At 34.9% G+C, this 72,089-nt stretch overlaps 1 protein-coding gene and 1 pseudogene across 1 annotated transcript; one reads left to right on the top strand and one right to left on the bottom strand.

Annotated features, from left to right (window-relative positions):
• The first annotated feature begins 41,123 nt into the window (after positions 1-41,123).
• Positions 41,124-44,163, top strand: LOC122747258 (acyl carrier protein, mitochondrial-like). The gene is made up of 2 exons (XM_043993387.1): positions 41,124-41,531; positions 44,086-44,163. Exons 1-2 carry the CDS (start codon positions 41,124-41,126, stop codon positions 44,161-44,163), a joined length of 486 nt encoding a protein of 161 aa, XP_043849322.1.
• Positions 44,164-63,036: 18,873 nt separating this feature from the next.
• LOC122751537 lies at positions 63,037-64,419 on the bottom strand (annotated as a pseudogene).
• Between the last annotated feature and the right edge of the window lie 7,670 nt (positions 64,420-72,089).

Below are 72,089 nucleotides of genomic sequence, written 5' to 3'. Positions count from 1 at the left end.
TGTGCATGTGTGTACATGTGTATATGTAAATAGAAGAATTTTATATGTTTGTGTGCATGAAATTCATATATACACATACATATATGTTTATATATAAACATATGCATATACATATATAAGTTTACATATACATATACACATATATAAATGGGATAAAACTATGGTTCTTAAAATTCACTAATTTCTTTTATTTATCAATCAAACTAGAAATTCTTTTATGGTTGGATTATGCATATAACAATTTTAGCGGAAAAGGACATATCTGTGATTTTATCACTGTGTAGCCTTGTTCTTTGAAGGTTGATCCCAGGTATAAATTAAAAACAAAGTTTTCAAGAACTACTTGAAGATCCAAGATGTTAAATGATTTGCTTATGGTCATAGAAAAAGTAAATGTGTGGGCAGCTAGGTGGCACAGTGGATAAAGCACTGGCCCTTGATTCAGGAGTACCTGAGTTCAAATCTGGCATCAGACACTTGACTCTTACTAGCTGTGTGACCCTGAGCAAGTCACTTGACCCCCATTGCCCTGCAAAAACAAACAAAAAAACAAAAAAAGAAAAAGTAAAGGCTAGATATAGGATTTTAACCCAGGTCATCTGGATTCCAAGCTTATAATTACCTAAGCATGATTCTTGCATTTATCAATAAAAAATAATGTATTGAAGAATAATTGTGGGAAAAGTAAAAGAAGTCACTTCCTCCCCTTTATATATGTTTAACAAATGTGATTTGGAAGACCAGAGTGGGTGGAAGAATTGGTTTGTTTATTCTTGGAATATAAGGGCTAAAGGACAGCTGGGTGGTTCAGTGGATAGAGTCTTGGGCCTGGAGTAAGGAATACTTATTTTCATCAGTTCAAATCTCTCCTCAGATACTTACTAGCTGTATTACCCTGGGCAAGTCATTTAACCCTGTTTGCCTTCAGTTCATCATCTGTAAAATGATCTGGAGAAGGAAATGGCAAACCTCTCCAGTATCTTTGCCAAGAAAGCCCCAAATAATGTGTCCAAGAGTTGGACACAACTGAACAGGAGCAACAGAGGACTAAATAATGGGTTTACTTTCATGAGCTTTAAATGCCAGATAACATTTTATCCTAGTGGCAATGGGGAGCCACTGGAGCTTATTGAACAGAGAAGTGACATGATCAGACCTGTGCCTTAAGAATATTATTTTGGAAGCTATGATAAGTAGAGAAGGAGCTTGAATGCACTGGGAGAGGTGGGGAGACAAGTACATAAATAAGTATAAAATATAAATGGGGGGCAGTGCAGGAGACATGGTTTGTGTAAGTGTTGGTGCCTGAGATGTGTCTTGAAGGAATATAGGGATTTTAAGAGGCAAAGAATAAAGTAGTACCAGAAAAGATATATTGGATGACCTATGGTACAAAGGCACAAGATGAAATGATTTATGTGAGATTTGCAAACTAGAATACAGATGAACATTACATATGAAATAAAAGTAGATATATAGGGGGCAGCTAGGTGGCACAGTGGATAAAGCACTGGCCCTGGATTCAGGAGGACCTGAGTTCAAATCTGGCCTCAGACACTTAAACCTTACTAGCTGTGTGACCCTGGGCAAGTCACTTAACCCCAATTGCCTCACTAAAAAAAAGATATGTAGTTAGAAATTCTAGTGTGGGGGGAAGCTAGGTAACACAGTGGATAAAACACCAGCCCTAGATTCAGGAGGTCCTGAGTTCAAAGTTAGCTGCAGACACTTGACACTTGCTAGCTGTGTTATCCTTGGCAAGTCACTTAACCCTAATTGCCCCATCCCCAAAAAATTCTAGGGTGAAGGCCTTTAATTCCAGGCTGAAAACACTGTATTTCACACAGTGGCAAAAGACAAAATCATTAAAGATTTTTGAGAAGGGGAATGGCACGAGCAAATGTGATTTAAAAATAACAGAATGGCAGCTGTACGGAAATTAAATTTAAAAAACAAGAAACTTGAGCTGGAAGACAGTTTGAAAGCTTTTGTAATAGTTCAGATCAAAGGTAAAGAGATCCTGAACTTGAGTTGGGACTGACAAAGTCAATAGATATTGAGGACATTACTAAGATGAGGCAATGAATTCAATGTGGTACATAAAGGAAATAGAAGGTCGAGGATGACTCTGAGGTTATGAAACTGGGTAGCTCAAAATATACTGATGCCTAAAGCAAAAATATAAAAAAATGGTAATAAAGGGAAAGGTTCTAGGAGAAATACAAAAATGTCTCATTTAGGACATCTTATACTTCTTGTTATTTTGCTAAGTACATAATACACACTCAATAAACAGTTGATGAGTTTTCTGTTCATAAGTAATATATATATATGTATATATATATATATATATATATATACACATACAAATATAGTATAGTAGTCCACATAAAGCACTTATATAGACTCCTTTCTTTTTAATGTCCTAAAATTAGAGTAGCACAGTATCTTATGGGTTTTTTTTTTCACATGACCCTTTCATATTTGCCCTAATACCTATCAGGAATAGCTTCTATCCTAACTAGAATTCCTGAAACACACCCAATTTAGGGAAGTTAAATCATTAAGCCCTGATGCCAAGCTCTACTGATTTGTGGAGGAGTGAAAATATACCCAACTCATTGGATCCATTTCTTCTCAGACCATGCTTCACTTCCCATTAAGTCATCTACTAGGATACCCAGGCTTGCTCTCTGAAACCACATAACTACTTCTTCCTCCCTTTCTTCCACTGCTTGGCCTTGCTCAAATAAATGCTGCTATTGTTCAAATAAAATAAATGTTCAAATATCTACCATTGCTACTGTAATGTGTGTGAGAATTAACTACTCTTTCATTCTACTCTCCATCACCTTGATTTACAGGCAAAAACTCCCTTCCTTAACCTTTCACTCCCCTGTATTTGTTGTATGCCCTTATGAGAAGGTAAGGATATCTAGATGGTACAATGGTTAGAGTGCTAGTCCTGCAGTCAGGAAGATTCATCTTAATGAATTCAAATCTGCCCTCAGATACTTACTAGCTTTCTGACCCTGGACAAGTCACTTAAACCTGCTTATCTCAGTTTTCTTATCTGTAAAATGAGCTGGAGAAGGAAATGGCAAGCCACTCCAATATTTCTGCCAAGAAAACTCCAAATGGATTCACAAACACTCAGATATAACTGAAGATGACTGAACAACAGCAACAAAAATTAGAAGGTAAATTCTTTCTCACATTTGGCATCCCCAGCAGCCAGTATAGTAGGTCTTTAATAAACACTTGCTTACTCATTCATTCATTTATTCATTCATTCATTCATTCACAGATTTATATTGTCATATGTCATAGTAGAGTATAAGAATTCTCCACAGAGGGAAGGAAGCAGCTTATGTATCTGAGGAAAGAAAGCAAAAATGCCTAAGTGGCATGCATCTGTGACAGATGGGAGGCTTTGTTCTTAACAGGTGGAGGCTCTGACTGGATCCAGTGACTATATCACAACCTGAAGCAATGCTAATTTTCTGATGGCTAGGGAATTATTTCTGAAAGATTTGTGAGAAACAATCTCTTCTTTGTTCCAAATACATCAAATGTGTCTGTTTGGTTTGAAAATGAGCTACTTTTAATATACATAAACAAAACAAATCTTTCCTTTTTATTCACTTGCTTATATCGATGTAAACATAAGAAACGTCACATATAATAGATAAACCTATTCACATATATACATACAGATAAAAATGCATGCATACATATATATAAGTAATTTAGAGATCTTCAATTTTTGATCATTTAGAGATCATCAGCATATATATTCCCTCTCCCAATGCAAGTCACAATCTCTCCATAGATTAGTATAAAATTTTCTGAATTGTACACCCACATACATATACATATACCTATATACACGTGCATATATACATACATTGTTGTATGCATGCATATATATGCATATATCACATAGTCTTCCTGACTCCAGGCCTGGAACTATCCACTGAGTCATCTAGCAGCCTTCTGAATGTTACTTTTATTTAATTCTTCAAAGACTACATTCCATGGCTCACACTATACAACTACTTTGGGAAAACAGTGTTTAAAATGAAAGGTCTTTACTTGTGGAATATATTTGGGATGATTAAAGAAGCTTTCTAATTTCCCAAAGGCAATATAATTACCTCCTCTCCTCTGTTCAACTCTGTGCTGAACCCATTGTCCATTAGTAATGGCTGCCAGAGATGTTTATGTGTTTACTTTATATTGTTACATTGTATTACAATATTATTTTATGTCAGATAGTGTTATGTTGTATTATATTATGTTATACCACACTATATTGTGTTATATTTTATTAATTATAATTATGCCAAAAGATACTACATAAACTCAATGTATTTAACATATAACAATTTAATATTTTATTTTTATAGTATATTGTACAAAACATATAACAATGTATTGTAAAATAATTCAACATGCCATACCATAATATATAATACACTTCATGTTAACATTTCACATGGCATAATATATTTTTCACTAAATTATTATTTCAATTTTTATCATGTGAAATCTTTATAAGCTTATAGCAGTGGCTTCTCATTAAAAAAGAAAGAAATAGGGTTGTTGAGGTGGAAGGGGGATACTGCTGAACAAAATCAAGTAAAGTTCAGAGAACTTATGAGTTCAGAGAACTATTATGAGTAAAACTAGAAAGCAGAAAATAAATAGATAAAAGATATAATTTTAATTAATTCTTTTCATCAGAAAGGACCATGAAACCACCCCTTATTTTTAGACCCTTATATAACAGTTGAGGACATGATTACTAAGGCAATGACAATGACAGTTAAGAAAACACATATGGGAAAGCAGCTGTACTAGACAAAGTATGCAGAAAATACATCTGTTCCAAAGGCCATAATGTTGGGAAGGTATAAGATGCATATTGTAATGGTTCCTGAAAGGAGGAAATGATACCAAATATGTGGAAAAGTCTTGGATTTTGTCCCTCCCCCCAAAAAAAAATGTAAATAAGAGAACTGTACTATTTACCAAACTTACATGACCATATTCCCAATTTAATATGGCAACTGCAAGTAATCTACATGTGCTTTGAGAGCATCCTTAATAATAGCATTAAAAATAGACAGTTTTTAGCAAGTGATATTTTAGAATAGACTACATATTTTACATCTCACATTTTCCCAAATGATATGAAGAAATTAAGATCTCATTCTGCTTATTTTTTGTTAACTATTAAAAAAAATCTTTGGGGCAGCTAGTTGGTACAGTGGATAGAGCACCGGCCCTGGAGTCAGGAGTACCTGAGTTCAAATCCGGCCTCAGACACTTAACACTTACTAGCTGTGTGACCCTGGGCAAGTCATTTAACCCCAGTTGCCTCACTAAAAATATATATATATATCTTAATTTAGAAGAGTAAAATATTCCTTAAAAGCTTCTCATCTAACAAGACAGCTCCCATACATGTAATAAAATGATATAAACTTACTTTAAAATATATCATTAGCAGATAATATCATTTAAAAACCCTCCAATCATTAATATCAAATGGGACATGTAAGAGCAAAATGCATATTTACAAATATTATTCCCAACTGTCTCAAATGAGATCAAGGGAAGAGTCAAAATTGAAGAGGAACCCCCTATTGAGGTTGAGACTGCTTGATTTCAGATAGCATCACATTCATTGCTTCGACCCAATTATCCTCAGAAAGATAAAGCAAGTTCATAAAGCATGCCCATCCACACTCTTATAGGTCTGGTCCATCACAGAATCAGAAATTTAGAATTGCAGAGATCATAAAGGTCCTTTATTCTAAATTATTCACATTATAAATTAAGAAACTGAAGTCAGGAGAAATGGAGTAATTTTAATCAACCAATTAACTTTCATTAAGCACCCATTTTGTGTTGTAGACTGTACTTCATCTTATTTCTAACTTTTATAATCCTTAGTTTCCTTCATATCTGCTTTCAAATATCATTTCTTGCATGATAGATAGAACTGTGAGTGCCTCCCACTTTCACTTATCAGCCTTTACCTTGTATTTACTTTTCTAAATATTTTGAGTCTACCCTTATGAATACATTCTATTTCCCTAGTCCCTAGAGAATGTTAGCATTCTAAGGAATGTTAACAGGGGATGTTTCATTTTTGCCTCGGTTAGTACTAGTGCCTAGCAGAGTGCCAGGCATATAGTAGGCATTTAATAATTTCATGTTGTTTGAGAGGACATTTGATAGCTCTGAGGCTGTTTCCTCATATACAGAGTTAGTCAAAAGTCATGTAGGCTCAATATTTGAAAACCCCTTTCTTTGTTTTTAATTTACAACACCATAGCATCATATACAGTATAAATAGGAAATGAATTTACATTATGTGTGAAAAATTAAATCTTGAAAATGGCAAAAAATAAAGGAAAAAATAATTTTCAGAAAGTTATTAAAACATTGTAACTTTTGGCCAGCATGTATAAAATGAGGGTTTTGAACTAGATGAGCTCTTTGACTTCTTCATACTTAAATGGATGGTCCTATGGCAGGCCAGATCGAATAAGACAAAATTTAATAGAGAGAAATGCAAAGAACCACACAAGAGGTATTTCTGAATTTCAATAGAACTTGCAATTTCCCTGTAGGGGTTCTTTCCAATCACCACTTTCTTATACTAATACTTGTAATTAAATCTTAGCATCCTAAGAAATAATTAATTGTCCCTCATAATAGAAATAAAAGTTGGTCCTGATTCATGAATTATTCTTCCATAAAGTAGACATTAGCTATTTTTTTCTTTAGCAATAACACACACACACACACACACACACACACACACACACTCACACTTTGATTTCATTCCAAATGAAGAGTTATGTTTCCCTGAAACTAAGTAGAAGATAATTGCTGATGATTCCAGACTGAAATAATTAAAATCACTTTAGGAAATAGAGGTAGTTAAGAATTTCCTCCAAAGGGTAGACCTTAATTTATCTGAAAACAAACCCACATTTGACTGAATTATTTCACAGACCTATTATACTTCATTTTTTCTACAGTAGATGCAGAATGGTATAGTGGAAAATGCATTTAGAATCACATTATCTGAGCTCATATCCTAGCTCCATCATTTAATATGTGTAACCATGTGCTATTCATTTCATCTCCCTATTCCTCAGTTTTCTCATCTCTAAAATAAGGACAATGGACTTGATGTCCTTAACATCCCTTTCAACTCCATACCTGTGACCCTGTGAATAGATGTATAAAAGGCATTCCCTTTTATAAAGGTAGCACACTTACTTGATTCTTTCATAGGGACTTTGAAGCTAATTTATTTTTAAATAGAATATATACATAGAATATAGATATGAATACATGCAGACACACATACATGTATGCACATATACAAATGATAGATATAGATGTATAATTATATCTATTGATCTATATCTGTCCTATTTGTGTGTCCCCAGACATAGAGAGGAAGGAGGAGGGGGAAGGGGAGTACAAGGGGAGAGGAAGAGGGAGAAGAAGAGGGAGAGGATTGACTCTATTGATTCCAGAATTGTCCATTAATATACTGGTTCTTTCAGCTCTTTCTGTATTGGATGAATTGATCATTCTTAGGAATTTCTTGAGAGTAAAAATTATAATAATATTTAAAAAGTATTACAGTTGTTTAAATATGACAACTTCAAATATTGTATATTATTTTATTCACTTTTTTCCTAGCTTTTGGATATGCTTTGTAATGTAATTAATTATATATATTTTTTCTTTTTCTAACTCAATATCCTTACAAGTAGTTCAGATTCCTTTCCTCATCATTGTTAGTATGGATGAAGAAGGGGTTTCATGACATGAAGAGGTATTTTATTCTATGCCTATTTCTCACATTTTTGTAGTTGCCCAAATTCTTCACTTAGCAGCCAGTGTCCTGGAGAGAATATATAATGTTTAGGAAATGACTTATCCTTGCAAAACAGCAGCACAAGGCTACTTTTCTGAGGATAGTGGCCACAAAAACATAATTATTCCATTGGGGGAAAACACTTATTCATATAAATAGATAAAAAATATAGAAAAAATTGTCAGTAGCATACATCTAAACTACAAAGGCTTCAGCCATGGGCCTTTTATTTCAACAATGAAATAACCAATTTATGAGAGTCATAATACCTGTTTGACCACAGAGTGATTACATTTTCCACCACAGAGATTTGTGAAGACTATGCATGGAGTTATAGAAGCTTTATTATCTGTGTTGGTAGAGTGGAGTGAGTGTCTAACTTCACAAATTTATAGATCCTTGAAGCCCTCAAGAATGGATCAATAATAAATCCATTACATTCCCAGCATGCTATTATCTGACCAAGAATGTCTTACCTGCAGAGTATCAAATTACTAGTGAGGTTTCTTTGCAAAAACATTTGATTAATATTTAACTGAATAAATATAAATATATATTATCATATTATATATAATTAACATCTTAGCAGTAAGTAACACTTATCAGCCAACAATTATTGAGTAAGTGCTTACTATAGGCCAAACTCCAAGAATACAAATATAAGCAGAAATAAAGACACTCCCTGCCCTCAAGAGGCTTTAATTGGAAGGAGAAGGAAGCATACATGGAAAGAACTCTGGGATGGAGCAGAAGTAAATGAAGTCTGGAGAGGAAAGAGACTTGGATGGCTTGGTTTGCCTTCCTTAAAGGGAGATACTGGGAGTAGTCATACAAGGTGAGTTTATAGAAACCCTAAGGTAATTCCATTGTTTGAATTCAAGGTATAGCGTGAGAATCAGGATAAAGAAGATTCTTGGAAATGAAGAAAGATTGGTGAGCAACCTGGTAAATAATCATGTCCCTTCAAGGTTTCTAATATGTTTTGAGATAAAAGCTTACATTTTATGTCAAATACTCAAAACCTTGCCATGTTGAAGTTACTTCCACAAGAGTAGAAATTACAAGTTAAAAGCTTGAAACTTCCTTTTTAGGAATTGGTAGAAAGGTATTATTAATATGTCACCAGGGAAGTATAGCACAACAAATTATATTTGTAGCAAATACAAACTTAGTATGTTCTCAGAGAAATATGCCTAGCTTCAAACCTTATTGATTATATTCATTTAAACAGAAAAATTACATTTCTATTAAATTGTATTGTGTTCATTGTTTTTTGCTTTCATTGTCAAGGAATTATCTTCCCCCTTCCCCATTCAAACTACCACATCAAAAACCTATATGATGAAACACCCAATATAGGAATGGATAGCTAGATATGCATTATAAATTAATCTAGGATCTACTTGTTAGCCTTTCTTTCTGTGGAAAAAAATTGATTAAACTAATCACTAAGTTATCACTTAAAGTGGTCTATACTTTTGTAAATTATCTCCTTTGAAACTCCCTAATGACATTGTATAAATTCATGCTCAAGTTTTGAATAGTCCAAAGGACAGGCTTTTTCACTTAGTCTCAGATAAAATTCTAAAATAATTTTAATTGAACACTGTCCATTTTAGAAAAAAGAGAGGAGAAATCAAGGGAAAGTAATATGGCCTACTGAGTTGGGTTACATGCATTTTAACTTACTTTTCACTCAGAATGTTAAAAGGCTTAGTCATTAAGAATTTTAAATTTGAATATCTAGTTCACACTTGTGCTCACTTCAATGGAAAGGCTCACTTAGAAAACTGCATTAGTTAGTAACAAACAAGACAACACTAGAGTTCCAGTGGATTCTACAAAAGATACTACAATCAGCAGAATTTTTAAACATATATATATAATCTAGAATGACCCAGGTATCATTTTTTGGTGTGTGTGTGAATGTTCATGTTCACTTAATCATAAAAAATCAAAAAGTAAAAGTAAAACATATATCATAGCTAATCACAACATGGCATATTTCTTTGAAATTGGGAAGTATATTCAGCAGAAAGAGCACTGTATTTGAAGACATCAGAGTAGGGTTTGTACTCAAATTACCTAGGCCTCAATTTCTTCATCTCCAAAATGAGGGGATTGGACTTAAAATCCTATGATTGAAAGAGCTTCAGAGATGTGATACAAGGTATCTTCAGAACTTTCATTCTATCTATAGGAAATAAGAGCAAGGTAGAGGGTTATTAGATTTTAAACAAATGAGTATAACTGTCAACATTATATTCATCATGGGTCCAACTGTCAGCTTCTCTGAAAGGGTACAAATTTCTCTGCAAATCACAGAAAATGTTTGAGTAGACATCTGTATTATGATATTATAGAACTGAAATTCTTGATCTGGTGGGATGCATGGTGATGTTTGTGAGGAAAAATAACCTTGGCAATCTGAAATGGTTTTAGAAAAAAATTGATTAGGCCATTTGGAAGGCAAAAATAAGGTAGGAAAGGTGTGTGTATCCCTCTTATCCAAATTCAGAAAGGTTTACCTTATATAGCATTTAGACAAGGAAACCGAAACAACCACATGTTTATATGTTAAGCATTTTGGTTGAGACAGTGATTGTAAGCAAGTTAGACTGAGATGGATACTAGTCAGTATGAACATTTAATAAGATTTGGGCAAACCCAAACACACACAAGGGTACCCAAAATGCAAACTTTAGTGGACCCAAAATAAGACTTGGATATGGGGACCCAAAACAAGAATGTTTTGGATAAATCTATTCTAGGACAAACTGTAGAGACCAATTTTTAATTGGGGATTGTTAGCTGGGTGGCTCACCGCAATATTGGGGCAAGGAAGGAGACCAACAGCCTCCCTCAAAACAGAGCAGGATTTATTTAATAAGAACCAACTTAAAAAAAAAAACAACACAAACAGAATCAGTAGGATTAAGGGAAAGGAAATAAAATGGGGATAGGGAAATTATACAACCTGAACACCACCATCACCCAGGAATCAGCTGAGAACACACAGCAGCGTCCTGTCGCCTGCCAGCTTCCAGCTAGAATGGCAAAAAACCTCCCTTCTTCCCAGCAGACCCCAGGCTGACCATGTACACCCCACAGCCAATTAGCTGCCCCCTCTGACAGTCACATGACTGCCCTCACTGGGTTTCCAGTCATTATAATTTTGCTAGGCCCATGTAGGCATCAGTGAGCAGTGATGACATGAGGTGCCAGTGCCATGGTGACGGCTACAACCAGTGGGTGGAGCACCGTGTTGTTTGAGGAGCCCCAGGCCAGTGTGCGTGCCGAGGTTTTTTTTAAATTCTAGCCAAAAGATGGGGTCAAAAAAACCTCAAATAACAATTAATTCTTTACAAAACTAAAATTCTTTGTAACTACCTCCAGCATTTCTGGAGAATTACTGAGGTCAGGGTGATATTCTGGGTTCAAATAAACTCTAAGCACATGGAGTTTCATTTAAACAACATAATAATTATATGAAGAAAATAATAAATAACTAAAAATTCTGCAAATGACACCCTAGGTCATTTTAGGGGGACAAGAGCACAACAATATGCAGAAATATAGGATTATATGCTGCTTTTATTTTAGGACATAAAAAAGGAAGGAAGCTACATAAACGTTTTGTAGGAGTTAAGTAGATATTTTTTACATTATGAACAGAAAACTGGTCAAATTATTATTGAGAGTATATTATGTATATACACACATATACATATGCCCACATTTATATGCATGGCAGGTATATGGCAATACACTATTTGTCTTCCTTGTGAGTCTTAGTAAATTTGAAAGCCCTGTTTCAATTCTTTATCAGTTTTTATGTCAAGAATGATATATGTAGTAATTTGGAGAGAAGTAGACCAAACATTGATGAGATGGCAGGTGTTATATGTTTGGTAGTTTTTAAGGATGCTACATAGTAGCTTGTGATTAAATTCTCATTTTCAGGTTTACCAGAGTATGTCTCTGTAAATACAAATTTGGAAAACATTTGAAGTCAGAGAGAAAGCGAATAAGGGAGAAAAGTACTGAAAACCAGTGAGAAATATAAAATTGATGTTTGGCCAATTCTTATTTGACAATTTAACTTCAAATTAAACTGAAGAGACTCTAAAAATATGAATTTTCAATATATATTACCTTGGAAGACATCTAATCTAATTTTCCTTCTTCATAGATCAGAAACTCAGGCCAAGAAAGTAAAAGTGATTTTTCCTAGATCACACTGCTATTAAGGTAAGATTTAAATCCTGGTCCTTTGATTTCATATCTAACACTTGTTCACCATACAAATTTACCTTTCAGATTCCCTCTTTGGATAAATATCTATGTCTACTAAAAGTACTAAATCTCCTTGGTATTTCTATTTGTAGTACAACTTTTATTTATGCATATATATAATGAACTAAAATACTGTCACCAGTATTCATGTTGTTTCCAATTTTTAAAAGGCAATCCTGAGACTAACATATCCAAAAATGGCATTTGTATAAAGTAGATAGAAAGATCCTTAAGTAACATTTTGAAAAGAAATTGGGAAGAAGAAGAAGAAAAAAAAAGGAGAATAATGAAAAAAAAAAGGTACAACTGGGACGGCTCAATCTACAACCTTAACCATTGCATTCCATGGATCTCTACTGTCCATTAAAGATGTGGATGCTTGGATTCATTCCTATCTTGTAGGCATTTTGCTGGGCAATAGTAATTGCCTACACCATTTGATCACACACTTTAATCTTGATTACTGATGAAGGAAATGTGTAAAAACCTTTTAGCAAATATTTCTGTTCCCATGTTTACAATTCTGTAACAGTAATTGCTTGATTTAGTGTTTACTAAGCCCAATTCCCTGAGGTCTCTTTGCCAATGTTTTCCTGCATCTTTATATAGAAAAGGAAACATTATTTCCCCACCGTGCTGGGACAACATCCTGGCTGTGTATAGAATGAGTGAAGACTAATAGATGGTTATGTACAGATATCAAGTCTATTATCTACATAATTTGTTCCTCCACAAAGAAAGAAAAACCTTATTGCCATGTTCTGACTGGCAGTAGGGGGTAGTAGAGACCTGAATTCAAATCCAGAGCCAAATACTTATAAGCTATGTGAACTTGAGTAAGTCACATAACTTCTGCTTGCCTTAATTTCCTTATCTATGAAATACAGATTATAGTAGCACATACCTCTGAGGTTGGCATGACAAATTTGTAAGTCACTTTGGAAAGCCCAATGCACTATATAAATGTTAGTAATTAATTTTGTTAGTATACATAAAATAACAAGTTATCTTCATGTAGCACAATGTGGTAGAAGTGAAGTTAGGAAGGCATATTACCAGAAAGTTTTAATTTATGTTTTGTTTTTCTTCTATGTATGTATGTATGTGTGTGTGTGTATGTATCTATTTATCTATCTATATCTATTTAAAACTTTTTGTTAGTGTCCTTCCAGACTTACTCAAAGGATGAGATCACTGAATATATATATATATATATATATATATATATATATATATATATTGTGGTAAAAAAAAAATGAAAATTTTTAACAGTCGGTTAGGATAACTGAAAGACGTCAGTTTTTTTAAGGACCACCCTTTTGGGGAGGAGACCAACGGCATGAGCTATGCACGCCAGTCCACCTGCTGTGCACGTCAGACTGCCTGCTACGCACTCGACTTCTGGGTTGCGAGCTTAATAGGCAAGGAGAGAACGGAAGTGGGACTTTTTCCTGCTCTGCTGGTCTCCTGACTGTGCTGCACAGGCTGATGCTGACAAGAGTTTGACTGGGCCCGGCTCACGGTTAGCAGCAGCACGCGCTTGACACGGTCTCTCTCCCCAAAGGTGGCCTTCGGCTTTTGGTGAGTTTTATACGGAATATAGACTAAGCTTAGACTTAAGACGATTTGTATTGTATTTCTACTTTCCTATCCTTCTAATCAATATCACCTTGTGATTACCATACAATAAAAGCTCTAACTAGAAAACCAGAAGTTTCTTCCATTTACTAGTCTGGGAGATAAATTAAGGGAGAGGTTAAAGAGGGGAGATTTATGATCTAATATCCAATTTTAAATCTCACAGTTTGGCGACCCCTGAAGGGACCTTAAGGACCCTCTCACCCTCCCTAGTTTGGCCACAAGCCAGCCAATTCAGTGGATTTTCCAAATACCGCCCCCCCCACACACGGATTTTCCCTTTGCCTAATCTCCCTTAAAGAAATGGTATGTGTTAACAGGAAATTTTTCATAACATAAGAACAATTCCTGTTATAGATGGGCTCCTAGAAAGATATGAGCATAGGAGAAAGAATAGCCAACTGAGTCCAAGAACCTAGCTGTTATTTCTAATTAGTCATAATGAGGACTACAGAAAGTGAGGGTAGTGATATCTTAGAGTCATTGTTGTGGTTGTAGACTCTTTACAAAAAAAAAAAAAAAAGAGACCAATGACATCATGAGTAATGTCTTGACCTGCAGGAATTGGATTTAAGTGACACAGAGTTGCACAAAGTTGTCAGTCTTGCTCTCTTCCCAAAGTCCAGAGGCAGGACCAAAGTCAAGATAACTGTCAATGGCCCAGGATTCAGTGGATGACCTTGGCATCTTTCCTGTCTGATCAAGCTCTAAGCATTCTATGAAGCCTATTTCAGCCACCTTCATGGCTGTTGTTAGGGCAAAGCATGAGGGTATACAATGAAGGATGATTTTTTTTTAATCTGAAAAACATGGTGTATTACAAAGTTTCTTAAATTTTGCATCATGACCCCATATGGAGTCACATAACTGAATTTGGGGGTCCTGAAAATTTTGGTAACAGTTAAAGGTTATGTTTACCTATTTTATATACCTATATACCCAGGGTCATGTGAAATTTTCTCAGGCAAAAAGGGGTCATGAGTGGAAAAAGTTTAAGAAGTCCCAGTGTATTGGATATGTCACTAGACCAGGGGTTAGGTTCCAATTCTGTCTCAGAGATGAACAAGCTATATGACAGCAGGCAGTCCCTTAATGTGTTTCAACCTCTATTTCCTCATAAGAAAAATTAATGAGGTTGATGCCAGATAGATGCAGTGGATAGACTACTAGATTTGGATTCAGGAATCCCTGATTTCAAATGTGAACTCGGTACTTACTAGTTTTGTGCCCCTGAAAAAATTACTTAACCTCTGTTTGCCTCAGATTTCTCAACTATAAGATGTTGTACCCATCTTGTAGAGTTGCTGTGAAGAGCAAATGACAAATCTGTGAAGTATATAGTACAACGACTGGTTTAAAGTAAGCTCTACATAAATGTTTATTCTCTTTCCTTCCTTCCTTCCAACTGTAAATGTACATGAATAAAAATTTTCTATAATTTCAGTACATCTTAAATGGCATGATTTTCTGTTTTTCATGTCAAGCAAATAATTTATTTAAATCAAGAAAAAGTATTACAATGAAGACTCAAAATATCTGAAAGACAATAAGTTGAAGCAATTGTCAAGTATAAGTGATTACCCTCTGTAAATCTTGTCTTGCATGTGTGTATTATTTTTCCTAACTTAGCAGTGGAGCCACTTAATGGTTACTTGACACTGGACAAGTAACTTCTCTGAGACTGTTTCCTTATTTGTGAAACTGAGATAATGATATTTGCTTCATTCCTATTCACTAATACAACTGTAAGTATTGTGATGACAGAATATATGGGGAAGTGCTTTGAAACTTTTAAAGATATATACACATTATATATATATATACACATATATATACATATATATGCATGTATATAATTTCTAATATTACTAGCAATATCTATAATAGAGTTGTGATAAAAAATGCTGGCAGTTAAATATCATATGACATTCTGTTATGACTTAATTAGAATTAGAGAATTGAAATAGAACTTAGATGTATGAAATTCATCTACAAATTTTTTGAGGAATAATTTATCTTGTATCTGCTTGGACACAACTATTAGCATAAAACTTACTATTTAACAGGACCATTCCTTTCATCTTCTGACATTACCAATAATTGGCACTCCCTTTGTAAGTCAGTATTTAAATCCTTCAGTACATATCTCATCTCATTTGAAGTCAGTACAGGTTATTAAACACATATCCTTCTTATTCTGTGATTTTTTTCCTGCATCTTCAAAAAATCTTCCAAAGAAGATTTACCCAAAATGCTAAAGGTCTTTTTCCAGTTCTGTTAACATTCTTGTGTAACATTACATTTGGTTTCTGGTTCTGTTGTCTCAGATTCTTTTTACTGACCTGCCTTTTAAGATAATACATTTCCTGAATGATGATATTCTTTAGGTCAGGATTTTCAAATATGCAGCTGGAGGGCCACATGCTGTCCACAACACCCCTAAGGGCTATCTGAATCAGATTATAATGTAACCAGGAAATATTTAACAAAATAAATAAAAATACAATAAGACACAGATAAAATTACATTTTAAAACTAAGTCAATATGTAGCTCACAGGGATCCTTACATTACCATTAGTAACCACCACTTCCATTTGACTTCAATACTTCTTGGGTATAAGTAATCATGATAACATGCTACAGTCTAAAATATATGTACCATATCTCCTGTTATTCCTTGGGTTAAATGGCAATTTTTTTTTAAGTGGGGAATATCAGGTTCACAATATATAATGTCACCAGAAGAGCACTTTTGTTAGAATGTTGGGTATTTTGTGTCAGGGAACAGCTTGGTACCATTACAATCAATGAACTGCCTTTTGAAGGCAATTAAGCCCACTCTCTTCCTCCAATTCAATCCTGAGCCCAGCCCATAGTCTATCTTCAGTGTCTGTATAGTATAATTGACTAGCTCATTGGGCTGTTCATCCAATTTAATGTCATCCTTTTTTCTCAGTATCTTTATATCTATCTTAGCTATAGGCAATCTTGCATTTATAATAATTTTCTTAGTGATTTTCAAACATTTGTTATTCTATAATCCATGAGTTAAAATGACATATACCCTCCATATATGCACATTTATTTATTTCATTTATTTGTTTAACAACTTTACACACACTTAAATCTCCTAAAAACTATAATGTTCATGTGCAGACAACATATGGTGCTAGTTAACAAAGTAGGCATAGTCGCTCATGTTCTGGTGGGACTGGGTGTATGGGGAGACAGAGGTGTATGGAGAAATGGCTTTCCTTTGACTCCTTCTGCCTTCAGAGGATGGCTTTCCTCAAAAATTCAGACTGCCAAGGACTATGGCCACTGGTTTGAAAAATGAAAGTAAGTAAATAAGCTACCCACACTTCATTTGCTTTGCCTTCCATACACATTGGTTTATGATTTATTTCTAGAAAGAGCTGAGTACTCTCTTGAATTCTAATGCACACTTTGTATAGTCTAATACTTATTTCCCAGTCTCTGTATTAATTTGTCTCTCTTTCTGCCTGTCTATACTTTCTATAGTCTAATAATCATTTCCCAGTCATTGTATCACTCTATGTCTGTCTGTTTGCCGGTTTTTCTCTCATCTTCTGCTTGTACTTGCAAGACTAAAGTAAAATACACTTACAGATTAGTACTTCTGCTCAACATTGTTTTATGGTGGGTAAATGAGATAGAAATTGAACTAAGAATCTTGTCCACCCAGCTAACTAGAAGCATGGAGGAAAACAATTTTTTGTTTTCTTTTGTTTTAAAAAGTAAAAGTTGTGTACCTGTATATCTGTATTATCTTTTGTGCAGAAACCAACCAGCAAACCTGCTGAACCCTAGAGCTGCATTTCCCACTATAGAACAATACAGGATTGGTCCAGAACAGTTGGTAAGCTGTTATAACTTATCTTCTGCCAGTCATTTGCATCCATGGTTGACTCTTCAGGCTCTTTCTCCTCATTGCTTGGATTTGACATCTTCTCTCTACTGATCTTTTTCTCCTTTTTTTGAAAAAATAAGGCAAGGTGAACTTGAGAGAGAAAGTCAATCCCTCCTACATTTCCCTTTGCCCCAAATATAGAAATTAAATTAAAATAGAAATAGAAATAACTTTTAAAGGATGAGCTAAATGAAGTGAATTTTTAAAGTATTTTAATTTATTAATAATTCAGAAAACCCCTTTATTATTTTTTAGTTAGAGCAATGTGATTTAATATGCTTTATAAACTTTTAATTTTTTTTAACTCTTGATATAGCAATTTGTCACAATATACTTGAAGTGAATAAAGTTTATTATTTTCAACTCCTTGTTATTATGGATCACTTTAGTTCCCAAGGATACTTTATATGCAGCATGTGACATATCTGATATATGCACTGAAAGAGGATATCAGTGTCAATTCATGTATTCAATATTTGCAAAGCTAAATTTCTTCCTTTTCATATTGTTTCCCTTATTCTATTTTTAACTTTCACTGGCAACTTGCTCTTCTCTAATGTATATAGGCACTGATTATACCTTGCCCTTGTTAGATCCTGTTAATTAGTAGCTTCTGCTATTCTGTAAACAAACAGAAGGAACTAAGTACAACTAGCATCGTATTACTGGCAAGCAGTGAGCAAAGAGGGTATGGATCAACATTTGACTTCCTTAAGGAAATCATGTTATTATATATCTAAGCTAGATAGAATTATTTATTAAAATGTACCTTTTCAATTTATTATATTTATTATGTGACATACAGAGGTAGGCATTCTTCAGTAATCCTGATGGAAATCTGATGGGTGGTGTGGTTACAAATTATTCTTCCTTAATTATTGCCTTATTTTTCACCTCACCCTTTAATCTACCAACAGGAAACCATGATTCTTCAGGCATTTTTTACTTTAAGAAATCAAGCTATCCAGATAGTTTTTCAAGCGCCCTTCTTTCAAATGTTTAGATATACTTAGAGGCTGCTCAAATTCTAAATTTTTATCTTCAATGGAAAAGTTTTGCAGGCAGGCATTTTTTTTCTCTCTTGGGCCATCTTCCTACCTTTCATGGAATTTGGATTCTGTGATGTCTGAGCTGGGATATTGCTATCTTCTTCTTTTATAGGAATACCTAAATATAGCAATAGATTTAATACTTTTTATATTTGTTCTATGACTAGCTGCAATGGGGGAATGATTTTCTGACAAGTCTCTGAAGTAGTCTGAGTCCATCTTTACCAGTGGGCACTGCTTGGCTGACAGAGTCAGAGATCATATCCATGAAAGTCCATGTCAAATAAATACCAAGTCTGTTGCCATCTTCTTTTTCTTTTTTTTTTCCCGGGGGGCAGGAAGGTGAACAGTGATTAAGTTCGCAGATATATTACAGTTATTAAGTTCACAGATATATTTAATAAGGTGCAATTCTTAAATGTCTCAGACCAATGACTCACCGCCTAAAGAAAAGGCTGAAATCTTTGTGGAAGATGACATTTTCATATCCCATGTTTTCCTCCACCAAATCAAACTGTGAGAAACTAAAGTATAGAGCTGTACAGGACACTGAAATTTATCCCCTTTTTTTAATTTTTCTATCTTTATTTTTCGTCTTAAGATAATGGGAAAATCAGAGAAGTATAGTTATTTGCCTAAAGGCATAGAGGTAACAAGTTAGAGGACTGAAATTTGAACCTGGACTGGACTTTGAAGTCAGAACCCATGAATCCAAATTTAGTGTTCTTTCCACTTTATCTATAGACTTCTTGGGACTCTTAAAGGCATCTGTGATACAATGAAGTCTAAATTATATGATATATAATATTTTATATCCATGTAAAATGTACATATACAATATATATTTACATAATTTATACTTAATCATACCATATATAAATGTCTCATATACATATATATATGTATATGTATATAACTTATACTTAATTGTCACATATATCTTTGACAGTATTAGGAAGTCTGGATATAGTAGATAAATAGCCTCCTTAATTTATTTCCACTAAAATAATTTTATTTAGCTCATGATTTTTGATGGGTGTTTTGTAATTTTTTTCCCATCCATTGTCCTTGGAACATACTCAGTTGACATCCCAGTGAAGTCATTGATTCCTGGGAAAATTCTAGAGCATATTATGATGATATTGCTAGTGAATACCCAAAAAGAGGAAAGAGAGAAACAGTAATATTGAATCCTTTCCAATCATGATAACTCAAATAGTAAAGAAGAATGCTATAGATGCATTTTACCTACATTTTGGTGGAGAAAGAGTTAAGGAAGCAGAGAGGAGAAATAAAAGAAAAGGGGAAAGGGAAGGAAGAGAGGAGGAGGAGGGGAAAATAATGAAGGAAGGGAAGGAGGGAGGGACTGAGGAAGGGTGGGAGAAAATAAAGAAAGAGGAAAAAGAAGAAAAGAGGAAAGGAAGGAAGGAGGGAGTGAAAGAAGGAAGAAGGGCAAAGGAGGGGAAAGGAGGAAAAGAAATAGGAAAGTAAGGAACAGGAGAAAAGGAAGGGAAGAAGGATGGAAGCAAAGAAGGAAGGGAAGAAGGAAGGAAGGAAGGAAGGAAGGAAGGAAGGAAGGAAGGAAGGAAGGAAGGAAGGAAGGAAGGAAGGAAGGAAGGAAGGAAGGAAGGAAGGAAGGAAGCAGAGAGGGAGGGAGAGAGAAGAAGTAAAGAATGATAAAAAGGAGGAAAGAACAAAGTAAGCAAGAAAAGAGGAACAAAGGATCAAAAAGTAAAGCTAAAACAGGAAGAAAAATGCAGAGCTTAAATTAAGAAACTAAAGGTTTGAGAATAAAAATATGAAATTTTATTGATGCAACTATAATAGTACTATCCTGGAGAATTAAGAACTTTTGAAATAGATTAATATTTTTATCCTTTTGTTAATTCTATAGAAGTTACTAGCAATGATTTGGGCAATTATCCCCTGGAAATCAAGCATGCCATTTCCAGGGATTAGGAAAACAGCAGAAAAGTTCTCTTTATGATTCAAATTGTGGGTTATACACTTTTGAACAGTTCTCCAAGTAAAATTACACTTCTTTAATGAATAGTAAATAACTATGTTTTGTAAAAAAAAATACATCTTTAATAAATGCAGTGACACACATTGTATTACTCATCATTTTCCCATCATCTATGCATGCTATTGTGACAGATTCCGAAATCTGCAAAAGCTTAAGGGAGGGTATTAGTCATATTGAAGTATAGTTTTTCTTTATAATCATATCACATGAAATAATTACAGAACAATCATAGGTTCTACCTAAAAGCTGGTATGCAGATAATTAATTCTTGGGGGGGGGGAGGGGAGATGTGAATGAAAATCAGTGAAGAGAAAGCTAATTTTCCCAAGTCCTCAAGAACCCAGCTTCACCACTTTTTACCCTGAGATAGTGAGGCAATACAAGAGATGATTAATGAAAGTATGAGTTTGTTATTTGGCATTTTACTCTTTAAACAATTTTACTAAATCTATGGCAAAATTAAACAAAAGAAAAACAGAACATAATTTTTATCAGTATTTTGTTTCACTAGCAAGAATAGATGAATGAATGAATGAATGAATGAATGAATGAATGAATGAATGAATGAATGAATGATAAAAGGTACCCTGGGAATCTAGATATAGTAGACAAAGTTTTGGTAAGTTACAATGAGAAGAATACTAATATGGAATTAGGAAGCTTGTTTAAAAATCAAGGAAACCTGATTGTGTTTCTGTTTTTGTTTTTGTTTGGTTATTTTTAAGATAGCATTAGAAGGAGGCAATATGTAAGAGAGATTAATTCAACTTAGCAAACATTTATTGTCTGTATTGAGCAAGTTACTTTGTTTTTCTCAGGTTCAGTTTTCTCACCTATGCAATGAGGATAATAGCAATTACATCACATGGTTGTTGAAAGCATCAAATATGATAACATATAAAGTTTTCGGTAAAGGTTAACACACTTTATAAATGCTTGCTGCTGCTGCTGCTGCTGCTATATGTAAATAATTATTAGTCACTTGGCAAAGACAAAGGAAATAGTCCTTAACCTCTTGAGAAAATAATTAATAATTAATTTCTTGGGGGAGACCCAGAGATCAGTTTCAGCCCTTTCTCTCCCCTCAACCCCCACATCCCACTCCATAAAGTTCAGTTCTTTCTGGGATGAACTCAAGGGCACAAAAGAAATGGAGATAGACTCTTTTGTATAGCTCAGTCAAGGAACACACCCCAGATAATGGACTTTGGCTTAAGGAACTTGAGTGAGGGTCTTTCCCTAATGTCATCTGAAGAGTTTAATTTAGACCACCCTAAAGTCATGTCAGCTAATGGAATTGAGTGATGCTTATTAATTAGCTTTGATCATTATTTAAGGACCCTCTTCTATTAATAGAGGATAAAACACTTGGCCACACCATGGTAACTCTCGACTCACACTCACACTCACTCACACTCAACTCACTCACACTCAGTCTCTCTCTCTCTCTCTCTCTCTCTCTCTCTCTCTCTCTCTCTCTCTCTCTCTCTCTCTCGATCACTCTTCCTTTTAGAACAATATTGGTTTGAAGGCCTAAGACCATGAGAAGTATAGATTAAATACTTTACTGGCATATATAATATTAATTAATAATAAATGCTTACTGCCAAAATTGAAGCCATAGCAATCAATTCATAAAATACAGTAATAGCAATTTAATTTAGAAAACACAGTAGTAGCCATAATGATTAAAAGAAAAACATACACTCAAAGATCTACTGAGATATGCTCATACAGAGGCAAATTAATGGAAACTAATCTGAGAAGTAAAACTGCATTAACAACTACAAAGTATCAGGGAATGTATACTTCTTAAAGGAAGCAAAGTTGATGAAAAAAAGTGAAACTGCAAAAGATTGATGTCAATCATCAGGAATTTATTAAGTGCCAGCTATGTGTCAAACATTGTATTATGTTCTAGGGAAACCAAGAAGGAAAAAATAAACTCCTATATTTCAAGGAGCTCACAGCCTAATGGGGAGAAAAGTACAAACAATTAAATACTAACAAGCCATAAAGAGAATTAATTGGAAATAATGGGCAAAGGAAAGCTTTTACCAGTAAGGAGGATCAGAAAAAGCTTTTTTGTAGTGATGGAATTTTATCTGTAACTGGAAGGAATCCAGGGGTTCCAAAAGATAAGGAAGGAGAGAATACCAATCATGTGGGTTAGCCAGTGGAGATGCCCAGAGTTTTAAAATGGAGTGCCTTTTGCAAGAAACAGACAGAAATCCAGTGTTGCTGGAATAGAGTACATGAGAAGGAATAAGTATAAGACTGCAAAAGTAGGAAGGTATCGGGTTATGATGGGCTTTAAATGGCATGCAATATATTTGATCCTGAAAGTAATAGGGAGCAATTAGAGTTTATTGAATATGGAGGGGGATGAAATAGAATTTCACTTTAAGAAAATCATTTTGACAGCTGAGTGGTGGATAAATTGGAATGGAGAGATACTTGATTCAGGGGGATCAACCAGAAGGTTATTGCAATTGTCACTGAACCACTGAGGTGATGAGGACCTGGTTCAAGGTGGTGATAGTGTCAGACAAGAGAAGGGGAGTTTATACAAGAGATGTCATGAAGGTAAAATTGACCGTCCTTTGTGAAAGATAGATTATTCTACATTGTAGTAAATCACTGGAATAAGATATATAGATTAGATTTATAATTTTAATTGCAGAAGTCCTTATCATTTAATTTGTAAGAGTTTAAATTACCCATTTCTTGGACTACAACCTGGACTCTGTCTTACCCCATGTGGGGGGAGGGTCCCCTTTTATGAGATGTTCTGCTTGGTCATATGCACCTTGGGTAGGGGGTGACTGCCATGGAATTTTGGGGGTATGGGTCTTTCCATAGGATATTAGTAAACTATGTTTTCCCCTTACTATGGACTTTGGAAATTCCTTATCATGAATCACTTTTTGGAAATACCCTTTTGAAAGCAAGTCAGCATGATTATGCTAAATGCAAGCCCACATTGTGCTTTTACTCAACCTCTCTTATAGACCAATCATAATCTTAAATCTTTTGTAACCAATGCTATAAAAGTCTGCTCTGTCTGCTCTAATGCATCCTAGACTACTGAGGAGTATTGGATCTCTTTTATTGGCAACTGCCAGTATTGCTAATAAATTGATTGTGCTTGGAATTTCATACCTCAGATTTTCTCATAGTTTCTATGTAATTTAATAATTTTATTAATAATTCCAGCATATTATTAATAAAATTTTGGTTCTTTTACTGTCTCTCTTAGACCAGAAACCCTTAATGGCAGTAGGGTCACAGCTTTTATGCCCTTTCAAGGGGTATTCCTGAGGGATACCTAATCAATTGCCTCTGGTTGGTTAATCAAATGTGAAGTGGGTTATCTTGAGGTACATGAGTTAAGTCACTCAAAACTTGATCAAAGAGACATTGGTTTCCATATTGCCTGTCTTGATAACAAGTAGAATCAACAAGAAAGGGGGTTTATAGACCATATAAACCTGGGGGTTTATAGACCATATATTTATGAGGATTATTATTGGTTGTTAGATGTAACTTGTATGAATCTCAAATGAGGAAAAGTTACTGAGTAATAGACTTTCAGGGGAAAACCTGGAAGTAGCTTTGGGGAACCAGTAGTATTCGAACTCCCCTGCCTTAATCCATGAACTGAGGGAAATGAAGGAAAGTATATACAGTACTGGAAAGAATGAGCAGGGATACCATGCCATCAGGGATGAGTCAGGTTTCAATAACAGCTAGAAAATAAGAGTGAGAATGGAAAAAAAAAAAAGGACTTGGGATAAAAGGTTGTTTGTTGCCTATTGCACAAGCATTCCAGAGGATACCATGGAAGGGTTGGGTGGCTTTGAGATACAAAGGTTGAGAGGGAACAAAATAAGGAATAGGGGAGTGGGCCATGGGAAATGGGATTTGCATGATGACCTACACAGTGTTCTAAATCAATGGGTTGTTAATTAATGACTGTGTGACAAAGAACTGGGCAAACAACCACTAATGTATGGTTCAGCTCTAGGAAAATGGCTTTTAAAACCAGGAGAGGAGCTTTAGAATTTATCTAATTTAATGCCTTTGTTTGATGTCCAAGGTTTAATTTTGTTGAAATCCTAGAGAATAGAATGGACTTGCCCAGTGTTACACTGATATTTACTGAGAGAGTTAGGATTTGAACTCAGTTCTTCTGACCCCAAGCCAATTGTTCTTTAAATTATAACATACTTTATATTTGAAGAAACTCTTACATTAATCATTAGTCACTAAAATCATTCTCAAAAATCTCTGAAACAAAGGTCCAACCTTTTTAAACCAACAGTCTTCCTATATTCTATTGCTGGGAGTCACAAACATTCTGTAGCCTCTGAAGAATTGAAAAGCCTAAATAATGGACAAAGGAAAGTCCAGTTTCATATTTGAATAGCTCTACTGACAGGCTTTCCTTTTCATATTGAGTATGTATATAGGCAGTGTGCTGATTAGGTACTCTGGTCACTGCTTGTAGAGCCTGTCATCTATGTGACTGCATTCTTTCCTCACACACAGCATGATGCTTTTGCTCACACTGAGTCATTCCTTCTCTTACTGTCGAATGCCAACACAGTCTGCCAGCTGGTCTCACTTCTCAGCAATCAACAGTTAAGTTATATTGCTTCATACTGTGCTGCAGTGTGTCCTTTATGCTTTTCTTCAAGCTCCTTTGCTTAGATCACCCTGCTTTAATCATTCAGTGGTGGTTGTTTCTGTGCCCTGCTGTCATCCATTCTCCTCCCATGGCCAGGCTGGCTCAGCAGTGATGAGAAGCAGCACTTTGATGACAGTGGACCAAATGTACTCCAATAGCAACTTATTGGTGACCTTTTCTTCTTATTCTCTCTTAAGGAAAGTAGATGTCATTAATACCAATATGACGCCCAGAGTTATTCACTTCTCACCCCTGAGTTTTTCACTCACTCTCTGATTTTGATGTATATAGGGAATGAAAAGACACATTAGACCAGTTGCATTTATTTTTTTTTTTACAAGCACTACTCTTGTGCCTTCCTGTTTCCTCTTAACACTGACCCTGATTCCAGAGAGATAGCTGTGAGATTCTCTGTAAGTGTAAGTGGAATAGAAAGGAAGGGGAGAGAGTAAATGAATGCATACATTTGCAGCTATCCAGAATTCTGTAATCAGCACTCAAATACCTCAGGTTCCTAATACACTATCCACTAAACAAGGATTATGTGCTTTGTTCTTTGGCACAATCCAGGATTTTTGGTTTGGTTTTCAATGCCCAAGTGTAATGATACCCCAGAGTTACCTACAATTTACCTGGTTCTTGCTCCTATTCTACTAACATTCATTTGCATATTCTTTTGTATAATTAGTGGATAGAGAGTTACTGGTTCTCTGATTTCTTGAGATAAGGATCTCTAGGATGAAGAACCTCTTTCTATGAAAACAAGGAAAATCATTTCCTGAAATTCACCTCCACCAGGTTGCCTAGGGCTAGTGAAAGTTTAGGAACTTGCCAGGAATCATAAGTAAGTAGCTGAGGCAGGATTTCACACAATGAGAATTTCAAAGTTAAAGGGGATCCTAAGAGTGAATCCCTATTACTTTACCCCTAGGACCTATTTTCTAACCTCTGTATAAAGAATTTCAGTGAAAAGCAACCCATTACCTTTTTGGTTGGTTGGCCCACTCTAATTTTTTATTGTTGAGAAATTTTCCAAACATCATGTTTAAATTTGACATTCTTTTTTTTTTTTAGACAAGTCTTTCTCACTCTAAACTGAACAATCTTTTGTTTACACAATGCTGCTTTTGAGATATACGTAGTGTTCCAAAAAATCTTCATGCAGGTTTTTTTGTTTTTGTTTTTTTTATTTTTATTTTTTTTAGTGAGGCAATTGGGGTTAAGCAACTTGCCCAGGGTCACACAGCTAGTTAAGTGTTAAGTGTCTGAGGATTTGAACTCAGGTACTCTAGAATCCAGGGCAGGTGCTCTATCCACTGCGCCATCTAGCTGCCCCTCTTCATGCAGTTTTAAAGTTTTATTTGTTTTTTCAATTGTTTTATTCTCTCTTCTACAAAAGAAAAAGATAGAATAAAGGAAAAAATATTTGACTTTCTCTAAGAGCTTGTTTATTTAATTCAGTGTGCTGCTCAGAAACCAACAGGTACTCTGTGGAAAGGATTATGTGCCTTTGATAACATGCCATTACCTTTAGAATAAAGTTCATTCTCTTCACCTGACTTTCTGTTGGCCATCACCTTCCTGGAAGTGTTTCTCACCTCCTTTAGAATGAAATGAAATTCTATGCATACTTGGTTGGTTGTTGACCTTTCTGGAAGAGGACCAAAGTGAAATCACTCTGTTAGAGTCAAGTTACAGCTTGTCTGACTGGGACTGATCAGACCAACATGAGCACAGAATGCTCTACCACAGGTTGGGCACAAATAATCCATGTGAACATTTGGGTTAGATTCTTTACATTTGGGCATCTCACATTTCTTTTGAGCTACTTAAATTCTACTTTGCTCATAAAGCACAGCACGTTCTCTGATGAGGGCACTCCATGCTGGGCGGTCCTGTGCCAGTGTCTCCCAGGTCATGCAATCAATTCCAGAGTTTTTAAGACAGACTTTGAGGGTGTCCTTATATTGTTTTTTCTGACCATATTGTGAGCCCTTTCTTTCTGTGAGTTCTCCATAAAATAATCTTTTAGTCAAGCATACATTTGGCATCAGAACAACATGGCCAGCCCATCAAAGTTGTGCTCTCTGAAGTAGAGTTTGAATGCCTGGCAGTTTAGTTTAAGAGAGGAACCTCAATAGGGGGCAGCTAGGTGGCACAGTGGATAATGCACCGGCCCTGGATTCAGGAGGACCTGAGTTCAAATCTGGCCTCAAACACTTGACACGTACTAGCTGTGTGACTTTGGGCAAGTCACTTAAACCCCATTGCCTTACCAAAAAAAAAAAAAAAAAAAAGAAGAAGAATTAAGAGAGGAACCTCAGTGTTTGGTATCTTATGCTGCCAGCTGATCTTCACAATCTTCCTAAGGCAATTCAAATGGAATCAATTCAGTTTCCTGCCATGGCGTTAGTATACTGTCCAGGTTTCCCAGGCATACAACAATGTGGTCAGCACAATGGCTCTGTAGACATTCAGTTTGGTAGTCAGTCTAATACCTCTTCTCTCCCACACTTTCATTTGTTGCTTCCCAAATGCTGAGCAAGCTCTGGCAATGTGTGCATCAACCTCATTATCAATGTGTACATGCCTGGAAAGTATACTGCCAAGGTAAGTGAACTTATACACAGCATTCAAAACTTCTCCATTTATTATAAATGATGATTCCAGGTATGAATGGTGTGATGCTGGCTGATTGAGCACCTGTGCTTTCTTGGTATTAATTCTTAGGCCCAAATTATTCCAAGTAGCAGAGAATTGGTCCATACTTTGTTGAATCTCAGAGGCTACAACTGAGAGTACAATCAGAATTCACCATCAGTATGGTAGCTGACCCTGATGCTGTGTTCTACTCTTTGAAGGCATTTGACAACATGGCTGAAAACATCATGCTAAAAAGCATGGGAGCAAGCATACAGCCTTGCTTCATTCCATTGATGACTGGGAAAGGACAAAAGCACTGTCCGTCATCCAGAACCTAGCAAGCATGCCTCATGAAATTGGTGTACAATACTGATGAACTTCTCCAGGCACCTATATTTTGACATAATTTCCCATAAGTCCTCATGACTTACATTATCAAAGGCCTTGGTCAGGTCGATGAATGTTGCATAAAGACATTTGTTCTGCTCCTGGCTTTTCTCCTGGAGTTGTTTAGCAGGAAAAACTTACTATGTGTTCAGGAAACACTAGTATCTCTGATGTCAACACTTTTCAGGGCTATTTTTCACCTTTTGTGTATACCTGACCCACCTCTCACCTGTAGCTTCAAGAAACTAGCACATAGGTAGACAGGTTAAAAAATTGAGGTTGAGGGTAACTGAGGGGTCTCAAACCAGTTGGGGAGTTAGGGGAGTGCCTACCCCAAGTATGTGAAGACTTCCTCTTGTAGAATGAGTGGATGAGAACAATTTGTTCCAGTGGCCATGAAGGCAACTGAAGCAGACTCTGTGGAGCTCTGAAAGCCAAGGTCATCCACTGCATCTCAAGCCATCACCAGTTGTCATTACTCTGTCCTGCCACTAGATTGTGATGGGTCTGGAAGAGAGTGAGGTTGATGACTTCATGTAACTCTGCCTCAATTATATCCAATTTATTCACAAGTCAAAAGATATCACCCTTACCATTTTACCATTTTTACCTACCTCAAAGTCCTGTGACAGTAGGCAAGTGACAAAACATGAGAAGTAGTTGCACTCGGAGGTGGAGTCACAACCCTGCTCACAGGTGACCCAGCCCACAAGTTCATCTCATTGGAAGCAGCAGTGGGATTTGGCAGCCCTCTGCATGTCTGAGCAGCTGCTTACCTCCTGGTGTAAGGAAGGGGCTAGAAAAGGTGACCTAAAAATTGTCTGCTTACCCAACCCTGGCATGATTACTGTAGCAGGTGGGAATCCTACCATTTAGTTGAAACATAAAAATATTGTACAAAAACTTCTTCAAAGATGATTCCACTCATCATCAGTACATGGAATCTGTACACATTTATAGACAACACAAAATCCAGCAGACCTGAAAGACAAAGCTCTTGTTGCAAGAGAAGTCAGCTGGTATTGCATCCAAATAGCAGCCCTGAGTGAAACAAGACTGGTGAATGAAGGTCAGCTTATTGAAGTCAGAGTTGGATACATGTTTTGCAGTGAAGGGGAGCACCATGAGTCTGGTGAGCTTTTGTAATCAAAACTAATCTACTCAACAAACTTGTATGCCTACCAACAGGATTGAATGACAGGCTCATAGCAATGTGATTGCCACTTGCAGGATAACACCATGCCACCATCATCAGTGCCTATGATACCACCATGACAAACCCTGATGAGGTCAAAGAAAAAATTTATGAAGACATAGGAACCCTTATTATCAATGACCCAAAAAAAGGACAATATAATTCTGGGTGATTTCAGTGTTAGAGTAGGCTCAGAATACCAGACATGGCAGGGTGTCCTTGGGACAAATGGAGTTGGAAACAGCAATAGCAATGGTAATTTTCTACTGAAGACATGTACATCTCATGACCTTCTGATCACCAACACTGTCTTCCATTTACCTAAATGCAAGAAAATTTTGTGGATGTACCCTCACAGCAAATATGTATACTTAAGTTTCAGGTGAAAAACAAGCTTTTCAGTGAAACCTGTCTTGACTGGTGCAGCCCAAATTCCTCTTTCCTTTTTCCAAACTCTAATGAATCTTACTGTTTTATCCTTAATATAAGGCATTGGTCTATCTATTGCTTTGCATCGTTCTGTACTTGTTTTGTGTTTGTAACTAGAAAACTCAATGAATTTACCTATGTCACAATTACATAATCTATAAAATGAAAGGGTTGAGGTTGTTAAATTAATATATCGATAACCTGGATTTGATGGAGGTACCTTATTATCCAAAAGTATTTTTTATGAAACCCTGGGTTAATAGAAGCAAAATGTCCTTCAACTGAACTCCAAACCTAAACCCAGATAGCTAGCTGATAAAAGACTCTACCCAGTGACTTCTTTTCCCTCAGGATAGTAAGTCCCTATCTTATGGTAACATCTGGGTATCCTCATCCTTCCCAAACCTTCTTTTGGAATCCTGTAGTCTTATCAAGATTCTTCTGTATTCCCTCCATAAAGTCTTTAATCTGGGCAGAGGAACTATAGCTCAGGGTATTGCAAAGCTCAGAAGCTAGGAATACTCAAAGATGGGAACAGAGTACAGAGGTTTTAATGGGGTAACAGAACAAAAAAGGGAACCAAAAGATTGCTCCAGAGTCAGGAAAAACTACTTAATGTAAATTAACCTTTAACAAAAGAAACAATAGAACTGCTTCTAAGTTAAATATAGAAGCTACTAACTCTAAATAGAAATTACTTAATGTAGATGGACTCTTTTACATAATAATCATAAAGTCCAGGGAGTAAGGTGGGGAAACATTTGGAGGGGAAGGCAGGGGGAGGTTCCTAAATCCAATAAGTGTCTGGAATTGACAAAGACTGGTTAGCCCCAGGCATCTGCCTGGATAGGGGGAAAGGGTGGGGAATTAGTCAGTTCTCAGTAAATTTGTAGTTATCACTTGTTATAACTGAAATTGTTAAACTGCTTATTGTTTCTGGGTTGATTTCTGTATCATACTATTGAAACTGACAATGTCCTGTAATCAGTGGACTAAAACCATATATAACCTCAGAAATGGGGAGTCCCCTGAGCTTCTCTCTTAGGAGGGAAGACTCCACATAATTACGTTGTGCTATCTTTCTTCTTGGGAAAAAATATTAAATATTATGTTTTTCTGTCTGTCTCTGATCTGTTTTGTAGAAGGACAGGTATCATGTTCTCTGATCCGGTTCATTTTGTGGAAGATATTATAAGATATAACTTCTCTGATCTGTTTATTAATTTTGTAGGAGGGATTAAAGATTATTTCTATGATCTGTTTGTAGGAGACAGGCAGATACAAAAACTATATTTTAGTATTTGATAGGGTAAACTAGATAAATCTTCTTTGGTCACTTTCAGGTTTCAATTTGGGATCCTTTAATAATCTACCACCTTCACCTGACATTCAAGTTCTCTGAAGTGGCAGAATGTATTTCCTAGTATTGTGTTTGCTGTAGAGAATTTTTCATTGGGTTGACTGTATCAATTCCTTGGATATGATTAGAGTCATATAAATGTGATGATAATCATTTAAAAATTTGGCCTTTATACAGTAAAAAACCCGAGTAGATGATGATCCCCAATGTTCCTAAAACCCTATTCCTTTTCATCTGTGTGTATGCATGTATACATACATATATACATGCAGTTATTTTAGGTAATGTCACTTTATATACATATATGTGTGTATATATAATATACATATGCACACATACATACATATAGATATATGCAGGCCTTGAAGAAACTACAAATGGAAAGAGGTAGGCATATAATTTTAATTAAAAGGAGGCCTAGAATTGAATAGGAAGAAAACAGACAGCTAATTTGCTTTAGGCAATGGCTAAATGGAGTACATATGAAAGGGTAGGAGTAAGAGGAGCATGTACTCAAAGTCAGGACCAACACTTTCATATAAATCAATATCAAAGAATCAATATCAATATAAAATAAATGCATCAGAAATAGAACTGAGAAAAATGTGAAAACTTTTACTGATAGCATAAGAATGCTATTTTAAAAGTAAAAATAATACATAATATTTAATATTTAACATTTCGAATGAAGTTAACTATTTGTTGTTTTGTTTTTAATAAATAAATTCTCTTTAGATATCCAAATGTCACAAAAACACAACCTTATTCAATATGCCTTAATAATAGTTCAGATTATACCCAAAGCTCAAGAAATATAGAGATCATTGTGCAAAACACCAAATTATTTTCAATGTTTAATGAAAACAAAAAAGCAAAACAATATTTTGTCTACTTACATTAATTGACATCAATGAAATGAATAAGTTAGTGTTCTTTTTTCTCTACTACATTATAACATCACAATTTGATATTAACCTGTATTTCTCCTTTGTACAACAAAATTGCGTTAAATTCTAATGATTTGAAACTGTGTTAAAAAGTTATACCTCAATTATTTGTCTACTAGGAAAATTTTCTCTATATGAAAAATTATATTAAAATCTAAATAATTTTACAAATGAATCCAAATTCAAAGGTGGTGAAAAAACACTTAGCCAACTTTTGAAGCAATGAAGAATTTAGCTTAAAATGCAATAAAGGGAAATACAGTTGAAGTTAAAATGAAAGCACTAGGCAAATATACATTTTCTCACATTTTAAGAGGCATTCTATGTATCCCAGAAATTTTGAAAACAATACTGGTAGAAATCAGACAGGCAACCTCTTCTATGTTATACTAAGTGCAAGATGGAGTTTCTCTAAGAAAGTGGGCTTGTATGTGTGTGTGTCTTTGTATGTGTTTGTGTGTGTGCATATGTGCATGTGAGAACCAGAGACAGACAGAAAGACAGAGAAAGGGAGAGGAGAGAGACAGAGATGAAGAAACAGATATTGGGCATGTGTGAAAATTGAGACTCCTTCATATACTATCAATGCCCTTATGAAATAATTCACTAATATGTATTTAAACATTAACAAAACAAAAGTGTATTTTTGAAAGCATGATTAAACCAACTACACATGCTTTTTTATTAATACTTAGTCTTGTATTATCCATTCTATTAACATTCATTGCATGCCCACTATGTGTCATGAAGCATACAATTTGAAATACAATCATAATAAACTGGCCCTGCCTTGAAACACCTTGCAATGTGGTAATAATAATAATAATAATAATAATAACACATTTCTATAGCAATTAGAAACAAGTGCTGTTTTTCACAGTGTTCTCCTTCAGACACTTCATGGTTCAGCTACAATGACCTACTTGCTAGATTCTTAGAACTAGACTGCAAAGTTCAAATAGTATTCACTGATCATCTCCTAAAAGAAATCCCAGGAACAGTGCTTTTAGGCCCATTTGTAAAAATGCTTTAAGTAGCCAGAAAGAATTAAATTACTGAGGATCCACAATCAGGAACACACATCATTTAGTAGCCACTAAAATAAAGCACTGGAGAGCTTGGAAAATAATATTCCAGAAGGCAATGGTTATAGCCTTACATCCAAGAATTACTTACTAGAAAATCTAAGTATAATCTTACAGTCAAAGAATGGATCATCAATGAAGGTATTCTTGATTTAAAGACTAGGACTGCATAGAAACTTTGAAGTACGATCAAAAGAGTTAAGAGAAACATAAAAAGGTACACACAATAAACAATGATAAAGGGCTTTAAACTATATTCTATTGTAGATATTTACATATTTCCCTTTTGAAGCCTATCATTATCAAAGGTCATAGAGGGGGTCTAATATATAAATGGTTCTGTTATGTCTTGATCTTCAGTAAAGAACAGAAAGAGAAGTGAAGGGAAATACAATGAGGGAAGGAGCCAGTAAAGGAAGAATTTAAACAATCATCTCACATAATCACATGTAAGTAGAATTCTATACAAACAAAGATTAGGAGTTGGGTGAGTGGCTGACACTTGAACTTCACTCTTTTCTGAACTGGTAAAAACAGGGGAAATTGCATGTACTTATACAGGCACACATACACAGATGGAGACAAAAATGTCCTTTACCCCAACTGAAATAGGAGGGAAAGAGGAGAAGGGAGAATGTGGGGGCAATCATAGGGATGGCAGATTAAGGGAGGGAATTGGAGCTAAGTGAAAAAAAATATAAGGATTTACAAAAATATTTATAGCTTTTTTTCAAAGTATCAAGAATGTGTTTCTAAGGGGGAACATATACTGGAGAAAGGCTGAACGAGTTATGGTATTTAAATGTTATGGAATATCATCATATTGTAAGAAATGATTCAGGGCACATTTTCAAAGAAATCTAGGAAGACATCTGAACTGATCTAAGTGAGTGAAGAGAAATGAGAATAATTTATATAAATGAACAACTTTGAAAGAATTATAAACTTTGATTATTGCAATCATCAACCTTAATTATAGAACATTAATAAGGACACATAAAAATGTTCAAGTCCCAATAGAGAGATGAAGGACTCAGTGCAGAATGCAATGATATATACAGGCATAAATACATATGTATGCATATATATGTATATATCTATATTTATTATTAGTATTAATTATTATTATTTTGCTTGATCATACATCTTTTTAATAGGGTTTTTGTTTTTATTTAATTTTCAATCTTTTGAGAGGGTTTGTGATAGGAGGAAGAGAGCAGATTTTTGATGATTTACATATTTATGCATATATGTCTGAATGTGTATATATATAACTACAATATAGCTATAGGAAAAAAATATCTTTCCAAGGATAACTTGAATTTAAGCTGACTTTTGAAGAAGGCCAGGGAAGTCAAGAGACCAAGTGAGGAGAAGGGCATCCCAGGAATGTGGGACAACCAGAAAAAAGGCACAGTGTCAAGATAAGGAACACTATTTCCAAGGAACAGCAAGAAAGTCTATGTTGTTGTATCATAGCATGGAGGGGAATAAAGAATAATGATAATAAAAAGGTAGGAATTGACGTACTTGTAGCTCACATTATAAGCCAAACAGAGGATTTTATTTTTGATTTTGCCAGGAAGAAGGAGACATTAGAGTTTATTGACTAGGAAGGTAACATAGTGCAAAGTACAGGCCTGCACTTCATGAAAATCACTCTTGCAGCTAAGTGGAGAAGTGATTGAAACAGGAGACATTGAAAAAAAATCAACCTAGGATCTGGTAAACTCTTATATGTTTGTCCAAGTTAAAACTTCTAATTTGATATGTTTTCCCTTTGGAACATATCATTAGACATTCAGATGATAAATGTGACTAACCAAAATGTTAATGCCCTAGGCCTTAGTGAGTTTTATCTTCTGCTCTACTTAAGGCTAACCAGAATTTCTTTTGTTTCAAAATTTTCTTCTAGAAACTTTCTAAAATGCATTAATCTATCTCTATCTTCATGTTTGAGTAAACTCAGCATACTCCTCTATCTTCTTGTTTGAATAAACCCAGCATACTCCATGATTCTGATTCATTCTTTGATGTCTATGGATCTTCAGTACCTCAGGGTCATCATTCTAAATATCAATACTGATTTAAAGAATTTTAAAATACAATGGATGCAAGAGGATGTACCCAATATATGCATATACCAGAGCATTTCCTCTAGGGTTTTGTTTGATTATATTTCACTTGCTCTCTGACATGAACATATTTGCTTGAGGTTTATACCACTACCACTCAGAGAACAAACTGCATACACATGAAAAAATCATCTTAATTGAATGTTGAATTAACTGGGGTTTGAAAAAATTTCTCTATAAATACTGAGCATACACAAAAAGCATAGCTAACATTTATGTACCATTTTAAGAATAGGCAAGTGCTTTATATATATTATTTAATTTTAGTGTCACAACAATCCTGAGAGATAAGGATTTCTCTTGATTTTACAGTGAAGAAACTGAGGTATATCTAGGTTAAGTATCTCAGGCTGAGATTTAAACTCGAGTTTTCCTGACTCCAACATTCTATTACTGAACAGCTAGCTGCCTCTAACATGGATTATTTCCAGTTATTATGAATATTTGTGGTCTTTATTTGCATGAGAAAAATGACTTTAACAAACCTTCAGATATGATAAGTGAGATCATTTATAACAGGAAATATTCATTAAAAGCAAAATTGCATGAACATCACAATAATAGTTATTTTTTAAAAATGGGAGAGCATGAAAAACTATAGAATAGAGGGGGAAATAACTTTTTAAAATATGACTCTGTGACATTGTTTAGTGTTGCCTAGTTTAATGTGTGGCACATAAAGGACACTTAAAATACTTATATATTTCCAAACACAAAGAGGAAAACTTTCATAGAAGTCTGCAAAGGCTTTTTTTTCTTAGCTTCTGAAGTACCAGGAATAAGCCATAAAATGGCATTATCATCACAATCTTCAACAACTAAGGAAAAAAAAACAAGCTGGGGCAGCTAACGGGATAAGTCTGTTTCCTTTTCCTTAGAATATTTAAAATTTTTCAATCAACTATTGCACTATATGATCAGCAATCCTATATTATAAATGAAAATTGAATATAGAGTTTGGGATTCACATCATTCCAGCAGAGTTGATTTTTTTTTTCAGTTCAAATACTTATATGTGAACTGATATGTGAATACCCCCATATAATAATATATCATCAAAAGAATCTGAAAGAAGGATTGGCATCTATTATGCTTTCTCCTATTGGAATTCTTAAGAAAATACACTTCTAAGAGATCTTAGAAGCCATAGAGCCCACATTTTAAATCCATGAAGCAAGTATCTTTACTTGACTGTTTTCTGTAATAGGGATCCCCAAAGGACATTGGGCTCATTTGGCTTCTATTAAACATATTTAGCTATTTTATCAAAACTATTTACCTTATATTCTAGAATAGCTGAGGAATTCAGATACACAGTGGGCATAGTTTTATTTAATATTTGTTTAAATTGGAGAAAAATAAATTCCAGGGTACAAAGTCTAGAGTTTAAATGTAACATTTCCCTCTGGAGGTCATGACATTTAAATACCAGAGATCCAAAGATGTGAAAATGAAAATAAAGTGCTATGGCTTTACTAAAACTATCCATGTTATTTAAGATCAAAGATTCAGAATTAAACAGCACCATGCAAATAAAACAATATAGCATTTCAATTTCCTGGAAAAATATGTATTTTCCAGTCAGATAAAAAAGAATAAAATGAATTAATAATCTCCTCCATGGGTTTTCAATTTACTGAATAAGATAGGAATTTAAAACTTTTTGAGTTCTTGTTTCATCATTCAACAAAATCCCTAGACATTTTACTCTGATATGATTAAAAGATAACAGCTTGAGAATCAGGTCAGAGCATTAAGGGTCTAAGGACTCTCCAATTCCTTGGTTCAGCTATAATCTCATTGGAGCCAAATTTAGGAAAAAGAACCCTGAATTTGGAATTAATGTCCAGGATTTGAATCCTATATCTTTAACTGGTTAATATTGAGAACTTTGGCTAATTTCATTTCCTTCATTTTTCATCTCTAAAATGAGAGTATTGAACTAAATTATTTCAAAGACCCCATCCATTTGCAACATTCTGTAATTTCTGATTGCAGCTAATGATTCGTGTTCTTTAATTCTGTAAGGATCTGTGATTTTATGATTTCATGGGTATAGTGACTTCCTCTGCTGGTACAAATTGTAACCACTTCAGGCTATGAAAAGATTTCTTTAAAAAAAAAAAAGAACATTAAAAGAGAAGGAAAAAAAAAACAACCATCAAAGGTGCATTCTTTCATATTTAAGACTATCACTTGACTGAAAAAATGTTCCTGAAATTGTGAGTTCCAATTTTTTTACCTGATAAAAAGAACCCCCCCCCCGCCTTTGTGGTAGTAATTTCTTGTGGTAGTGATTTTCAGTAGTCTGAACAATTATAGTGTTAGCTTAATTGCCTTTACTGAAAAGAGCCCTGGTTTTGGAATAAAGACAGACAAACAAACAAAAAAAACCTAGTCTTGAGTCTGAGCCTTAATGTCTATACAATATCATAGATCTTGTGATCAAACAAGACAACATTTCTAGGCTTAAGTTTCTTTATCCTTACATGAGGAAGCTAGAAGAGATGATGATCAATGCTTTTTCCAACTCTAAATCTTCTTCTTCTTCTTCTTCTTCTTCTTCTTCTTCTTCTTCTTCTTCTTCTTCTTCTGCATTTTCCCCCTCTTCTACCAGAATGAGGCTGATGACTTTCCACAGATCTGCCTCACTGAAATAAAATTCACTTTCAAATCATGACATCACTCTCCTGATATCATTGGTCCTCTAAAACAATGAAGGGTGAGCAACATCAACCCTCTTTTTTACTTTCCCCTCTGTTTTTTTTCTTTCTCCTCTCTTTTCGTACCTTTGTTCTGATCCTTTCCCATATTTGTACTGACTTACTTTGGACTTTTTGGTAATAACACTTTGCATAGGTCTTCTCTTAGCTTTTTTCCCCCAGAAAGGAGAAATAGTGAATTGAAATACTATGATCACTTAACGAAGAATATTATGTTTCTGAATTACCAAATGGAAAATTAAATATCACATTCAAATAGCATTTCAAAAAGACAAATAATTAATCACATAAGATTGCATTTCATTAAATTTTCTTTCAAATAGCCAGCATTTTAAAAGATCATTTTGATAGGAATTTGCAAAAATACATTTCAATAAACCCTCAGAGAACTCAAAGGTGAATTGTCTATTAATTTATTTTAGGGAATATCATCTACATTAATGTCTTGATCTTCTATTGTTGTAACATCTGGGTCCCTTTTTAAAAGTTGTATGATATGGCTGACATAACTCACAAATATTTTTCTTGCAAATATTTAAATGGTTGACTTATGGGACAATGTTAATTAGTTAATATTTCCTACATTATTAATGTATCCTCATATATAAATATCCTTTCTCTAGATTCTATCTAGAATTTCAAAGTTTCATAGTGAGTAAAATTCAAGTCATCACTTAGAACAGAAACAGAATAAATGTCCTTTAATAATTGAGATAGTAGGGGCGGCTAGGTGGCGCAGTGGATAGAGCACCGGCCCTGGAGTCAGGAGTACCTGAGTTCAAATCTGGCCTCAGACACTTAACACTTACTAGCTGTGTGACCCTGGGCAAGTCACTTAACCCCAATTGCCTCACTAAAAAAAAAATTAAAAAAAAATAATTGAGATAGTGATAGATTAACAATAGACATAAAGGTAGATGGTAAATAGGTAGATGGGTGGGTGGGTGGATGGGTGGATGGATGGATAGATAGGTAGATAGATAGATAGATAGATAGATAGATAGATAGATAGATAGATAGATAGATAGATAGATAGATATACACTATACTATTAAATTCCTCTATGTGGAATTATGGTTTCTACTTTGAGAAAACAGAAACAGGGCTAAAGCTAAGCATGTATTCCTCCTCTAAGCTATGTCCAAGAGAAGTATCAGCATGCACTCCTCAAAACCGACCAGTTGAGGGTACAGTTTGGGGAATTCAGAAGGAAATCTCCTTCCCTTGAGATTCTTAATAGTGAAGGTAGGGGCAGCTAGGTGGCCCAGTGTATAGAGCACTGGCCTTAGACTCAGGAGTACCTGAGTTCAAATCCGGCCTCAGACACTTAACACTTACTAGCTGTGTGATCCTGGGCAAGTCACTTAACCCCAATTGCCTCACCAAAAAAAAAAAAAATAGTGAAGGTAACCCTTAGCTTATATATTAGCTTAGCCCCTTACCAACAAATGTTAAAAAAATTACAAATAACAAATAGAAAACCAATTTACCTAACCAAAGCAGATAAGGGAGGATAATAGTATTGGAATATACCAGAAAATGCACAGGAATGAATGAACATTTTGCAAGGGGTGAGATGAAATATCACTGAAACCAAGACAGAGGCCCTTATGAGGGAGGTATTTTTATGAGAGTTATTTAAATACCCAGCATGCAACATGAGAACAATATATTTTTAAGAATAGTGAAAAAGGGAAGAATTTAAATAAGGGAAGGAAGGAAGGAAAGAAAAAGAAAGAAAGAAAGACTGTACTGTATCTCCTCCATCCTTTGGTAAGTATGTATCTCCTTGTTTTATGCCTTACTAAAGTTTATGATCAGAGGGTTGTTCAATAGGGTTATTTCTGTTATGTTATTCAAGGAGTCTAGAATGGTTTTGTTGTGTGACTGAGAGGTATCTTGTTGAAAAGAAAAAGAAAAACTTCTTAAGACAACACTGTGTTCTACCAATTCAAATACTAGAAGCTGTAGCATGCATATTGGCCACACCCCAGTAAACTGTTTTGGCAGATGGGTTAATTCAGATTGTGGGTAACTGGTAGGCTTCAAACCTGTCAATTATTTAGAGGAATGTCTACCTGAAGCATGTGAAGACTTCCCCTAGTGGAATGGGTAGATGAGAATAATTTGTTCCAGTGTCTATGAAGTCAACTGAAGCAGACACTGTGGAGTACTTAAAGCTTGGTCAGATATCAATGACACCAAGGTCATACATTGCATCCTGGTCTATTGCTACTCATCTTGATTTTTATCTTTCTACTGGACTTTGATGTCTATGGAAAAGAAAGAGGCTGGCTACTTTATGCAACTTGCCTCATTTAAATGCAATTCACATTCCTGGCAAGTCAACATATCAATTTGGGATATCCTTGATCCTCTTCAAAGACTAAGGAAGAGACATTGAGTTGACTTACTTCAGCAGCTGAATAGTCAGTTTCTTCACTTATGCACCTAAATCCTTGTCTTTCTCAGTGGGAAAGTCTTTCTGCAGATGCAAATCCCAAACATGAAACGGGGAGAATTTCTTACTTGAGGCCTGGTAGCAAAATGGTTGAGCAGATGTTAACCTAGCTATTTAAATATTACAGAAGACAGGAATCCTGAAAAATCAGCAGAATTTACCATCATTAAAATTTCTTTTTTGGGCACTCTGGTTCAGCATAGTCACGATGGCCCATGTCCTCTCCACATCCAAGCCTTGCTCACCTTGGTCCTGCTGCTCTGTTCGGTCCTGTGAGTAGCAGCAGGGTGGTGGAGAAGGCAGCAGCAGCAGTTCCTATCACTGCTAACATGCAAGTTTCTGGGATATCCCTACAATTGAATCTGAAATATAGTGACGCCCCTCAGAAACTGGAGAGCTTTAAGGACCATGTCCTCTTTGTCTTGAAACTATATGATATGATTAATCCAGAAAAGCTTTCAGTATTTTCCCACTTCACAAATGACCTAGGCTTAGATAGTTTGGAACAAGTAGAAATTCTAATGGCCATGGAAAATGAATTTAGGTTAAAAATTCCTGTAATAGATACTGAAAAGTTAATGTGTTCACAAGAAATTGTAGATTACATTGAAGATAAGAAAGATGTATACCATATATATATATATATATATATTTTAAATCAAAGAACTTGGATTATCCCAGCAAGTGTCTGAATGTGAGAACACATTATGAGACCATTGCTGGTATTGTTGGAGTATATCTGTTGGAACTATATTTAAGTTGTCTAAATATGTGTTGGCCTTTAAAAAATAAATAGATAAAACAAATATTCTCAGGCCTTTTGCATACAGAATACTACCTTTATATTGAATCTCTTTAATGTTTAAAAGAGATCTCATTGTTAAAAGAATATTTATGTCATGTGAAAGTGGCTTTTCTGAAACGGAGTATTGGAATTCATTCCCAAACTTAAGTTTATTTTTTTCTTTAGTATGACCATCCCTTTTTGAATAAACATACAGGTTTTTTCTTCCTTTGTTAGCTGTACAATTTCATTTTCTTCTGGAGTTAAGATTAATATGAAAGAACAGTTTCTTATCCCTATCCAAAGGATACTGTTAGACATAATTTTTATACATGCCATTTTGCACCTAGCATTTTTGAATGGATATTGGTAGTTGATTACTTTTTGGGAACTGTAACTTGAAGGGGAGACCAATCAGGAGGCTTAAAAAACTCCAAAGCATACCATGTATTGATTGGTCAAAGGAACTGGAGATATTTGACCTTGAGAAGAGAAGACTTAGGTGAAATGTGATCCATGTCTTTCAATATTTGGAAGACAGTTATGTGGAAATATGATTAAACTTGTTTTCCTTGGTCTCAGAAAGCAAAAGTAGGAATAGGGAATAAAAAGTTACAGAGAAAGATTTTGGTTTGATTATAACTTGAAAAACTCACTGTCAAAAAAATATAAAGTATTTTCATAGGGGGGGCGGCTAGGTGGCGCAGTGGATAAAGCACCGGCCCTGGATTCAGGAGTACCTGAGTTCAGATCCGGCCTCAGACACTTGACACTTACTAGCTGTGTGACCCTGGGCAAGTCACTTAACCCCCATTGCCCTGCAAAAAAAAAAAAAAAGTATTTTCATAGGACATAGAGCTCCTCCTTATTTGGAGTCTTCAAGTAGAGCTGATATACTTGGGGATGTTATAAAGGCAATTTCTTTTCAAGCACAAATTGGACAGGTGATTTCTGAGATCTCTTTCTACTATGAGGCTCTCTGATTTTTAGGATATAAGATATTCTGGGAAGAATTACAGCATAAACAAAGGGTAAAAAATACACCTGGCTGGAGATATCATGTAGTTAAAGGGAGGGAGCCTTGAATGTTAGCCATTGCAATTCTTGGGATTAACTTTTATCAGCATGGAGCATGGACATTAAGAGGAAGATCCCAAGGTGATAGTACTACCCTATCAATATTTAGTTTGCATCTAAATATTAATTTTATACAAATGTCACCAAGGGAAATTTGATCTGAGACAATAAAGTTCTGTTTTTTGTTTTTGTTTTTCAGAAAAGCCTGTCCTTTGTCCTCATTAGATCTTCCATAAGAAGTCCTTCAGAAAAGAGCTGCCCATAATTATAATTTCTTGTTCTTAGATAAATGTTCTTGCATATGTTTGTAAAATTAGACTATATTAAAGTTGTGGGCCTGGAAATTCAGAATATTTAAAGAAAGATAGTATGAATATTATCATATTTGGGGTGTTCTGCTGTGTGCCTTTTTTCTTTCCTTAGAGGTAGAGATACCTGATAGACTTCTTTCTTTTGTATAATTAAATGTTCAGTGCCCAGGAAAGGATCGAGATTTCATTCCAGACTTTATCCCCTGCTAGCTTTGTGACCTTGGACAAGTTCCTTCATTTGTGAGCCTGTTTATTCTTTGTAAGAAAAAGGACAATAATATCTGCCCTTGGAGATGTGCATGGGCAACTGCAGAATTTTATTATGGAGGTAGTTCCATCACTTATAGCTCACTGTAAACATGAATAGCAGCTATGGACCAAAAAAGCAATAACCTTTGCCTGTGGTTGTCACAAAGTTGTTGTAAGTAGCTGCCCCCAAGAGTTTTTTAAGGTTACATTTCAACCTCACTGTGTTTTTTGCAAATATAAGGAGGGGAGGTAGATCAGGGCTTTTCCTGATCAATTGAAGATTTGGACATTATTTTTTATGTTTGCTTTTTTTTTTTAGTGAGGCAATTGGGGTTAAGTGACTTGCCCAGGGTCACACAGCTAATGGACATTATTTTTTAAAAAAGAGTTCTTTGAAAAGCTAGGTGGCACAGTGGATAATTCACTGGCCCTGGATTCAGGAGTACCTGAGTTCAAGTCCATCCTCAGGCACTTGACACTTACTAGCTGTGTGACCCTGGGTAAGTCATTTAACCCTCATTGCCCCACAAAAAAAAATTAATAAAAATGGATGACTATTTCAATGTAATTGATTTACTTTTTCCCCACTATTTCCCAATTCCCTCCTCAGTCTCCTTTGCTGGAACCACATACAGGTCACACTCACTAACTAGGGGTGTCCCACATAGGATCTTTCCTGGGCACTCTTATCCCTCTCTGCTACTTTACTTGGTGATCTCCTCAAATCCCATAGATTTAATAAACATCTCTTTGCAGATGATTCTCAAATCAGCCAATGCAGATATTACCTCTCAGCTGACACCCCCTTGCTCCCCACATTCTTCAGTGCAGTGACTTCTTGCTATTCCATAAACAAGACACTTCATGTCTTGGTTCTGGATGGTTTCTCTTGACTGGAATCCTCTCCTACTTCTTCTTCCCCTCCTGCCTTGCTCTAAGTCCCCTCTAAAATTCCACTTTGTCTAGGAAGCCTTTCATAACATTTTTTTGCTCTGTTATTTCATACAGTTGTTTGCCCAATTGATGGGCATTCCTTTGATTTCCAATTCATAGTCACCACAAAAAGAGGTGCTAGAAATATTTTTGTACAAATAGGTCTTTTTCTTTTTCTGGGGATGTCTTGGGGATATAAACCTAGCAGTGGTACTGCTAGATCACAAGGTATATACAGTTCGATAGCTCTTTGGGCATAGTTCTAAATTGCTCTCCAGAATGGTTGGATCTATCCACAACTCCACTAACAGTAGATTAGTGTCTCAGCTTTCCCGCATTCCCTCCAATATCCAATATTTTCTATTTTTGTTACATTTGCCACTCTGATAGGTGTGAGGTGATGTCTCAGGGTTGTTTTAATTTTCATTTCTCTGATCAATAGTGATCTAGAATGTTTTTTTTATATAATTATAAATAATTTTCATTTCTTTGTCTGAAAACTGCCTGTTCATATACTTTGACCATTTATCAATTAGGGAATGACTTATAAATTTGACTCAGTTCTCTTTATATTTGTTAAATGAGGCTTTTATCAGAAATATTTGTTTCAAAAATTCTTTCCCAGTTTTTTTGCTTCCATTGTAATTGTGTTTACATTAGTTTTGTTTGATCAAAAACTTTTTAATTTTATAAAATCAAAATGATCTATTTTACATTTTATTTTATTCTATATATCTCCTCTGGTCCTAAATTCTTCCTCTGCCTACAAATCTGACAGATAAATGATTCCATACTCCCTTAAGTTGGTTATGGTATCATCATTTATATGTAAATCATGTATCTATTTTGAACTTATTTTAGTATACAGTATGAGATGTTGATCTATAGCTAGTTTTTGCCATACTGTTTTAAAGTTTTCACAGCAGTTTTTGTCAAAGAATGACATTTTGTTCCAAAAGCTTGGATCTTTGGGTTTATCATATACTAGATTCCTATAGTCATTTACTATAGTATAGTTTCTATCTATTCTATTCCAGTGATCTACCTCTCTATTTCATAGTACCAGATTGTTTTGATAATTATTGCTTTATAATAATGTTTGAGGATCTGGTACTGCTAGACCAGTTTTCCTATTTTTTTTTCATTGATTTCCATGATATCCTTGAGATTTTGTGTTTCCAGATGAATTTTATTAATAATAGTACAGGTCCTTAGATCTGAATTCATATTCATCAGGGAGATTGGTCTATAATTTTCTTTGTTTTGCCTCTTCCTGGTTTGGAAATAAGGACCATATTTGTTTCATAAAAGGAATTTGATAGGACTCCTCTTATTTTCTCAAATAGTATATATATATATATATATATATATATATATATATATATATATATAGTATTGGGATTAATTGTTCTTTAAATGTTTGGTAGAATTCACATGTGAATCCATCTACACCTGGGGAATTTAATGAAATTATTGATTGTTTCTATGATTTGTTCTTTGACCCAATTGTTTTTTTTTTGTTTTTTGTTTTTTTTTTTTTTAGTGAGACAATTGGGGTTAAGTGACTTGCCTAGGGTCACACAGCTAGTAAGTGTTAAGTGTCTGAGGCCAGATTTGAACTCAGGTACTCCTGACTCCAGGGCCGGTGCTCTATCCACTGTGCCATCTAGCTGCCCCGACCCAATTGTTTTTAAAGACCGCATTATTTAATTTCCAATTGATTTTTAAAAAAATTTATTTATTTATTTTTGCGGGGCAATGGGGGTTAAGTGACTTGCCCAGGGTCACACAGCTAGTAAGTGTCAAGTGTCTGAGGCCGGATTTGAACCAGGTACTCCTGAATACAGGGCCGGTGCTTTATCCACTGTACCACCTAGCCGCCCCCTCCAATTGATTAAAAAAAAAATTTCTTTCTTTCTTTCTTCCTTTCTTTCTTTCTTTCTTTCTTTCTTTCTTTCTTTCTTTCTTTCTTTCTTTCTTTCTTTCTTTCTTTCTTTCTTTCTTTCTTTCTTTCTTTCTTTCTTTCTTTCTTCCTTCCTTCCTTCCTTCTTTCATTTGTTTATTTATTTGCAGGGCAATGAGGGTTAAGTGACTTTCCCAGGGTCACATAGGTAGTAAGCGTCAATTGTCTGAGACCAGATTTGAATTCAAGTTCTCTCAATCCAGGGCCGGTGCTTTATTCACTGTGCCACCTAGCTGCTCCCTCCAGTTGATTTTTTAATCTCTCCTTCAACTGTCCATTATTGAATGTAATTGTTACTGCATAATGATCTGAAAAGGATGTGTTTACTATTTCTGTATTTCTGCATCTGGTTTTAAGGTTTTTATGCCCTAATACATTGTCAATATTTGTGTAGGTCCCATGTACTGCTGAGAAGACAGTATTGTGAGAAAATAATGGGATTTTTCAGATACTCAAAGGCTCACCTGCAGATTAATCTAAACTGATTGAATTAGGTGAGAGTGATTGACTTTGCTGATTAGCCTACTTCAAGTTAATGAGATTGTAACCACACCTAGCTGGCCATTAAGGAAGTATTGTTCTCAGAAGCTAAGAATTTTGGACTCAACTTTAAGTCCAGTGAACCAATGGATTTGGATGATGCCTACCAATCAGCCTGAAGCAGTGTGTAAGGATCACCTCTGCTCCAGACCTATAAAAAGCTTCCACACTCAGTTTGAGGGGAGTTTGTGTTTGAAGCAGGCTCATTGGGGAGGACTTGAGGAACAATCCGACCAGGCTGGAACTCTAGGCTAGATAGGCCTTTTCTTACATCCACATGTTCTCTTTTTACTAATACATGGTATGCTTTAATAAATGCTTAATACCCCAAAGTCTGGTGCTAAAGCTTCTAATTTAAGGCAACTACACATTAAATTTTGAATGTCACGGTATATTCCTTTCTATTCATATTTAATTTTCTCCAGAAATCTATCATATCTAACATTATAAGAACTTTATTTATTTCCTTAACTTTTTTTGTCTTTAGTTTTTGGTTAGATTAAACCAGTTCTGAGAATAGAAGGTTATAGTCCCTCACTAGGATAGTTTTATTGTCTATTTCCTCCTGTAACTTATTCAACTCCTCCTTCAAAAATTTAGATGCTATACCATTTGTTTCATACATGTTGAGTTGATATAAGTTCATTGTCCATGCTACCTTTCAGAAAGATATAGTTTCCTTCTTTATGTCTTTTAACTAGATCTATTTTTGCTTTTGCTTTGCCTAAAATCATGATTGCTACCCCTGCTTTCTTTGCTTCAGCTTACACATAATAGATTCTGTTCCAGCCCCTTATGTTTACCCTGTGTGGATCTCTCTGTTTCAAATGTGTTTCTTGTAAACAACACATTGTAGGATTTTGGTTTTAAATCCATTCTGCTATTTGTTTCCATTTAATGGGTGAGTTCGTCCCATTCACATTTATAGTTATGATGACTAACTTTTTATTTCTCTCCATGCTATTTTTTACCTGTTTGTTCCTTCCCCACACTCTTATGCTCCCCATCATCCCCTTCATTATATAGTTCTTTTATGCCCATTTTTTTCTTGTATGTTTTGTACCAAGTTCTTTCTTCCTCATTTATTTTGTCTTGTCAGTTATTGTCCCATCAATGTCAGTTATAACCATGCCCTCTGTTTACATATATTCATTTTAATTATTCTTCTTTTATTTTTTTTGCGGGGCAATGAGGGTTAAGTGACTTGCCCAGGGTCACACAGCTAGTGTTAACTTTCTGAGGCTGGATTTGAACTCAGGTCCCCCTGAATTCAAGCCAGTGCTTTATCCACTGTACCATCTAGCTGCCCTTAATTATTCTTATAATAAAGTTGTGAAGACTTAAAAATATTATCATCCCTTCAATATCACCTTGTGACCACATCCTCTCTCTACATATACTTCTAATTGCTCTTATAATAAAGTTAAGTTGTACAAATATTAACTTATCATATAGAAATATAAACTGTTTAACCTTATTGAATTTCTTGGTTTTTCTATTTCTTTTTTACTTTTTTTATATTTCTCTTGAGTCTTGTATATAGAGGTCAGATTTTTTATTCAACTATGGTCATTTCATCAGAAATGCTTGAAAGTCCTTTATTTCATTAAATGGCCCCTGAAAGAATATGTTCAGTTTTTCTGGGTAGGTGATTCTTGGTTGTGAACCTAACTCTTTTGCCTGGTATAATATTTTCCAAGCCCTGCAGTTTTTGATGTAGAAGCTGCCAAATCCTGTGTAATACTAACTGTAGCTCCATGGTATTTGAATTATTTCTTTTTTGCTACTTGCAGTACTTTTTTTTTTTTTGATTTGTGATCTTTGAAATTTGGCTATGATATTGTGGGGAGTTTTCAATTTGGGATCTCTTTCAGACAGTGATTGGTGGATTCTTTCAATTTCCATTTTTGCCCTCTGGTTCTAATATATCACAGCAGTTTTCTTTGACATTTTCTTGAAAGATACTGTCCAGACTTTTTGTTTTTATCTTGGCTTTTAGGTAGTACGATTATTCTTATATTATCTCTCCTGGATCTATTTTCTAGGTCACTTGTTTTTCCAATGAGAAATTCCACATTTTCTTCTTCTTTTTTAAAATTTCTTTGATTTTTTTTTTTTGGTTGTTGTTTCTAAGTGTCTCATAGAGTCATTAGTTTCCATTTTTTCAATTCTAATTTTTAAAGAATTATTTTCTTCAGTAACTTTTTGTACTTTTTTTCCATTTGGCTAAATCTGATTTTTAGGGAATTATTTTTCTCAGTAAATTTTTGTATTTCTTTTTCATGGTTCTCTTGCATTACTTTTATTTCTTTTCCCAATTTTTCTTCTATTTCTCTAATTTGCTTTTTAAAGTCCTTTTTAAGCTCTTCCAGGAATTATTATTTGGGTTTTTTTTTTTGGCCTGAGACAAATTTACATTTTTCTTTGAAGCTTCAGCTGTAGCCATTTTGTTACTATTGTCCTCCATGTTTATGCCTTGATTTTAGCTATAGCCATAGTAACTGTCAATAGTCAAGGTTTTGGGGGTTTTTGTTTGTTTGTTTTCTCATTTTTGTGCCTTGATTTATTTTTGTTTTTTGTTTTTTTGTTTTTTGGGTTTTTTTGTGCCTTGATATTTTGAGAGTTATAAGAGTTGGGCTGTATTCTTGCACTGTCCCAAATTATTGTGCGGAGACACTGGGTCTTACTGGTTGCTTTTACTGTGCTTCAGTGCTTAGCTGCTTGCTTTCTCTGTAGAGTAAGCTTCTCTTTTGATTGGTATTTGGGGATTAGTCTTCCCCTTTGGCCTCCCCTGAGTGTGGGCTGGCCTTCTCCAGGAGTGGCATCTTGGTGTTGGGTTGCAAAAGTTAACCAACTCTTTCTGGTGGCTGGCCCTGAAGGAGTGATCTTGTTGCTGCTCTGCCCCAGGGCTGGTGCCCTGCTACTGAGCTGCTCTATTAGGCAGCGCCTTTCCCTTAGCAGGCCCTGGAGGGGTAATTTTGTTTCCAATCTACCCAAGTGTAGAGGCCCTCTTTCTGGGTTTCTATGGTAACTAGTCACTGCTAGAGAGTGGTAGGGTATTTTTGTTGCAGATCTGAGAGTTTGAGCATCTTGCTGTTGGTTTGCCCTGGAAACAGTCTCTCTGCTGGAAGGTCCCATTTGCAGGAACTTGTTGTTGACCAGTTTTGGGTGGGGTTTCACTGCTGGTTAGCAGTGCTGTCAAAGCCTCCTTGATGGTCAGTGCTAGTTGTGGGGTACCTGGTGAGGGTCCCTACTATGCTGTACAGACTGTTCACTTGCCTAGGGAATTGCTGGTTTGTAGAAGCAGAGCCTCACTGATGATTTGCCCCAGGCTCAGAGCTCTGCTTCAGGCTCCCTGCTGTGAACCCAGAAGCTGCTGCTCCTACTGTTCTTGCACCTCACTATCTTCCCACCCAGGTAAGACAGACCTTTCTTGCCTGGCTGGTAGGCTGCTTCCCTGATTCTGCAACAATTCAGAGGCAGTTTTCTATTAGTTTGGAGGTGAAATTTGGGAAATCTCCAGAGAATTCATTCCTCACTCTGCCTTCTTTTGGCACTGGAAGTTGGAACTTTAACTCTTGAAGATATGTGCTTGTAAAGATGAAAAGCATAACATAACGTTTAGAATCTCAGTATTAATTATTGATTATCTACTGCCAACACTAATCATTGAATATAAAAAGCTGATAACTTCCAACTATCTGCAAATAATCCTTTTCTATGAGGAAAAGTGACTTGCAACTTTTTTTCTGAGTGGGAGGGGCTTTATAGGAAAATACATATACATATATGCATATGTGCACATTAACACACATACATGTATAATGTTTCTGTGCATATACGTGAATGTAGAAACATATAGATACATACAAACAAAATGTCAAAGTATTTGTTGTATTGTTATCATTCCCTTTTCCTAATGCTTTTGCTGACAGCCAAAATTGAAAACCTGCTGAGTTTCCACAGAATCTGATATGCAATAGATACTGCGTGTCAGATGCTGGGCTGCTGTCACAGGTTAGGCAATCACTGTGAGGGGTATGCAAGGGTACAATCATAACTGAAACCAGCACAGATGTCTGTGGCCAAAAACACAGAGCCAACGGATAACAAGGGGTAAAAAATTATCTTCTGACCTCTGTAGTGCTGCACAAAGTTCTACCCTTCCAAATAATTTTAGCAAACTTTGGAGAGTGGCTCTTTTAGAACTTTAGTGAACTTAAATTTCTAATTATGCAAATAGAATGCTGGGGATTTAGCTCAGTCTACCTCAACTGCAAAATAAATATATAAATAAATACATGAAATATATAACCATATATAAATTGCATGTATTGAAAATACTTGGGGGCAGCTAAGTGGTGCAGTGGATAAAGCACCAGCCTTGGATTCAGGAGGAACTGAGTTCAAATCCAGCCTCAGACACTTGACACTTAACTAGCTGTGTGACCCTGGGCAAGTCACTTAACCCTCATTGCCCTGCAAAAAAAAATACATGTGGGTTTTAAGACTATTTCTACTTGGATGGAAAAAAAATATGTTTTCTCCTGCATTTTTTTTTATTGGGCAAAATGGTTTGTTTTCAAACCTGGCAAAATGCTCGTTTCAACCTAGTGATGTCCTTTCTAATAGAAGTCATAACAGAATAATACCTTAATTTTTGACTCCTAAGTTCTAAGTGAAGGAACATTCCATATTGAGAGCCTTGTAGATAACTACATTCTAAAAAGATCAATTCTGTGACCATGATTTACATGGATAATGCCTGGTATAAGCATAATTTCTCATACCTCAAAAAAGAATAAAGGTTAGTGGTGAAGAGCAAATGAGAAAGAAGAAAAGGAAAATCATTTGTAAAATCAAGATTTCCCTACATACTGTACTGCATGACAAATATTTATTCTTTATTATGATGAATAGAATATGAGTGAGGCAAGTTTATAGAGGAGGACCTTTACCTGTTCAAGGGAGATATTCCCTTTGAACCATAAAACTTCTAAGACTAGAGAAGTTAGTTTAAAGATTAAAACATAGGTTGTGCTAGTTCTGCCAAAGGAAGAAAGCAATTAATTACTGTCCTTAGCTAAGTCTTAGTTCTGGTATCTGAGCTTACCCATACATGTACCTGCTCTTACAGAAGGAAACAATGAGGTCTATCTGATACTTGGTGTCAATGTGATCCTTCTGACTAAACTTTCTTTGGGTAGGTTTGAAAGTAATAATGAGATTTAGGTAAAGATTGAGTAGTATTAGCATATTGCATTTTAGCATGGCTGTAGGTGAACATGGTCTAGGGATTAGCCATATGGAAAATAAATAGTTTCAGATCTCTTAGGACACAGAAAACAGGAGGTAAATTTGGTTGACTACCTAGTTTGGCAGACATCTGGAGTGTCTATCCTTCCCTGGACAGTGCAGAAGATTATACCTTTAGTATTGTAGAATATAAAATCTTATTGATCTACTTAATGGAAGGATCAATACAAGGTCTTCTACAACAAGTGTGTATATTTAAATTGCTAGGTGATCCACTGTCTGCTGGTGGGTGAGGGGAACAGAGGAAAGGTAATCTTGCCCTCAGCCCATGATGATTTTTCAGTTTTCATTTGTTTGTTTTGTTTTCAATCATGGTTTCACATGTTATAACCCTCCTGGGTTATTCTTTTTCTTATCTCTTTTGGAACTATTTGACTTATTCAGTTAACATGAATAATCCAAAGCCTGAAGAAACTATTCACAAAGGAGTAATTTGTTACTACATTAATTCAGTTTCTCGAATCTATACTATTTCTACTTCCCTTAGGAATATTGCATTTGCCCTAACGAATAACTCTGGTAGACATAATTCCTACTCTTTTCCTTTAATATCATTATTATTTAAATGAACATACACATTAAGTTTGATCAAGACTTTCAAATGATTGAGGAATCACTAAAGGAAAAATAGTGAATATTCCCACAATAATCATTAATATACTTTCAGTGATACAAAGAAAAAAATTGTATATGATGCTTGTTAGATTTTTACAAAACTGACAAAACGTTTAGTTTCCCACCCCGCTTCATCCCCCCATGATTTTGTGACCAAGAGAAGTGACAATTTAAAATGAACTCACATTCTGTTTGAAAGTAAAATTTTGTTTATATAACAATTTACTCATTTCATATAAATTAATAAAATAACCTACTAAATATAGATGTGTTTTCAGGTTTGAACAGGTTATTTTTAATAATCTATGTTGGAATTGGTAAAAAATATATTCAAAATAATCTATGCCAAATAAGAAAGATAATGAAATATACTGTGAATATAACTAATAAGAAAAATGTTAAGATCACTTTAGAAGGGTTACTATTAGCCCTCCATTATAACTTATTATTTAAAAAGAATAATGCAAAGATAAATTTTCCTAATTTAAAAATCTTTAAAGCCTATAATATCAGTTTTAATTTAAGAACTCATTCTCTGAGCCAACAAGCTATCTTTCCATTATCTCATAGTACTTTGCTTAGGCACTTATTTTCCCCTTCATTATATTATCCACTTTGATCATAATTAATTGTATACCAACATTGTGTGTCCCATGAGATAAGAATCTCTCTGTAAACAAGGCAGCACAGTGAATAAAGCACCAGCCCTGGATTCAGGGGGACCTGAGTTCAAATGTGGCCTCAAACACTTTACCCTTACTAGCTGTGTGACCCTGGGCAAGTCACTTAACCCTCATTGCCCTGCCAAAACAAACAAACAAACAAAAGAAATTATAAATATTCTCTGAATACAGAGAAGCTTAGAAATACTTACATGAATCTATGCAAGCTCAAGTAAACAGAGACAAAAAATTACATATTTACATAGAAGTAGATAGATATAGATGATAGATAGATAGATAGATAGATAGATAGATAGATAGATAGATAGATAGATAGATAGATAAGAGCTGCCTTATAGAAAAGATATGAAAAGATGCTTCTTCCACATTTGCAGAGGTGAGGGAATCACATATAAGGAATATTTAATAAATTTTCAGAATTTGTTGATATATTTATCAGTTTTCCTTATTTTTCTCTTCTTTATCTTTTTCTTTTTAAATTTTATTTTGACAAATATACTTTTTACATGAGATGCTTTCTGTTAAGGGAAAGGAAAAGGTCAGAGAAACTATGAGAAATTTAGGCAATGACAAAAGCAAAAATAGCAATAAAATGTATCTGTAAAAAGACAATTATTCATATCCCTTGGCAATTTATCAATTAGGAAATGGCTTTTGTTCTTAGAAATTCAAAATTAGTTGCTTTTATATGTTGGACATGATTTTTTTTTTATCAGAGATACTTGTTGCAAAGATTTTTTTCCCCCAGGTACATATTTCCCTCCTACTCTCAGAATCTTTTTGTTGTTGTTGTTGTTGTTAAAAAAAAAAACTTTTTAAATTTTATGCGTTCAAAATTGTCCATTTTATTTTTAGTGATCTTATCTATTCTGTCCCCTTTTTTGATCATTACCTTTTTCCTCTATTCATAGTTGTGCAGTCATTCCTTCCTTGTATAAACATACATTCATACATAAGCACACACATATGTGTCCTTATGTATGTATGTGTGTGTGTGTGTGTGTGTGTGTTATTCATTTGGAATTTATTTTAATGGTGTGAGGTGATTAATTTGATTCTAATTTCTGATGGACTACCTTCTAATTTTCCCAGTTTTGTTGAGTACTGAATCATTACTTTAGTTGCTAAGCAGAGTCTTAGGCTGATCAAATAGCTAACAGATTATTTTTTTTCTTGTATGTTTTGTACCAAGTCTATTTCAAATTTGTTGAGTACCAAATCATTTCCTTACTGCTTTGTAATATATTTTCAGATCTGGTGCTGTTATATCCCCTTTCTTCTCAGTTTTTTTTCATTATTTCTCTTGAGATGCTTGACTCATGTTCCTTCAGAGGGATTTAATTGTTATTACTCCATGAACTAAAAAGTAATCTTTGCCCATTTAATTGGTATGGCACTGAATAAGTTAATTAATATAGGTACTGTTATTTTTATATTAGATAAATGCACAAATGATGTCTTTGTATCTCACCTTTCCAAGAAGATAGCCTAATTCACAATCTTCCCTATTACTTAAATAACTTCCTATGGACAGGATGCATCTGTATTTCCTACAAATGAAACCTTCTCCCATCCGAAAACCAAATTAAAAACAAACAAAAAAAGAACTCACTTGATTTGTCCATTCCCGTTGGGTATCTACTTATCATCCCATATTTTTCCTTTCTTTTGTGGCTGGACTCTTTGAGAAATTGCTTTACAATACACCCCTCCCATTTCTTTTCCTTTCTCAATTCTCTAGAATCTAGCTTCCTACCTTACTATTTTTTTTTTGAGGGGCAATGGGGCTTAAGTGACTTGCCTAGGGTCACACAGCTAGTAAGTGTCAAGTGTCTGAGACTGGATTTTAACTGAGGTACTCCTAAATCCAGGACCAGTGCTTTATCCTCTGCGCCACCTAGCTGCCCCTCCTACCTTACTATTAAAATGAAATTGTTCTATCCAAAGATACCAGTGATCTCTTAATTGGCAAACCTATTGGCCTTTTGTCAAGTCTTATGCTTTTTCATCTTTCTTTAGCCTTTTGTCAATTACTCTTTTCTCCTTCATTTTTTTCTCTCTAGTTTTGGAGGATATCATTTTGTCCTTATTCTCTTGCTGCCTCTCTGAAACCTCCTCAGTCTCCATTGTTGCATCTTCATCCAGATCGTATTTGCTAATAGTGAATATCCCCAAAGACTATGACTTGGGCTATCTTCTCTTTTCACTTTCTGTTACTTCATTTGGTGATATCAGTTCCCATGAATTTAATGATCATCTCTATGCTGATTATTCTCAGGTCTATTTATCCAAGTCTGACTTCTCTACTAATCTCCAAACTTACATTTCCACTATTCAATGCACCTCTTAAACTGGATGTCCTATAGACATACTTATTTCTCTTTCATATTTACATTATATTAATTATGTTATGTTGTTATTACATATTTATACAGTGTTGTTATATCATAATATTACGTAATACAATACAATACAGTAAAAATTATTCCACTTATCCCAAACTAATGTTATCTCTCCCCAACCCAGTATTTTCCTCTTCCTACAGTGGTAGACAATATCATATCAGTCACATAACCTAAGTTCAAAACCTATTTGACATCTTCAATTCCTCAGTCTCCATATCCATATCCAAATTATTGCTAAATACTGTCAAATTCTACATTTGTAAAATTTATTATATAAACTCACTTCTCTAATCTGATGCTACCAAAACTGTGGGACAAGCCCTTATCCTTTTATATCTGGATTATCATAATGTCCTTCTCAGTTCCTTGCTTCAAATCTCTTCCACAATGCAATAATTCTTCCACTTAGCTGTCAAAATAATCTCTGTAAACTACAGGTATGATTATATTGCTCTCTACTTAATAAACTCTAAAGGTTCTCTATCACCGCCAATATAAAATCTAAAATTATTTATCATTCAAAGCCCTTGATAACCTGCTTCCTTTCTACCTTTCCACTATTCTTACATTTTATATTTAGCCTAAATCCATATCCACTGAAATTAAGTGATAGTGGCTCCTTTGCTACTTCTTATACAAATATTCTATCTTCTGACTCCAGGCATTTTTGTTGTTTTTCCTGCTATGTCTGAAACTCTTTTCCTTTCTCATCTCCATTTCTTTAGTTCCTCAATTTCTTCAAATCCCAGCTAAAATTCTACCTTTTACAAGAAGTCTTTCTTAATATTTCTTAATGCTAGTGGCTCCCTTCAACTAATTATCTCTAACTTACTTTGTATATATTTTATTTGTACATCATGGTTATCATTACATTCTGAATTATTTAAGAGCTGGGACTGCTTTGGTTCCTTTCTTGTTTGTGTATATGTCTGTTTTCTGCCCCTTTTTGCCAACATTTAGGACAATTCTTTGTATGCAGTAGGATCTCAATAAATACTCATTTAGTGACATAAGGAGTATTGAAAAATGTTTAAATCATTGAGTACAAAGCTTAAAGAGATTGTTCATCCAAGAGAATGTGTTTTGAATGCTTGGGAATTCAAGAGTCATTAGCAGAAATGGGAATAAATTTGGAAAAAGAAGATATAATGGATGTGAATGGATGAGCAAATAAGACAAAGAGGAACATAGAGACAGAGTCAGTGTCAAGAACGTATACTAGATTAGAAAAAAAAACAGAAAATACAACCTATTAATTAACTTTTTGTCTCATACTGCTTATCTAACAAGCATTTGTTGACCTATTTTTAGAATTTCTGTTAGTATAAGTGTAGAGATGTAGAAGCTTAGGGCAGAGTTTCAGGTATTAACTATAGAATGGATGAATTTGACAAGTTCATGACTGAGGGACCTTGGTGCTTATCTAATCAGATGTTTTCATTTTGTAACAGAAGAAACAGATCTGTAAAAATAAAATGATTTTTCCAAAGCCACCATGCTAGCTAAAAATAGAAGCAGGAATTGAAACTGGGATGTTTCATAACATTATACTGTTCCAGTGGTCAAAACTGAGGCATGAAGTAACATTTTATTATAATGATGAAAACTTGAAATTATGGAATAAGAGAGGTATCAAAGTTTGCTGAGGAAATTATGGGCAGATTCAGAGTTAAGTCTATCACAGTTGATCATCACACAGTGTTTTTGATGCTGTGTACCGTGTTCTGATGATTCTTTTCATTTCACTCAGCATCAGTTCTTGTAAGTCTTGCTAGGTTTTTCTGAAATCTGTCTGCTCATCATTTATTATAGCACAATAGTATTCCATTACATTCATATATCACAACATTTTTAGACATTCCCCAATTGTTGGTCATCCCCTCAAATTCCAGTTCTTTGCCACGGCAGTGCTACTTTCTTTACCAATTTGTTACACTAGGATTAGATGATCATAGATTTAGAACTAGAAGGGACCACAGTGGCCTACAAATCCAACACCCTCATTTTACAGAAAAGGACACAGATCAGAAAGGTTTAGAAAACCCTCTTCATGGGGGCGGCTAGGTGGTGCAGTGGATTAAGCACCGGCCCTGGATTCAGGAAGACCTGAGTTCAAATCCGGCATCAGACACTTGACACTTACTAGCCGTGTGACCCTGGGCAAGTCACTTAACCCCCATTGCCCTGCAAAAAAAAAACAAACCCAAACCAAAACAAAACAAGAAAACCCTCTTCTGATAATAGAGAGATACTCAATGTCTTTAGCAGGATCCAAATTCAGTTTCTCCTTATTTAAAATACAATATACTACCTAGCACTTAAACCCAAAATAAGAAACATGTGCTTATTTATTTCAAACATCTCTGTTTGGAATACATAAAGCTGTGCTTGCTCATATCCAGGGTTTCAAAGCTATAAATATCTCTTTCTTCAGGATGTTAATGGCTTAATATTTTAAATAAGCTTTAGATTTTTACAAAATCAATTTTTAAATTACTGCACAATTTTTAAAAGCAAATTATATAGCCACTAGGCAAACTTCAATTGCTGTGGTTACTAACAATATTTATGTAATGTATAATGTAATGTAAAAACATTTATGTAGTGCTTTAGATATTGTAATGTACTTTCCTCTCAACTACCCTGTCAGGAATGTAGTGAAAATATTATTCCCCTCTCTTGGCACTCAACAATGGCAAATGAGCAAACTGAGAATCTGCAATGCTAATTGATTTTCTCATACTTTATTAAATATTCTAACCAGTACCCAGAAGTAAGCCCAAATACAGTGTTTTTATTTATTTGCTTGTTTGTTTGTTTTGTTTTGTTTTGTTTTGTTTAAGGCAAAGACATACATATTGATAGCCTTTCAAGGCTATGTTCTTTCCTCTCATCCCACTATTCTTATTCCAATCTCACTCTTTCATGTGTTATTATGTTATTATTTTATTATGTTATGTGTTATTATGTATTATATGTTATTATGGTGGAAAGGGGATTATATACAATTGGGAGCATCATGTTACACCTTATGTCACAGTTTAATTTTATTTGATAATGTTTCCTATATTGGTATCTGAAGTCCACTTTCATGACTATATTTGAACTTCATTCATCCCCTTGCTTTTTCAGCTGGATGAAGGAATACCTGATACATGGAAGTAGAACAAGAGATATTAAATGAATTTCTTTCTTTTTTTTTTTTTTAGTGAGGCAATTGGGGTTAAGTGACTTGCCCAGGGTCACACAGCTAGTAAGTGTTAAGTGTCTGAGGCCGGATTTGAACTCAGGTACTCCTGACTCCAGGGCCGGTGCTCTATCCACTGTGCCACCTAGGTGCCCCTAAATGAATTTCTTAATTAAAATATTCATGCATAGTTAAATCTTTACACACTTAGCTCAGACAAAACAAAGTGGCAAAATTTCTGAAGATAGTTTTTATTAGTTCATTTGAGCAGATTGCAGCAACTGGTTCATGGTCCATAAACTATATCAATAGACAAATAAATACAATTGCTATCTTGAATCATAAACCAATCCTTGATGGTATTTTAGATATTGGATCATAAAGAAATCTTTTTAAACAAACTCTCTTTGCTTTTCAATAACCATATTTCCAATACAATGATTTTATAAGATGGTAAATTTAGAGTAGGAAAAAAAATCTAGTTTCTAAAACAAACTATGAAACACACCTGTCTATCACATATCTTTAGAAATGTTATTTTCAAGATTATTTTAATGATTTAAATATTAGTAACAATTGGAAAATGTAGATGAAGATAAAAATATCAATTATATTTCACTGAGGATAAAAGATTAGAACTGGAAGGGATTTCAGAAACAATCTAGTTTAATGGCTTTATTTTACATTTAAGGACACTGAGAGTCAGGAACATTTTTTTTTTGGTTGTTTATTTTTGCTTTGTCTTGTTCTGATTTTTGGCCAACATCAAAAAAAAAAATAGCAGGGGTCAGATGTGGCATATTAAGCCATCATTTTTTAATCCAGAGTTAGCACTCTTTCTTCTGTACCCCACTGACTATTACGGGCTCAGGTATATTTCTAAGACAAATTACCTTTTTAAAAAAATTAATATTTTATTTTTCCCAATTACACATAGAAAACAAAAAAAATTACATTTGTTCTTAAAACTTTGAGTTCCAAATTCTCTTTTTTCCTTCCTCCCCTCCCCTTCCCACTTGAGAAGGTAAGCAACTTGATATAGGCTATATATGTGTAGTCATGCAAATCATTTCCACATTAGTCATGCTGTAAAAGAAAACATAGACATTTAAAAAAACTAAAGAAAAATAAAATTTAAAAAAGTATGTTTCAATACGTATTCAGACTCCATCAATTTAATCTCTGGAGATAGCAATTTTCATCATAAGTCCTTCAGAGTTGTGTTGGATCATTGACTGAGAATTGCTAAGTCATTCACAGCTGATCATTACAGTAATGTTGTTACTTTGCACACAATACATTTCACTGTCTATCTGCTCATCGAATTCTTTCCAGGTTTTTCTGAGAGCATGCTGTTCATCATTTCTTATAGCACAATAGTATTTCATTATAATCATATACCCCAATTTGTTCAATCATTCCTTAATTGATTGGGGAATACCCTCAATTTCCAATTCTTTGCCACCAGAAAAGAGCTGCTATAAATATTTTTTCAACATATAGGTTCTTTTCCTTTTTTTAAATCTCTTATTGGATATAGATTTAGTAGTAGTATTGCTGTGGCAAAGGTTATGCATGTTTTTTTAGCCCTTTGGGCATGATCTGAAATTGCTGTATAGTATGATTGAATTAGTTCACTACTCCACCAACAATGCATTAATGTCTTCTTCCCCACATCCCCACCAATATTTGTCATTTTTCTCTTCTGCCGTACTAACCAATCTAATAGGTATGATATAACACCTCAGAATTGTTTTGATTTGCAACTCTCCAATCAATAGTGAGTCAGAGCATTTTTTCATATGGCTCACATTTGATTTGCTTTTCTTGATTCTTGTATTTGAAAGTCAAATTTTCTATTCTTCTCCAATCAAGAATGCCAGAACGTCTTCTCTTTCATTGAATATATATATTTTTCCCAATGAATAATTATACTCAGTTTTGATAGGTAGGACATTCTTGGCTGCAATCCTAGCTCCTTTGCTTTCTGTATTAACATATTCCAAGCCCTGTGATCCTTCAATATAGAAGCTGATACATCTTGTGTTTTCCTGAATGTGGTCAACAGTAATTGAATTTTTCTTTTTGGATACTTGAAATATTTTCTCCTTGACCTGGGACCTTGAAATTTGGCTATAATATCCCTAGGAGTTTTCATTTCAGGATCTCTTTCAAGGGGTTATCAGTGGATTCTTTCAATTTCTATTTTCTGATTCTAGAATATTAGGGCAATTTTCACTGAAAATTTCTTGAAAGATGATGTCTAGGGTTTTTTCTTTCTGTTTTGTTGTTGTTGTTGTTTGATCTTGGCTTTCAGGCAGTCCAATAATTTTCAAATTATCTCTCCTGGATCTATTTTTCAGGTCAGTTGTTTTTCCAATGAGATATTTCACATTATCTTCTATTTTCTTTTGGTTTTATTTTATTGTTTCTTGATTTCTCATATAATGATTAGCTTCCATTTACTCATTTCTCATTTTTAATGACTTTCGTTAGTGAGCTTTTTTTTTTTTTTTTTTTAGTGAGGCAATTGGGGTTAAGTGACTTGCCCAGGGTCACACAGCTAGTAAGTGTTAAGTGTCTGAGGCCGGATTTGAACTCAGGTACTCCTGACTCCAGGGCCGGTGCTCTATCCATTGCGCCACCTAGCTGCCCCTTTAGTGAGCTTTTGTACCTCTTTTTCCATTTGGCCAATTTTACTTTTTAAGGACTTATTTTCTTCAGTCAATTTTTGAGCTTTGATTTTTCCATTTGGCCAATTCTGCTTGTCAAGGCATTCTTCTCCTCATTGGCTTTTTAAAATCTCTTTTACCATTTGATCCAGTTTGCTTATAAGGTGTCATTTTCTTCAGTCTTTTTGGAGGGTGTCTCCTTTACTAGTCTGTTGACTCTTTTATCATAATTTTCTTTTGTCACTCTCATTTCTCTTCCCAATTTTTCCACTACCTCTCTTACTTGATTTTCAAAATCATCTTTGAGATCTCCCATGGCATGGGACAAATTCATATTTTTCCTGGAGGCTTTGGATGTAGGAGCTTTGAGGGTGTGTTTTGATCTTCCTTGTCACCATAGTAACTTTTTATGGTCAGATTTGTTTTATGTAGTTTACTTATTTCCGAAGATTATTTCCTGATCTTTAACTCTTTATTAATATAGGGCTCTGCTTCCAGGGTGGAGGACACATTGTCCCTTTAAGGTGTTGTGCAGTTGTTTTCAGAGATATTTCTAGGAATCTGTAATTTTTCCGTTCTTTCAAAGTAATGCAATCTAAGAAGAGGTGTATTTACTACCCTCCTGGCCTGTGCTCAGGTCTGTGAGAAATCACAAGAACTCTTTTCTGCAATGGAACCATGACAGAGGTCTCTGCTCCACTGAGGCCATAAACTCTGGTGTGCTATTGCTCCTCCTCACCCTGGGACTGTCACTCTATGACTGAGTCCAAGATCTTAGTGAGGTCATAGCAATAGAGTGCTTCATTGCTATCAAGGAGACCCCTGTGATCTCCTTTTGATCAGTTGTTTGACTCCCTTACCATCTGTGGGCTAAGAACTTAGGAAATAGTTGCTGCCTTTGAAGATTCAGTGTTTCCCAAGGCTAGCTCCTGGTTTGCAGGGGCCCAGTCTGTGCTATCACCAATTGTGGTGCACTGTGTTCCACTCTCATTTGTGTGACAGACATTTTCTGCTGACTTTCTAAATTGTTTATGGCTAGAAAATTATTTCTCCACATCATTTTGTGCATTCCACTTCTCCAGGAAGAGTTTTATGGCATTGTTTACAGGTATTTGGAGGACTTTAGGGGAGAGCACAGGCAAGTAACTGCCTTTCCTCTACCATTTTGGCTTTGCCCTCAAAATACCTTTTTTTTTAATTTGTTTTTTCATTTTTACTTTTGTTAAAAAAAATCTGAGAGGGCAAATCAATAAGGGAATTTGGGGGATGACATGAACAGGGCCGTGGGGCAGGAGACTGGGGGTAGGTGGCAGTAGTGTCTCCACCCCCACACCCTAGTGTTCAGCTCCTGGGCAGGGATTGGGTATTATACTCCAAGGACAGGCCAAGGTCTCTACCGAGTCTTCTCAATGTAGGAAGAAATGTCTATCACATCAGGCAGTTCACTGATGTTGACCTCAAAGTGATCCTGGACATCATAGAGGATTTCGGAATCATTTACATCTGATACAAATGTGATGGCCAAACCCTTTGTACCAAACCAGCCTGCCCTACCCACCCTGTATAAGTAGGTGTCTGAGTCCTCTGGCATGACATAGTTGAAGGCAATGTTTACTCGTTCAATATCCATGCCTTGGCCAAACAAGTTAGTAGCCACAAGAATATGATGCTGGAAATCCTTGAACTGCTGATACCAAGACAACCTCTCCTTTTGGGGCATCCCACAATGGATAGCAATGGCTGGGAAGTTCTGTTCCACTAGGAACTGGGCCAGGGCAATGCAGTGCTCCATGGATTTCATGAAGAACTCCAAAATGTCCAGGAGGTTGAAGAGTTTTCAATTCTTCTCAGTGTCCTTCAGCTTCATGTGGGCTGTAGCCCATGCAGTGTTAGCTTCATCTCATCATCCACAAACATCTCCATTGGGTCTTGCATGAACTTGCAGCAGACAGGGTAGATCTCTTTGCTCAGGGTGGTGCTGAACATCATGACCTGCTTCTCGTGCTGAGTCATGCAGAAAATTTCCTGGACATCCTGATACATGTCAAATTGTTTGAGTACTTTGTCACACTCATCCAAGATAAAATGATTAATGTGTTTGAGATTGAGGCCCTTATTTCTGGCCATCACTAAGATATGGCCCAGGATCTCCATGAAAATGTGTGGAAAGTTCTTTAGCACCTCATCCTTTTTTATTGATAGACTGGCAAAAACCACTGCCACCTTGACATTAGGCATGTATTTGGAGAAGCGTTCATACTTGCTGATCTGAAAGGCCAGCTCTGAAGTGTGACATATCACCAGCACAGAAACCTGACCATTGTCTGCTCCAGCTGCTAACGTGTGGCCAGAACAAATGCAGTTGTCTTTCTCATGCCTGACTTCACCTGGCATAAGATGTCCATTCCCAAGATGGCCTGAGGAATACACTCATGCTGGACTTCAGATGCATGGTCAAATCCAAAATCTACAATGGCCTGGAGCAAGTCTGGCTCAAGTAAAAAGTCATGGAAGCCAAAGCTGTGGATGGAAACATAGGAAACATTCACCTCTTTCTTTGCAGGGGCCTCAGCTCCATCCCGCCCAGCTGCTGTCTCCACTTCATCATCTTCATAATTCTGGAGTTCATTGTCCATATCATTCTCTGCCATTGCTAGGTGAGGGGAAGGGGATGTCTAGATAAACTCTGGGAAAACTTGGTGCACAGAAGCTGGGGTGGTAGAGATTCAGGGAGCAGCAGGGGAAGATGAAGACACTGGATTCAGAGTTGAGGGCTTTTACTGGCATGAATCCAATGAGGAAGGAGGAGGGGGGAGAGACCTGTTGGCAGTTATAGAAAATGAGCCCAGAAACCTGCCCCTCCAAACTGCTCATAAAGCAATCCAGGAGTAAAGGCACCATGGATTGTGTTGCTCTGGACAATGACTTGCAATCTCCCTACACTACTTTCCTCACTAAAATCCCTGCTAAAGAAGAGAGCAGCACCCTCCCAGGCCCCTCCAGCGGGAGTGGGGACAATAAGGGAAAATACCTTTTGATAATTGAAAATAGACTTAATCTATAGAGAGAGGAGCAGATTTTTATGGGGAAATTTTTCTTCCATTTATTATATAAGTAAAATTTGATACATTATAGTAGAAAGTCAAACCTAACTTTAGTAAAAAATATTTTGAAAATTGTATTAGTTAATGGATAAATATTAGACTATAGAGAGGCAGCTAGGTGGTGCCTCTATGTAGATAAAGCACAGGCCTTGGATTCAGAAAGACCTGAGTTCATATCCAGCTCAGACACTTGTCACTTACTAGCTGTGTGACCCTGGGCAAGTCACTTATCCCTCATTGCCCCACAAAATCCCCAAAACAAGCAAACAAACAAAAACAGTGCATCCTTTCAAAGAAAGGATGAGAGAATGAGTAACAAAATTAGCTAGGAGAAGGCAGAAAAAGGGATGATCAGCCCATGTAAATAACATGTGAGTGAGTTCAACCTTATACTTCCTTTTCATCTATAAGCTCCATGTATTTTCTATGGCTAACCCCATCCTGGAACAGTCTCCCTCTTTCACTCCATATGCTGACCTCCCTTGCTTAATTTAAACACCAATTAAAATCTTACTTTATACTGGAACCCTTCCCCAATCCTTCCTAATTCTAGCTCCTTCCCTCTATTAATTATTTCTTTTTTATTCCTGTATGTAGTTTGCTTTGTACATAAATTTGTTTGCCTGTTGTTTTCCCCAATAGCTTACAAACTCCTTGAAGGCAAGAACTGTCTTTTGTCTTTTTTTGTATCCTGAGCACTTAGCATAGTTCCTGGCATACAATAAGTGCTCAATAAATGCTGGTTAACTGATTACCAACCTTCATATGAGCATATGATAAAATGCTTGTCATTCTAAAATGGCTACACTTCAGTTTCCAATAGCACTTTATAATTCTAATCCTCAAATTCATTAGAATACTTTTAACCTTAGTTTTTTTTTAATTAATTTTGTCTGGGGCAGCTAGGTTCTGCAGTGGCCCTGGATTCAGGAAGACCTGAGTTCAAATCTGGGCTCAGACAGTTACACTTACTAGCTGTGTGACCCTGGGCAAGTCACTTAACACTCATTGCCCCGCAAAAAAAAAATTGTCTGTCATTGGAGTAGTATGTCTCTTTGCAAAATATAATTTAAAGGCTCAATTTAAAAGCTTTGGGAGCATATTTCCAAATTTCATTCCAGAAAGACTAGATTGATATATATTTCCACCATGAGTGACTTACTATCCTAGAGAAAGAAGTTACCGGGTAGAGACTTATCTGCTAGCTATCTAGGTTCAGTTGGAATTCATTGAAGGGCATTTTGTTCCTATTAATCCAGTGTTTCAGAAAATATGTTTGGTTAATAAAGTAGCTTCTATCAAATCCAGGATATCCATATAGTCAAATTAACAGAGTGAACATGCTAAAGGAGCTATCTTGTAGTAGTGGTGGGTACAGGAATGAATTGAGCTATACTCTTTCCTCCTATTCTGCTACTTTGGCTGTTCACATGAAAAAAAAATCTTTTCTATTTACTTGTTTCCCCCAAAACATAAGCTGCTTCAGGGATGTGACAATCTCACTTTTGTATTTATATCACCAATATCTGGCTCAGTGGGTAGCAAATAATAGGTTTTCAATTCTGCTTTCTTGAATGGAATTGAAAGGGTAAAGGGTGGTGAAAGCTCTATTGAACTTGGCATTTAATAACATTTGTTTGAATCTCAGTTTTACCACTAATAAGTTATGTAAACTTAAGTTAATTATTTGACTATTCTGTGCCTCAATCATCTCAGTTGTTAAATGGGATTGATGATATCTGTCCTGCCTACCCCTAAAGGCTAGTTTGACTCTAGTTAGATAACCTATATGAAAGTATTTGGCAATCTGTAAAGCACAATATAAATGTAAAATACAGTATTATTATACAATGATGTGTTGTAAGGAGCTTTATTCTCTCCCCTTGTTTAATATTTATTTGTTTATTTATTATTTATGAGATTTCATCCTTCACAACAATAGTTGCCTCAAGGCATAAGGACAAAAATTAAAAGCATTCAGGATGTTACATGAAACTATAAAACCACAAAAGCCACCACTAGCATTATAAAATTGTGTTTAAAACATCCTCTAAAAATTCTGAAAAGGAGCTTTTTAAAAATATCTCTTCCCCTGAGACAAACTGGTCATTTTTTTTTCCAATATGAGGGAAAATGTGCACAACTGAATCCATGAAAAGGCCTGTGTTTTTCTTTTCATAACTTGACCAAATTTGCATTTAAAAGGAGAGCACAGAGATGTAATCCAGAAATCCTAGAATGGTGCTGGAAAACTGTCTATAGTGGAAGCTGCATCAGAAATAAGATTTTCCTGTGCTTTTACTGAAATCTAGTAAAATAATATTTTTGCCATTAAAACATTCTAATGCAGAACTATTAATGAATAAAATAAGGAATCTTTATAACTAGTCATTGAGACAAATATGTGGCATAGTACATGCAAATTCAAGTTTCCATAGTTAGGTACTTAAGCACTTTGAGTACATATAGTATGGGCAGCTCAATTCCATATTAGAAATATATTGACTTATTAGATTCAACCATCCATCACCTCTATCATGGGTATAATATATGATGCTGTTTCAAAATAAATTTCATGTATTTTGTAAAAAAAATCCTTTTAAAATAAGCAACTGCCACATTTCTTAAAATATTTCATATACTTATAATGCTAATGCCCATGTGTAATGACTTAAAACTCAATTTTTGCTTTTGTTTTTTTATAATTTTTATATGATCTGAGAAGTTTTCCTTGAATGAACTCTCACAGCACAACCCAATGATAGCCAAATCATATATTAGGGAATTATAGGTAACTTCCACTATTTTCTTTTTGGTGCTAATGCTCCCTCCCCATGAAGCATATTTTACCATGCCAAAGGCATTTTTTGTAGTTACCTAGAGATAATTCCTCCTCCTCAAGGTAAGTAAAGGGACACTTAAAACACATGAATTCCTATTCATTTCCTTTATATGGAATACTGGAGTTGACTCATGAAGAAATTTTTAGTTCTCTTTAAATGCCTTAGGAGAAAAGGTTAGGACACTATACGTTAAAAAAAAAACACAAACAAACAGAAAACCATTATTTCTGCCTAGTTCTGGCAAACTGCATTTAGGAAAAAAATCTTCATAAGACCAATGAAATAATTTTTCCCTTTAATTTTCTTTTTATTATTTATTATTTTATTTTCTCCCATTTACATGTAAATACAATTTTTAAATCCACTTTTAAAACTTTGAGTTCCAAATTCTCTCCCTTCCTTGCCCTCCTCCACCTTTGAGAAGGCAAGCAATTCAATATAGGTTATACATAGTCAAGGAAAATATTTCCATATTAGTTATATTGTGAAAGAAAACAGGCAAAAAGCCTCAAGGAAAAATAAAGAAAGTTAAAAAATATGGTTCAATCTGTATTCAGACACCATCAGTTCTTCCTCTGGGGATGGATAGAATTTTTCATTATAAGTCCTTCAGAGTTAAGCAGAACTAGATTATATACTTTTAAAATATCCCACCTATTTTTTTTAACAATTATTAAGCATCTGTTGTGTGCATAGTGCTTTAGTAAGTGACAAAATTTCTTCAAAAAGCTTATATTTGTGTGGGGAGGTGGTAGAGATAAAAATGCATAAAATAATTATAACACATTAGAAAATTATTGAAAAGAAGATTAAGCATAGTAGTCTAAGAAATTTAAGGATAGAGAAATAAATTCCAGGTAATATTTCAGGCAAGGTTTTATGAAGAACTGTGCTAGTAATTTAGAGACAGAAAGGATGCCAGAAAGCATGGGAGGGAAGTCCTTTCATTACATGGAAAATTGTTTACATAAAGTCATCAAGATGAAAATGAGCAGGATTAAATCAGTCAGTTCTGTTTATAAAGCAATTCAGTTTAACAAGATCATAAAACATTTGAAGGGAAGTACTGCAAGAGAAAGTTTGGATAAGCTGAAGCCAAAGTATAGAGTACTTTGAGGTTTTAATCACAAAAAGCAATAAAAAAACTCAAAAAGACAAAGAAGACAATTCTAATTGTGCAAGGATGAAAAACTCATTAATAAATTAAATAAATAAATATAAAAAAGAAATGATTATTTTTGGGGAAAAGTAATTACATTAAATATTTTTCTTAAAATTCTGGCATCTAATGTATATGAAAACTGAAGCAAATATACAACACCAAGAGGCAAGTTTTAGTCAGTAAATGGCTAAATTATATAAATTAGTATTCAAAAGCTATTCACATTGTAGCCATTTGAAAAACATACGCCAACTTATTAATAAGAAGAATTAAAATTAAAACAATACAAAAATGTTATACTTTCTATCATGTGAACTGGCAAGAATAGAATTTGAATCATTTTCATAATATTGGTATTCAATTTGAAATGGTTAAGAAGTGACAAAATTGTCCACACATTCTCAGCCAACAATTTCACTAGGCAAACACCTAAAGGAATTAAAAAAAAAACCATGTCAAAATACTCAGAATAGTCACTTTTGATGTAGTCAAGAATTGAGAACAAAGTTGAATCCTATGAATTGGGGAATGGGTAAATAAATTATAATATATAAATATAACAGAATATTATTGTGATGAATGTGAAAAATTCAGAAAAGAATGGGAAGGTTTGTATGAATTGATAAAGAGTAATTTCAGAAGTTATGTAGATATACTCTACAATGAATATAATGTTATAAATGAAAAGCTAGTTGAATACCGATTCATGGAAAAGCCAATGAACTTCCCAGAGAAATGAAAATCATGTATCCATCCATCCATCCATCTGTCCATCCATCCTTCCATCCATCCATTCAACAAATTGCATTGAGAATCCAAAAAAAGATTTAAAAAAAATATATATGTTTTATTACTAGGCCACATCATTATTTACAGGCAGTATCTTTTTTTTTTATACTGCCTGACTTTGTCTTTTAATATGTTCCTACCTAAATCTCTTCTGGACTATATCTTTAATATGCTCTGTTCTTGCCTGACTGTTCTACCATTTCTACTTACTGTCCCATTGAACAATCAAGCTACTATAAATACCAACATGCTCTTCAATATTCATACAAGAGGATAATTACCTAATTTTAAAGTGAAACAGCCTCTCTAAATACAAGTAATATATAGTTGCTTTTAAATATTTGCTACGTTATTTAAACTCATTGGATTAAGCAACTAACAAAAAACAAAACAAAACAAAACACTTTACTATGTATGGAACTCAAAATTCCAAAGGTTAAAAAAAATCCTATATGTAATATAGAATTATGGCATTTTATATATTAGCATCACTTGTTATCTGCATATACAACATTGTTTATTTATAGCATAACATCTAATTTTTTAGAGAATTTATAAATTATAAATCAATAGATACTAAGTTCTATTGTGTTCAAGTTAATGAAGGAGACGTAAAATTCAGAAAAGACATCAGTATATGGACAAATATATCAATACATACATATACATATACATTAATATCTATATCTGTGTATAAAATATGTATAGAGTATATCATAAATGTCTATATCTGTATGTATAGAGTATGTACAAAATGAATTCATGCAGTGTAAATATATGATGATAAACTTCACCTTATGAATCACCTGGGGTGGGGGCACTGGGGTGACCTAAAAAGGCATGTCTAGGTTTAAGTATTTATCTCAATGGATTTTCATGGAATTTTGGTTCAATGGGAATAATGGATAGAGTATGAACCTAGAAGTATATTCAAAAGAAACAACAGAGAAAGGTGTACTCTGTATTAAGAATTAATATGTACATGAGGAAAAACTAAACAAAAATAAATTAATAAAAGAGGGGAAGGGAGAGAATCTGATGGAAAGTGAAATAAAGTTAATGCTATCCTGAGAGTATGATAAAGATCACCTAGAGAGATAAGAGAAGTGGAGGGTGAGGGAAAATGTCTAGGAAATACATCAAAGGGCTGTAATGGAAGAAAAACATAATAATGCTGGTTGACTTCAACTTTTGGATCTCATTCAACCAAAAAAAAAGGATGATTAATTGTTAGAAATGCAGATAACAGCTCGAATAGTGTTGTGCAGATCAAGTATTAGCAGCTCAAGTGTTGGTAGCAGCTTGAAGCTCACATTACAGTTTCCATTTACATACAGCATTACAGAAACAACCAATCACAGCATATATTACCAACCCCCCCCCCCATATATGGTAACTGTATGTGAATGGAAATTTGGACAACAAGGTTTTGGGGTTTGAAACTAAATTCACTCTCTATCTTTAGGTTTCTGAGAAGGGTACAAATATGGTCTTTTCTCTCATTAATAAATTTCAGCTTGTCTTTGTGATCATTCCATTAACCAAAAGCAGAAGAAAGTGATAGTTTTGATTTTGTCCAAGAAGGAAGAAGTAGTTGTTGAACTAGAAATAACAAGTATTTTCCAAGTAAGTACACAATGCTTCCTAAAAAACAAACAACAACAAAAAATAAACAACAACCAAACAAAAAAGGAAATGGAAAGGAAAAATTAACATAGCTTGACATGCACCCCAAATTTTGAAAGAACAAGTGTTAAATGTTTAAAAATAAAAAGATAAGGTGGTTAGGCCTTAGATAACATGACACAACTAGGCCTGAACTTGAAGACTTTCCAACTTGAGAGGACTTGCCAAAACCCTCCTTCAAAAATTCATGGTAACCTCCATTATAAGGTGAAGCATAAAAATAAGGTTTTTGTGCCTTTTTTTTTGGCAGGGCAATGAGGGTTGGTTAATTGACTTGCCCAGGCTCACACAGTTAGTGTCAAGTGTCTCAGGACAGATTTGAACTCAGGTCCTCCTGAATCCAGGGCTAGTGCTTTATCCACTGCACCACTTAGCTGCCCCCAAGATTTTAATGTTTTAATCAATGGAGGTTATAAACATTATATTCTGTAGTGAATACCACATCTGGTTAGGGGCATTCATAACCTGGAACATATCTTGTTAAATCATGACCTGGATGGATTTGAAGCTATATAATATGGAAAATGTGTGCCATCAGATAATTATTCTGAAAATAAAATCATAAGTTTCACAGACTCTTTACAGTTAAACGAGACCTTGAAGGTGAAGTGTTGCAACCCCAACCTTAACTCCAACCCCAGTATAACATCACTGACAAGAAGTCATTCTTGCAGCAAAATTCATTCATTTAACTTTTATTAAGTGTCTACTATTTGCAATACACTGGTCATTCAATCTCTATTTTAAGACTTGATGAATGGGAAGGTTACTAACTCCATAACATAATCTATTATGTCATTTTTTATTATATTCTTCACATTTTAAAAGTTATACAATTTGAGAAAAAAGACAATTCTTATGT

Source organism: Dromiciops gliroides, chromosome 3 (genome assembly GCF_019393635.1).
Source record: "Dromiciops gliroides isolate mDroGli1 chromosome 3, mDroGli1.pri, whole genome shotgun sequence".
In the NCBI taxonomy this organism is placed as follows: domain Eukaryota; kingdom Metazoa; phylum Chordata; class Mammalia; order Microbiotheria; family Microbiotheriidae; genus Dromiciops; species Dromiciops gliroides.
This window is presented reverse-complemented; position numbering and strand designations above follow the sequence as displayed.

Bases quoted from the DNA above. Each gene is read 5' to 3' on its own strand.
- LOC122747258 (XM_043993387.1), top strand. From the start codon at position 41,124: ATGTCCTCTCCACATCCAAGCCTTGCTCACCTTGGTCCTGCTGCTCTG. The intron at 41,532-44,085 runs GTATACCATATA...ATCTCTTTGCAG, and splicing joins ACATTGAAGATAAGAAAGAT to ATGATTCTCAAATCAGCCAA.